At 39.4% G+C, this 72089-nt stretch overlaps 3 protein-coding genes across 3 annotated transcripts; all 3 read right to left on the reverse strand.

The window, feature by feature from the left end:
- Positions 1-23548: 23548 nt before the first annotated feature.
- LOC145682764 (ATP-dependent DNA helicase PIF1-like) lies at positions 23549-23956 on the reverse strand. The gene has a single exon (XM_081754143.1). The coding sequence runs from the start codon at positions 23954-23956 to the stop codon at positions 23549-23551; it is 408 nt and encodes a 135-aa protein (XP_081610269.1).
- A 238-nt stretch (positions 23957-24194) lies between these two features.
- Positions 24195-27494, reverse strand: LOC145682765 (uncharacterized). Its single transcript, XM_081754144.1, has one exon. The coding sequence runs from the start codon at positions 27492-27494 to the stop codon at positions 24195-24197; it is 3300 nt and encodes a 1099-aa protein (XP_081610270.1).
- Positions 27495-69104: 41610 nt separating this feature from the next.
- On the reverse strand, positions 69105-70424 carry LOC145682767 (uncharacterized). Its single transcript, XM_081754145.1, has one exon. It carries the CDS (start codon positions 70422-70424, stop codon positions 69105-69107), a length of 1320 nt encoding a protein of 439 aa, XP_081610271.1.
- Positions 70425-72089: the final 1665 nt, after the last annotated feature.

A 72089-nucleotide genomic window follows, 5' to 3' on the forward strand; every position in this document is an offset into this window, starting at 1 on the left:
TTATCTAGTAAATTACATCATGGCGACTGCAGTTTTTAAATGCATTTTTGACATTTATATGCATCAACTCGGTGTAGTGGAAGCCGTACTCACAGATTACGCTCCAGTGTTCACAGTAAAATATTTCTATCTCAGATGCAGCAAAATAATGTTAAATTAAATCATTCCACACCATATCATGCTCAATCTAATCTCACACAACGATCTAATAAAGGAATTCTCTCTACTCTTAGGTTGTTGTGTAATCAATAGCACCAGCAATGGACCACGAATCTAACACAGACAATTTTCTTATATAATTACTGTAATACAGAGAGCCTAGGCATTTCCCCTGCGAGCATACATCCTAATATTCAATTTTCGCGTCCCATTTTTAAACATTTTGTTTCAAAGGTTTCGGAAAGTTTTGGTGAAGAAGATGGTATTAATTGGTGTAACAAATATCTCATGCATAACGTCGCAGCAAGAAAACTAGAATAGAATCATGGGTTGGAATCAAAACCAACAGAAACGTCGTCTGATAGCCCAAGGTGACTTAGTCTTTTCAAGGCTGCATAACGTTAGTGATTTAGTAAGGAAAGAAATGCTGATTTTTTTTATAATTTGCGCATTACTTTTCTTCGTGTAAAATCCCTGATAACCGTGTTACAGAATGTATTGATATTATGATGGGTGCTTATGTAAAATTACGTTTACGAACTGGACCAAACTTTGGAATCCGGCACTTAAAACCCCTTATATTTGTTTAACTTGGGCACAGAGGCAACTCTCAAAACATCTTTTACCAGATTTGAATTTAATAACACGTGCCACCCCAAATAATCTTACTTCTCTTACTCCTAGTACCAAAACCTGATGTGGAAACCGAGAGCACAGGAAGAACAATAACCCAAAAAGTTATTTGTAGTAAACCAAGCTTAAACCCACTGCTTAGTATTCACTCGTTGATTATCTTTATAGTTCGCTCACCCTTTGTTGAAATATTACTTCAACACATCTAACTGACAGTCTTCATTTGTCAAACTTATTGTTCGAAATCTAATAGGAGGACTTTTATTAAGGAGAAGTTTCTTTTCAAAAAAAGAACTCGACATATTTTTGAGTTTTTACTTTTCAATTACGCGGATATGATATACAAGTCAAGGTTCTCTCTCAAGAATTGGGGATCCGGGCACTGCACATATATTTAGATATAGGAGGGCTATAAAGAAATACTGATGAAATATGCCATGTCGACAGCGAAGGATAAATTTAATATGGCCGCCCGAAGGTCATGCCAATCGACTTTTGCAAACAACCTCTCATCCACTTCCCATGGGCAAATTGACTTAATGTTTTGGAGATTGATATATCCATGAACTTGCATTTCATCTATTGGCTTGGGCGTTCACGTACGGAACCCAATATGGCCGTTCAAAATATCAATGTGTCAACGAATCGTGTTTGGAAAAGAAATTGTACAATGGAAGCACTGTATCATTATACGTGTACGAAAAGTTAAGCGGTTCAAAATATCACCATTTGAAAATAAATAAAGCCGAACAAAATCTTGAACCAAACAATTCGTACTATAAAAACGAAATTTGATGTAAATGTTCATTACCACTAATAGGCGAGGAAAATAATACAAATGGATCAAAGTTTTTAAATTGTGTATCCAATATAGCCGCGAAATATGTATATAAAATATACACTGTAAACAGTTCAGGTGGTTTGCATAAAAATAACCTACAATTCACTGGGAAATTTTGCAGATGAAATGCAAGTAAGTTAAAAATGTCGGCAGTACCTGTGCTATCTGTTTGAAGTGTTACACGCAAACATATTGAAACATGCCCAAATAGCCGTTATGTTCAGCTTAATTTAATCTATTCCTTTGGTCATTATGAGACGGATAGATGACTAGATTTTGTGGTTCTTTCTCCACCACCAGGAACTTAGGCTGGAATATGAATGTAAATTTCATCTTAAAGATAATTGTACAACTAAAGGATGTGGGAAATGTAGCTCATAGGTATTTAGAAATAAATAACTCGTACCCAAATTTGCAGTTTTAAAAGTGCAGCAGATAAGGAAAGGTAAAATTAAAGTATTAACGAGAAAAGTAGGAAACACAAAATACACACTAAACAATAATCGTTGGCGTAGTTACCAGAAAATAACTTTTAGTTAAGGCAATCCATTGAGCCAGGTAGAGAAGAGCTAACGGGGCGCTCGAAATATTTACAAATAAGTTGAATGTGAGCAATGTCCTCAAATGCAGACTAGTGACACTGCCAACAAATGGAAAAGTACCCAGTCACAAGTAGAAAGTTGATAAATTGCACAATGGTAGGAAAACAAACAAGAGTATTGACTTTATATGAGGTTAAAGGAATCTGCTATTGCATTTATCTTTAATAAAACACAATTTTTTACAAAAATGCTTCTATTAAGCTTGAGGCAACATAATTGAAGTTTCCGAGGAAAGAAAAAGTAATCCAGCGAAGTAGATGTCGTGAATCCAAAAGTTCGTCAATGGAATCGAACCAGGGACCTCCAACGTATAGTATCGTAACAATATACTGTTCATTTGGGAAATTTGGGCAAATGATGTTGTTCAATATGATGAAGAAACCAAAAGTGGCGGCTTATTTGCAGAGTACATAAACACCTTCCTGAAAGCAAAAACGGAAGCTTGTGGATGGCCATCATGGTGTGAAACAGATGAGTTAAAGGAGAAGTACATTCAGCAATTTTATGAAAAGCAAGGAATACGTCTCGATGAAAATACAATTCAACATAATCCAGCACTTAGGAGGTTAGCTAACGTAATGCTAATTTCAACTTGAGGAAAATTTGGTCAACGTTAGAACATGGGGCATGTTAGCATTATTAATGACCCCAAGAAATTATATGAGAAATTAACATCCCATGATATAGACGTTCATAAAATATTTCCAGTAAATGATGATATGATATATGTATATTGGCAATAAACAAATGAAGTTCCTGTTTCGCTACCAACAGTAAACGTCGTCATAGCCTCGTACACAATAGCACAAGCAAGATTAGAATTGTATAAGTATTTACATCAACTGCAAGGAAGAGTATTGTATTTTGCTACTGATTCAGTCATTCATACGCAAAAACCAATTGAAAGCACAATTTTAACTAGTGACATTTTAGGTGATTTAACAAATGAAGTACTCGAGTATGGTAAACAGGCCTATATTTCAGAAAACGTCTCGGCTGGACCCAAGAAGTATGGATTACGTATTTTTGATCTCAGTACGAAGAAGAAGTTTAAACTATGCAAGATACGGGGCTTTCCATTAAACTATGAATCTTCAAAACACCTAAATTTTGATGTAATGAAGAAAATGATAGTAGATAATGAAGAGGAGGCGGAAGAAGAAGAAGAAGAATCTCGTCCCACGGAAGTCAAAATCACCAATGAGAAGAAAATGCCTGAGGAAAGACCACACTATCGTCAGCATGCCGGAAAGAAAAATTTATAAGATAAATGATATCAAACGACGTAGAATACCAAATTCATATGTACTCTTCCATATGGCTAGACTACTTTCAACAAAAGAAGAAGAGAAATGTAATAGGGCCTTTTATAGATATACTTATGAAGAAAGAATGATCATACTCTTTAACATGGTACGACATGGAAACATTCCTTTTCATGTATTGTTGCCGGAGCAAGTGGATGTGGAACAACTTTCCAATTTATCACGAATGGTTAATACATCGTTTCCACATGTTTATTGGTACTATGCAGAATGGCAAAATGCATACAGAGAAATTTGACAAATGTACGATTTATTGAAGGATTACCTCGAATAAAAGACTTTTTACCTGAAACTGGACCACATCTTATTATTATAGATGATCAAATGTGTGAAGTGAACCGCAATATAGTTGATTTATTTACAAAGGGTTCTCATCATAGAAATCTTAGTCTATTATTTATTACACAAAACATATCTAATCAGGGAAAAGGAAGCAGAGATATGAGCTTGAATTGTTCTTATCTAGTATTATTTAACAATCCAAGAGATAAATCACAAATTAAACATTTGAATTATCAACTAACTCCTGAGAATCCAAAATTTCTCCAAGAAAGTTTCGACGACGCAATAAAGTTACCATATGGATATTTATTTATTGATTTAAAACAGGATACGCCAGATGAACTTCGTTTTCAAACAAATATCTTTCCTGATGATATTTATAATTGCGTTTATGTTCCAACGAAATAGAAGGAGATGTGTTTATAATGTTAGTTTTAAACTGTGTTTCTTCATTCTGGCAATATGTTTCCAAGAGTAAAACACAGAGATTTTCTTCGTACGCTGAGCAAAGCAAATCCTGATATTACGTAAAGCTATAGTGGCCAATGCAGACACTTCAGTGATTCGAAGTATTTGCGAATGTTGTTATAATGTATTAAAAGGGAATGTACCTCATACAAAGAAACAGTTAGCTAGTTTAAAGCGATACAAAAGGACGCTTCGATACCTTGTTAAAGAAAGGAAACTCCATCCAAAAGAAGAAGAAGCATTTATTAGTGCAGCAGCAGGGTGGATTCCTACCGGTATTATTAGCTCCTATTTCAGCTGGTATATTATCAAGTTTACTACTCCGTTAGTGCAATGGAACACGCAAAGAAAGTGATTTCAGTTCCACCTGAAGTTCTTAATAGTATACAAACACCAGCATCATCATCATCAGCCTGAACAAACGTGAATCTGATTTGGATCAAGAAATGCAAGAGATTTTACAGTCATCATTGCTTATTGATGAAGAAAAGTGGATTCAATATAATAATATTCCTCAAAAATATTTACATTTAATGCGAAAACATGAAGAACCTGTGACACTTTCGATTACGTGAACTAAATAAGAAAACCCTGCAGTAGAAGAAGAAATATTGTTATCTATACTCAAAATGTTTCGTAGAAGAGACTAAATTACCACTACATAGAATGAAATATGATGATAATATCACGTGAAATAATAAAGGAACTGTTTACATCAGAGGTGATAAACTAAAAGTAACTCACATTGTAGATTTAATATCTGATGTGTCGCGACCCCGGAAACACACAAATCCACCGGGATGGGAGAAATTTTGTAACTATTTATCTTCTAATAACACACCTCAAGAACTTATTGAAAATCCAAAACCTTTGTCATATATTTTACGACGAACTAAAGCATCACCGGCAGCATCATCGTCAAGGGAAAAAATACCTCCGAAACCAGATTCGTTAAGAAAAATCAGGTTTAGCAGAACACAGTTTAACAGAAGGCCATAAAGTTTTATTTAAAGATACATCCATCACTACTAAGAGCACCAATTACTGGACCAGGATATTAGCTGAGTCTCTTGCCATAGTTCATGAACCGAACAACGTTAATAGAGACACTGGATTTCAACTCAGCCCCCTGTGGAACCCGGTCATCAGTACCAGAGCAAAGAAAACGACACACAAACATCCAGATAACCCTCAGCCAATCAGTACCACGGACTACGGAACATAGCCAGCAAATCACAGCTTCAGTTTTCAGATTGTATCAGCCAATCAGGAACCAGCATTTTCGCCAGCCCATAGTATATATTACTTATATCCGCTGATCTCTACATAACTGCCCTGATGATGAGAACGATGACAGCTCTCGAAACGTTGGCCTATTCACCATTCTTCACCTGGCTGATCGCCCGAGAAGAACTTTATCACCTCCGAAACCGTTTCCAGAAGATGACGAATAAGAAGCAGAAGAAGAAGAAGAAGAAAAGTAAAAAGTAGTATCTGCTATAAGGAAAAGAAACTTGCCTGTAAACGACCAGTATTGTCAAGATGGAAACCATAATCAATCACTTAAGCAAGATTTACTACAACCTTGCATCGTTATCAACTGTTAAAAATTGTGGATAGCTACAAAGAAGAAAATTCCTATATATTGTATAAGAAAATGGTTACTGCAAGAAACAACATATACGTTACACAATCCAGTACGTCGTTGTTTTAAAAGAGATTTCTATGTAGTGAATAACATTGATGATGAGCGAGAAAGTGAAATTAATGATCTTCAATCTCTTCATAAATTTAATGATGGATATCGTTATATTCTTACAGTGATAGATGTGTTCAGTCCATATGCCTGGGCTGTGCCATTAAAATCTCAAAGTACAAATGATGTCTTAAAAGCAATGCAAATTGTGTTGAAAGACAGAAAACCAATTAGATTCCGAACAGATAAAGGAAGTGAGTTTACTAATAAAACAATACAGAAGTACTTAGAGGACAACAAAATAGAACATGTTACAATTAAAAATTCTGATATAAAAGCAAGTATTGTAGAACGTTTTAACATAACTCTAAAAGAAAAAAATGTGAAAGTGTTTTACAAAGTATCAAACGTATTTAAATGTATTACCTCTTCTTGTGAAATCACACAATGTAGGATATCATTTAAGTATAAGTATGTCACCTGCAAATGTTTCTCAAAATAACCTATTACAAGTATGGCATAACCAGTATGATAATAAAATAAAGAAAAAGGAGAATCTAAATTTCTGAAAACATCTTAAGATTGGGGATACAGTACGAGTTAGTGAAACTAAACGTGCATTTGATAAAGGATAAATGCAAAACTGGACTTGGGAAATATTTAAAGTGCAGAAGATAATACCAAAGTATCCACCTGCTTATGAAATTGAAGATTTAAACAATGAACCACTGGATGGATAATTTTATAGAGAGGAATTACAACCTGTGACGTTATCAAAGACGTTTTGCATAGATAAAATCATACGTACAAGAAGGAAAGGCAGCAGAAAAGAATATCTTGTTCATTAGAAAGGATATCCTTCTTTTTTCGATTCCTGGATACCAGCATCAGCCGTAAAGAAGATCGAGAAGTACAATGGAACCTGATGGAGATTTTTACGTTACACTTCCCAGATAATAGTTCTATTGAATATTTTCCTGACAACACCTTAACATCATACACAACGAAAATTCATCAAAGAATGGAATTCCGTGAAATGTGGGAAGTGGCTATTGTTGATGTTAATTACCCTCATTCAATTTTAAATATTAATGAAGAAAATAATATTTTTTTTACAAAAGTGCAAAAAGTGATGAATGGAAATTTATAACTATTCCTGTACGTTATTACATTGACATATGAGAATTGATAAATAATACGTACAACAGATTCACAAATTTACATATATCTTATACTCGTGAGAGTAATACCTGTTTTATACGACGTCTTCATAAAGACATAGATGTATACGTGGCATTAACACCAAGTGTTAGTGCGATGTTGTGAATTGAACCAAACTTTGATTTAAAGGATATACAGCAAGGCCAAAGCATTCCAATATTACGTTTAGGACTTCCATCTATAATGTATGTGTATTGTGATATAATTCAATCTGTATTTGTTGGAGATACAGTAGCACCATTATTACGTATCATAAATATGAATCCGGTGAATCATATATTTGGGAGTAGTGTTATAGAAACTTTTGATCTTCCACATTATGTGCCTATAAAGAACATGCATTTTGAACACATCAAAATTAATATAATTTCGAAAACAACCTCTATGTTTCCTCATATCGTACCTTATTCTGTGGATCAGGTATTCAATTTTCCAATCATGACAGCAATATTCCTCGCCTTGCCTTTCCTCAAGCATACACTATCTTTGTTTTCGACATTACTCAAGATTGTTGTCATGATCAAAGGGAGAAGTCAGCGCTGTACAGCATTGGAATCTCATCAAACATGGATGTGTTCGTATGGAAGTTCATTTTAAGAATCCTCTACCAGCACCTGTCTCATGCATCACATATGGCTAGTTCCAATCTCTCTTAGAAGTGGATCATCAGAGGAACATCATCGTGGATTTTTAAAGGTACGTTATTTAAATACCATATCATATATGTATATGTCTTCATTTTTATACACGATGTCCTCTACACTAGATTTATTGAATGCTTTGCAAACAAATTCTTTATTTCACAATCATTTCGTTGGCGTATATGCAGCCAATCAATTACCAACACATGTTTTACTACTTGCAATCATCATAAATACATATCATTCGAACATACTTGGCACACACTGGATTTCTGTATATGTTCATACTGATGGACGTGCCACATATTGATACCTTGATTGTGTTTGCACACTATAAAATAAATCAACCATAACTAAATCTATGAGCTTTTCTTTGTAAAACACATTCATTTCCAATTCTAATCTTTTATCAGCAATGTTAACATATCCGTTCTCATCAAAAAACACACTTGCAGAACTGATGTTCATTTTGATAATAATAATAATAATCATGTTTCTTCTAATTTATACATGTCTTATACATTTACGATGAAGATATCAATTTAGTAAATTCAATACATGTTACGTCCAAATAAATTAATCTAAATTTTTTTATATGTTAAACATACATTTCCGCTTTGCAAATACGATAATATTGTACCAATATCGATAAAACCAGAGGCCAGGAAAAATATGTATTTGACACTAATATCGTCCGTTTTTCAGCATAAGGAGCATATTTTGGGGATTTTAAACTGAAAGATTTCATCTCTCTCTCTTTTACGATGGGATATGATGTCTGAGTGATTGTGAAAACTATCACTTAACTCAGTATTATGTTCTTATTCCATGGTAAATACGAAAACTCAAACGTCCTTGATTCGACTCCACTTCGAACCGTATGGACTGTGTACCGGACACTGTTTTCTCGGGGGTTCTGCCGTTTCCTCCTAATTTCTTTTTCATTCTGCAATGGGAGTATTGTTGAATGTTAAACTAATCATATTTGGTGATCCCAGAGCACTTACATTAGACAGACATACAAACAGAGAAACAGTTTTATTTTATTTATATTAAATAAGTAAAGGGATGACTGTTCCCATGTGAGGACACAAAACAATCACTACATTTGTGCTGTGGTTTGACCGTCTGAATTATAAGGTGTACTTATCTCTGATGCGTAGGGTCCCTGGTTCGACCTCCCAGGAAGTAAATTAATTGTTGGCAATATCACACTCTCCTTTCTCGGGTCTCTCTCTTTTCACATTGTATTCCAGCACTTTTCTTAAACATGTGTTCTTTTAGCGTAAGGAACATATTTGTGGGACGTTAAACTGAAATATTTAATCTCTCTCTTTCTCTCTCTCTTACGAAGGACTTGATGTCTCAATGATTGCCAAAACAATCACTTAACACAGTATGATGTTATTCAGTAGCAAATACGAAAACTCAATTTAGAGGAACGTTCAAAAAGTTTGTGATACCTTGATCAAAGATTCAATATATTTAGATTCAAAAAATGTTCTTGTACGTCTTATATATGGACAATTGCATAAAGTGTACCCAGATCCAGATTATCACTTAACTCACTATGATGATCTTATTCCCTTAAACAATACGAAAAGTCGATTTAGGGGGGGGGGGGGGTTCAAAAAAATTCGGGATCCCTGATTCAAGATTCAATAATTATATTTCATTCAAACATTTTCTTGTACGTCTTATGTCTGGAGAACCATATGTAATATACGACGTTGTTCATTATAAGCTTACTTGTTCAGAGGTCGAACTAGGGACCGCATGCATTGGGTTGCCGAACATTGCTGTACTACACTAAGTAGCCATCTGAAAGAATAAGTCGTTGCTTTACCACTGACACACTCACACACACACGTTCATATGTTTCTTACGTTCGAAGCGTAATAAAATATTTTAGTTTAACGCACCACGTTTATGCCCATTATGCTAAGGGAGACGGGTGATAAAGACAAACGAATGGATGAATACTTAGTAGAATGAGAATGTGTGAGTAACCCATCAAAACTCACGGACACGACGTTGTTCATAAGTTTACTTGTTCGGAGATCGAACTAGGGACTGCATGCACTCTACCACAGTGCACGACAATTAGTAATAAAAAAACTTCTTTTAGTCTTTCCCGCTGGTATGCGTAACATCGTCGTCATCTGTGAACCAATACAGGGTATTATGATCACACTTCTGAGGAGCGAGATATCGTAGCCGCAAATGTTATGGCATTCCATTCTTCTTTTTTCACACACACACACACACACACACATATATATATATATATATATATATATATATATATATATATATATATATATATATATATATATATATATACAGGGAAACCATGGGTATGTGTTGTTCTTGGTTTGCCGTACCAGTTAGTGGAACTTCGCCAAACAAAATCTGTGGACACACAGGACTTACTATTAAAAATAAAATGTAAACCTTTCCTTAGCTCTCTGGATCTTGTAAGTATAGTATAGTAAGTACAGTATAGTAAGTTATAATCAAGCCTTGCTTACTCCTAAGTCCCAGGAATATACAGCATTTAATTTCGAAGGCCAGCATCACCAATATATATACTTTCTCTCTCTCTTTCTCCATGCAATGTGCTAAAACAATAAACTAACATACAAAACGCAATGTGAAGAATGGTTTCCAGACTATGTAATGCAACGGGAAGCCACATGAAAGGGCTGTTATAACCGCCACCAGGTTATAGAAGGATTTTTGTGGACACTCTGTATATTCCGTAAAGACAGTGATCATTATTTTCGATTTATACTTTATTCTGCAACGCACATAAGTTCTTTCTTCGGTGGGAATTGCTTCTTTCCCACACAATTGAACAAAGAAATCTTTCATCGTGTTCTCATATATATATATTTTAAACATTGCTTTTAATGAGAACATTTCAGTTGGTGACGAAACATTTCAGTGTTTCTCCCTGACTCATTATATGCACAGTACATATTCTATAGTTATTGGGAACTGAATTAAGTGCTTTCTTTAATCGCTTATGGAAACATTACAATAGATTAGCGAAATACGGGCTGACCAGATGTTCCAACGACCAAAGTGGCACCAACTGGGTTGTTTCGTAGCTCGTTATCAGTACTTTCTCACGCCAGAGTTATCGCCGTGTCTAGTGAATTATAGGCAGTTGACTAAAATTAACATAAATTGTTTTCCGTATTATGTTTGTATGTGCATACAGATGAGTTAACTGAGTGATTTTTGAAATGAACTGAAAACCCTCTTTAATTGACCTTTGCAACCCGTACCTTGACCGTACCGGTGCTCAGGGAGTTTGACTTCAGGTCTGGAAGCCGTAACCACGCATGTCGCGTCGAGCTTCAGGTATGACTTTTTGTTAAGGGGCACAAGCTATTAGCAGGTGAAGGACGTTTTCTTACGGCAAGGACCTTTTCTTACGAGATTCATAAGTTATTAGAATTAGGATTAGTTTGTCATTGGAATTCTGTTCACAGCAATCCTATTCTTGTAGTTCCCAAGAAAAAAGGGAAACCATGGGTATGTGTTTTCTTGGTTTGCCGTACCAGTTTGTGGAACTTCGCCAAACAAAATCTGTGGGCACACAGGACTTACTATTAAAAATAAAATGTAAACCTTTCTTTAGCTCTCTGGATCATGTAAGTATGGTATAGTAAGTACAGTATAGTAAGTTATAATCAAGCCTTACTTACTTATAAGTCCCAGGAATATACAGCATTTAATTTCGAAGGCCAGCATTACCAATATCGAGTCACATGTTTTGGTTACAAAAATGGTAGCAGTGTTTTAAACAGTATGCTCCAAAAAGTATTGGGACGAGAGTTACATGCTAAAATCTTACGATATATCGACGATTTGGCTTGCTTTACAGATAGCTTCGAAAAACATCTTGCATTGCTGAGACAAATCTTTAGAGAGAATTTAGAGAACACAACCTTACCCTTAACATTGAAAAATGTTCGTTTTGCACTAATTCAATATCTTTTCTAGGTTTCTTTATTACTCGCAAAGGCATCAAAACAGACCCAAAAACCATAGAAGCGGTTCGTATCTTACCCAGACCCACCAATATTAAATCTTTACAATCTGTAATTGGTCTCTTTAATTGGTCACGAAATTTTATTCCTCATTTCTAAGAAAAAATGCAACATCTTTTTCAGCTTCTAAAAAGGGAAAACGGTGGCAGTGGCTTGATAAACAAGAACAATCTTTTCAACAAATTAGAGGCGATATTTGTAAAGATGTTCTCTTGACTCACCCTGATTTGAATTTACCTTATTATTTAGAATCGGATGCATCCCGCTTGGGAGGCAGTACAGTCCTATATCAGTACAGTGATGGACTGATGAAAACATGCTGAGTTTCGCTATAGTGAGAGTGAAATCGAATGTCTTGCAATCGTATTTCCGGTCCGAAAATGGCGTCAATTGCTAATTGGTCACCATGTTATTTTTATTACAGATCACAAAAATCTTAGTTGGCTGGATAAGGCCAAACCGTTGAACACTCGTCTTCTTAGATGGTCCCTGGAATTACAACAGCTGGACTACGAAATACGTTTCCAGAAAGGTTCCGAGAACCTTTGTGCAGATGCGCTTTCACGTCTTCCCTTCCAAAGAATTACCAACTAAACGTGTTCATCTTTTACAGGCTATTCAAGACAAAATCAAAAATATTTCAGTTGAAGAGTTACAGAACGCAAAAAAGGAAGATCCTGTTTATTTCCCCACTATTTTTTTTGCAGGCGAGGAAATAAAAGAACTTCCAAGGAATTCACGCAATTGGGAAAAATTTTTCTAACTCGATAATGGTATTCTTTTGTACAGAGATTTTCATTTCCCAGACTCATATAAAATTTGCATTCCCAGGTCATCAGTAAATAACGTTCTCACAGATTACCATGACGATTTAGATCACCGGGAGTAGACAAAAAGCTTCGGATCATCTCAAAATCATTTTATTGGAGCAAAATTAGATCAGATGTGAAGAAACATTTAAAGGATTATGTGAAATGTATGCAATATAAATCCGATCACCACCCACCAGCTCGTTTCTTGTCCACTAATCCTTATTTAGGACCTAGAGCCTTTTTAGCCCTTGATTTGTTAGGCCCATACCCACCAGGGAAAAATGGTGCGCGCTTCGCACTGGTTACTGTTGATGTGTTTACTCAATATTGTACAGCTTACCCTTTGAAGAATGCCACTGCTACTTCAGTCATCAAGTGTTTATTTGATATATACATGCTACGTTAAGTATCGTTTTGCCAGTGCTGACAGACAACGCTGCAGTATTTCATAGCAAAAAGTTTCTATCTAAAATGCAAGAGTACAATATTAAGGTCCATCATACAACACCTTATCACCCCATGAGTAACATCACAGAACACTCTAATAAAATTCTTGTATCTACCCTTAGGTTATTATGTTGTAAGTCACATAATAAATGGGCCGAGAACCTGACGCAAGCATTTGTGTTACATAACTGCTCCATCGTTGAAAGTCTTCGTGTTTCACCAGCAAGTTTGTATCTTAATATTCATTTTTCTCGTCCCATTTTTAAGCATTTTGGTTTACAGGTATCTGAAGATTTTGATAAGGAAGACGGGACTAGTTGTGCGAATAAATTACTTATGGCAGACCATCGACGAAAGGCCATCATTGAAAAAAGGAACGCACGATGGAACGACAGTCAGCAACAGCGACGACTTTTAAAACAAGGAAGTTTGATTATTTCAACAGCGTAACATCAGTAGTCTTATTGAAAGGTGAAATATCAATTTTTTAAATTGTACCGAGGACCTCTTTTATGTGTTAAGGTTATTAATAGTGATGGGCAGTGGGAATATTCCCGGTGGGAAGGAATTTTAAAATGGGAATATTCCCGGTTCTTTCCCTGGCCTATAAATTCCCGGGAAGGAATTTATTTCCATTTCTTTACTTTATCTTCCAAATTATAAGAACCTTATGAGTAATTACTTTATTTTAATATATTATGATTTACTTCTAGATTTTAAAGAATTTGGAGGTTAAAAAATTTAAAATTATTTGACAGTACTTTATATAACTAATAATATGATTTTTTAAGTTCCATTTCCATTTGCACTACAAAGTAAGGTAATTGTTTAGAGTTGGGGACCAAAACTAGCAAAATGTAGGATGCTTTATGGAAGAAATGAGTTGATAATGATGTTGAAGTTGTCAAGAAAGTATCGAGCACATTATTTTAGGGCAGTAGGGGATTAATGCAAAACGGAAAGGTAAGTGGAAGTGATTTATGTGAGAAAAGAAAGTGAATTGTTGGTAACGAAGATAGAAAACAACGTGGCATGCAGGGTTCTAACCCGCCTTCACTCGGTAACGCTCGCTCTGCAACGCTGCCTGAATTTAATGTTTGTAACGTAATTTAACCCTTTTCCCTTGAATTTGTTTTGACACAGCAAGCTGTACAGCTCGTATTTATTTTGAGATATACCCAGTGCTTGGGTCGGCCAATACAAATACTCGTAGCCTTCATTTGGTTGGCTTCTGTAGGTTGTAGCACATAAAAACTATTCTCCCTTTGAACCTCACTGCACTTTCATCAATGCTTACATTTTGTCCTGGCACAAAAAATTCCTTAAACTTATTGTCAAGATGTTCCACAATGTTTATTATCTTTGAACCCTTTCCACGAACACCTTGTTGCATCTGAGGTGCTGGGGGCACAAGTGAAGCATCCAAAAAATTTGAAAAAACCTATCGCGGTTGAAAATGAACATTTGTTCAACTATTCCTCTGAAAAGTAATCTTGTATTTTTGGTTTAGGATTTAGTGTCATATTTAGTATTACAGTTCAGGAACTGTCAGGAACTGTCAGTTCAGGAACTGTCATGTCAGTTCAGGAACTGTCATGTCATGCCTTCAGTTCAGGAACTGTCATGTCATGCCAAGTGGACCAAATGGACCTTTTTTGTAGTGGCATTTGTATCTTAGACTTAGCATACCTGTTTGTTTCATTTGTAATTTCCTCAAGCAAAGTGTCACTAAAAATAATTGGAAAAAATCAATTTCTGTAGTTGGCCTTCTAACAACTGGTGGTTTATACCCGGAATTTGCTGTGAAGGGTATTTTTGGAACATCTGAATCATTATTACCATAGGGAGTCCAATTGTCCCTTGTCAACACATCACCTGTCACTTGGTCATCATTTTAATTGGAATCGGAAGATTTATCACCACTACTATCTTCACTCAAACTATCATTATCTAAATATTCGCTACCACTGTCACTGAAAGTGGTATCTAACGAGTTGAATAGACTGACAAAATATGGCAAAAGTTGACTAAATCATACAAGCGGGGCTCTGTCGACATGTGAGTAATTAAAGCGTCAAAATTAGTGCGGGGTAACTCCGACATACGAGCGGAAAGGAAAATCTCGAATGTCGGGGCTCTCGCCGCATTCGAGGGGAAAAGGGTTAACGCATGAAACCATAAAACAAACGCATCGGAATAGAATATCGCAAAAAAGTAGGTGCAAAAGCTGGCCCCCAATGCTAAAAAAGCCAAAATTAGCAAAGTACTAATTTATAAATGATGAAAAGGAACCATTTTGTAAAGTAATTTAGAATAATGTAGAAATAGAGATGAAGTACTATTATAAACCCTGAACCACCATTAGTAATAGACGTTGGGCTGTCTCCTCTCACTGACTCGAATTTTTGAAGAAGTACTCGGACTTCTTTTACATGTGAATTAACGTATGGAACTTCGAGAAATAGGTAGAATGAAAGGTCGTGTATGGCAATGTTACGTGCTAAAATATAAAGATAATTAATTATCTTGCAAATTTTGTGAACATAAATGAGGGGCTTAGTGGAAACGGGGCGTATCCCACAAAATTTCGATAATCGAGATATCTACAAATTTCGATACAAGGAACTATCCGGTATAATGAGCAGAAATGTTAGGAATCAACTCCGTATAGTATGGATCCCATAAGCGTAGAACGAAAATTAAGAAAATTTTGTATCAAAAATGTTAGTGGAAAAATGACGTATCCCCTTTCAGCTGCAACTCGTGAGAGGAATAATTCCAGTCTAGGAAATTCGCCTGTAAACCCTCGAAACGAAGACAAATGGAAGGATAATGAATGTAAGCTTAATAGCAACACAGAGAAGATTTACATTGGTCCCATTAGGTAAAGAAGTACCGGATAAAATACGAAGTGATGTGAGGTATTGTAAAACTGAGTGGTGTAGATAGGCTATTTTTAGGATATCGATTCTGAAACCAACGATAATATTTTAATTTCCTTTTACAACATGCAAGATTTCAACACGCAAAATGCCTACCTATTTGAGCTAATGAGGAGGTCAGAATGTGAACGCGTGTACATTAAAGACAGGAAATATGTGAATGTCTTCGGATGCGCCAATACTTTTCATTTTGTTCTTCGTCTTTCATCTGGAATGAAAGTTAATGTATGCCGAGCAAGCATTCTGCAATACCCATGGTATCACTAAACATAGATTGCGTACCGCCCGTGGTGATTAGAGAACACATACGAAAGATACACCTGCGAAACCATTGTTTTCGCCCAAAGAGGACCGTCCATGTAAACATCAACGCCGCCGCCATGCTATTTCGGGAGAAAAACTAGATATTGTCAGAAATCACTTTAGGTCGTTTCCAAGATACTATTCTCACTACAGCAGAGCTGGAAACGAACGACACACAGTGGATTCTTTTCCTCTTTTGGTCTTTACTCCGTGTCCACTTCACAATTGAATACCAAGGTTGCAAACCTTATTAGTGACTTACTATTAGTTTAATGTTATTAATTTTTCTTGTTTTCATTTTAGATATTTGATTTTAAGATTTTAGTAAATAATTAACGTATAATTATACGTAGAGGGAACTATTTAGCCAAAAACGGTTTGAAATCTTGGCGAGATTTCCGTACCTCAGCTAGTGGGAAGATATCTTGGCCTTATAATATATTTTTATTAAGCGTTTTAAATTTAAAATTCTTTTTAGGATCCCTTCCCACTTTCGAAATTCTTAAATATGTTATTATATGTTATTTACAATAATCTTTGGTTTTCCTTTTAGAATTTTTTTCAAAAAAAAAGAAAAAATGTCCAGATGCTCAGGATCAGAAAATTTTAGTAGTTACTTATATATATAGTTGTATGTTTATCATTAAAATTTAGTTAATCACATACGTAGAGGTATTGCAATTTCAAAAGCAATTTGAACTAGTAGCGCAGTTCCGCATCTCCAGCTAGTGGGAAGATGTTTTGGCCTTATAACATATTTTTATTAAATGTTTTAAATTTTAAATTCCTTTTAGGATCCCTTCCCAGTTCCGAAATTCTTAAATATGTTATTACATGTTATTTAGAATTATTGTTTGACTTTCTTTTTAGAATTCCATTGTTCTTTTAAAAAAGGAAAGTATCGAGATGCCCAGGATAAGAAAACTTTTGGTTGTTAATTATGTGTACATTTATACATCTGTGATTGAAACTTAGTTTGTAGTCACATGCGTAGAACATGAAATTTTACCCTATAATCAATGTTAAATTTCTTTTGTAGTGTTAATCTTAGATTTTCGTTTTCATTTTGAATTACTTATTGTAATTTTGTTGAACCTCATTACGTCATTTACCCGATTTTGACTTATTTGAATTGGCAGGATGTGACACGATATATCTCCTTCGAAGAGAAAAGCTTAGAAAGGAAAGTAGGCTAAGCCTTAAACGAGCAAAAACAGGCATTTCCTTGTTGGTTGTGCAGGTATGTCGTGTGAATAGCATATTCTCCGAACGAAGGCAGTAATCTTTTTATTCAAGAAGGGTATATATTTCCTGGAATTGCAGATCTCTTGCAAAAATGGATGTGGCTAATCCATTGGATATTCCATAGATAACTGTGTTTTCGCCATCAATCGCAAAATATAGTTTTTCATTTCTCTTCTTCCTTTATGGTACCCGTAACGAAGCATGTGTATTCTTAGGTTAAATATTTTGAGTATATTTTATTGTCTAGTAATATTCTAGTGAATATATTAATGTTTATGAATCGTAACTATATTGTGTACTTCTATATTAAGGTGTTTTTTTAAATTAATTTTCAGAAAGTTGTATTTTAGTCACAGTATGTCCCAAAATTATTTGAAATTTATCAGTAAAATTGCTATCGTTATGGAGGATTTTTTAAACCAACATGGCCAAAAGTTTTGGAATAAAAAACCTTTAGGTTTGAGCCATAACAAACAGTATGGGGGATTTTAGAAATCAGCATAGCCAAAGGTTTTGGAATACAAATATTTAGGTTTCAGCCATACTCCCAATGACGGATAATTTTCTTCAAAAATCGACATGGCTCATTATTTATGAATTTTCAGCCGTCTCTGATATATCGTTATAGGTAACGAAAATAAACTTATTTTCTTTCTTTCCAACAGCATGAAGCCATAACGTTTTATGAAATTTACTTTCTGGCAATTATTTCATATGCTCGATGACTTTGAATTTTAATATGTTAATAAGACCATTTTGAATATTTTGTAGCGAAGATGCCTAAGAAATTTTAACTGCCGTGGAGTGACATAATTATTTGTAGGGAATTTAATTGGATGTTTCAGATCGACCAGAACGTTTTAATGTCGTTAACTATATTTTTGTTTGTATCCCATGTTTTCTTTTCACAGGTCTCATGTATTTTGTCTTATAGAGACATATTTTACGATGCTACGAGAGCATTTGTGTTTTGTGTGTTTACACATCTTTTCCAGTTGGAAGACGTACATTATGTTCTAGGGAACATATATGTATTTACTGAATATAAATGGGTTTACATTTCAGTTACGTATAGAAACATTTTATAAGTGTCTATGGTTCCAGGCTTTTTCACGTTTCTAGTTTTGCGTCGCAGGTGTCGATGGCATATTTTGTGTGTAAGTACGTGTAGTACTACACATTTTTCCCACTTATGGTTTTGGTCAATTCATGACGTAATGACCATTTATTTTCAGGAATGTTTGGACTAGAGTCAATTTCCTTGATTCAGACCTTTGAAAAACTTGGATCAATATTGAATAGATTTCAACGCTTTATTAATAAACTTTTTCCAGTTAATACCCACCTATTCTTAACCCTACAATGTTTACGTTTTTGGAAATGAACGACAACAATTATTCTAGGCCTAAGCTAATAATAGCTTTGTTTCAGAACGAAACCATTTGTTGTATTGAACATTATCGGATTAACCTCGATTTTCACATGACGAGCAGATGGCTTTTTTGACCTTATGGCGTGCCAAATTTTCTTCATACATGTCAACTTTTTCTTGATATATATAATCATGCTTGTTTCTTGGGATCACTATGGACGTCGTCTTTAACATTTGAGTTTATTTTTTATTTTTTTAAAACTATTTTTCGTTCTTTTCTGCCAAACAACACGAGGCACAGTTTAAAAAAAAAGGTACATACAGGTGAAAACCTTATTTTGTTTGTATATTGTCAGTTTATCATGTGTTTACATTTCCATTCGTTTTACTCTTTTCAATGATTTTCATATTTTTTAAATATATTATAGTAATATTGAAACTTTAACAATAATTTTAGTATTTTAATACGTCTAACATGTTTGCTATTTACATATTTATTCATATTATTATATTTTAAGTACAGATATCAGTATATTTTAAAAATAAGACATTTACTAATTTTTATTGCAATGTTTGATAATTCTTTAAGTCGATGTTTTCTTGAATAGTTATTCAGTGTGCATATTTACTACATATTACACAAAATATAGTGATCGAAACAGAACACTTAAAACATTTTACGAAAAGTATTTACAAGTGTTTTAAAAAATATTACTGTTTAAAAAAGTAAGAATTTTAAATAGCCCTACAAACGCTTTTTGCGCATTTTAGTGAAGTTATCAGACAGGTGTTATAACCATACCTCGTTTCTCATACCAGTGTTAAAAAACTCCCCTTCCCCTCTCATCAACTCATCGTTGGAGGAGCATGGAGGATACTCAACACACGAAGACAATATGATTTCAACATGTGAAAAAACAGAAAATAAGGAAACACAACTGGACCAATTGTTCAAGAGGATCTTTTTACCTTATGGAACACTTGGATTGGACATTGCTCATGCAGAAACCTCATCATGTTGCAGTGAGTGAACAAGTTTTCTACTATTTTAAATAGCTCTTTTTCAGGTGAAAAAACATTCATCGTTTATGCACGTAAGTCTCACACCATAGGACAGTGTTGCGAACTAACTAATTTTAAATTTTTGGTGGAAAAACCAAATTTTATTTATACTTCATTATACGGCCAAGGGTTCTCAACCTGACTACGTGTGCACTTGACAGGTCGTTCCGTTCACGGACGCCAAATCTATAACCGCCACCAGGTTATAGAAGGATTTTTTGTAGACACTCTGTATATTCCGTAAAGACAGTGATCATTATTTTCCATTCAAACTTTATTCTGCAATGCATAAAGTTCTTTCTTCGGTGGGAATTGCTTCTTTCCCACACAATTGGACAAAGAAGTCTTTCATCATTTTCTTATGTATATATTTAAAACATTGCTTTTAGTGAGAACAATTCAGTTAGTGACGAAACATTTCAGTGTTTCTCCCTGACTCATTATATGCACAGTACATATTCTATAGTTATTGGGAACTGAATTAAGTGCTTTCTTTAATCGCTTATGGAAACATTACAATAGATTAGAGGAATACGGGCTGACCAGATGTTTCAGTGACCAAAGTGGCACCAACTGCGTTGTTTCGTAACTAGTTATCTGTACTTTCTCACGCCAGAGTTATCGCCGTGTCTAGTGCATTATAGGCAGTTGACTAAAATTAACATAAATTGTTTTCCGCATTCTGTTTGTATGTGCATACAGGTGAGTTAACTGAGTGATTTTTGAAATGAACTGCCAACTCTCTTTAATTGACCATTGCAACCCGTACCTTGACCGTACCGGTGCTCAGGGAGTTTGACTTCAGGTCTGGAAGCCGTAACCACGCATGTCGCGTCGAGCTTCAAGTATCACATTTTCTTAAGGGGCACAAGCTATTAGCCGCTGAAGGGCGTTTTCTTACGACCTAGTTCCAACTAGTGAAGTCCCAGGTCCGCAGAACTTGTTCGTACATATAAGTTATACACGCGCCCTCCAACATCAGCATTCTACTTTTTTAATTTGTTGGAGATAGATTCATCGTGGGACGATCCAGACAAATTTTCCCCAGTGCTAATCCCGAAGTGTGTCAATGGTGTGAGAGAAGCATTTACAGTGAAATCCGAATTATAATCTTATATATATAAATGGCCATCGTGCAGTGAAAAGGCAAAGTGTGATTTCAGTGACGAAAATTATTATACATATTCAGTGTTCAGTGTTATGTTCATTCCTCTTTGCTATTTTTTTATATGATAGTGTTCTAATAAATAAGTATAGTGTCATTTAATCCAGTGTGTTTTCGTTGTTTGTATGATTGATGTTTGTGTGCGTTATGGTCTGGATGACCGTCTGATCGTCCGTGAGGTTTTCGAGACGAGACACCCGAACCTTTCGGCGCCTAATGCTAATCTTATTATTGAGACCGACGAGCGATTTGGGAACAGTTTGTTACTTTTCTTGGAGACGTCCTTCATTGTCCTGTCCAGGTAAGTTCCAGTCTCAGTAAAATACTTATTGGTAGGACCACGAACCACGAACAGAGATCAGATTACACGCAGTGGTTACACTATGACTATCCGTCTGATTGACTGACTGAAATTTTGATGCTTTAGTGATTAGCGCGGGTGTCATACTATTAAAGCGAAAGGATGCTAATATCATCTAGATAAAATCAGGGCATATGTTTTGTACTTACATTTTCAAAACGAGACAAAACGACAAAAGAACCATGAGAATACTTCGAGAATCAACACTCAAAATCTCCGAGAATACATCGGAAACTGGATTCTTTGAAAACAATTCAATGTTCCAAAATAAATTCTGTCATCTCTTTAATTCTTTTCAAATTGAAATGGTAGAAATTATTTCTGGTTTTAACACTGATTATCATAAATCCGATCCAATCTTTATTTTTCCGTTTTTTTTTTACATGATATACAAATCTATTACATTTTAGGTTTGACGAGTATGGTGGCTCAGTAGTAGAGAGTTTACATCCAGTACTTTTGAGTTTCTGATTCGATCACTGCTCACGCCGTGTGGACTTTCTGACAAATTCAAAAAATCTTCAAACACAATGTTGTTTACCGTACGTTGTACTGTCATCGAACTAAAGACTGTCGCAATAGAGATAAGTGTACACCGTTTCCTTAGTAAAAGAAAGACCTCCGTACGGTTTCTTTTCAGATCAACCATTCTAAATGAAGTTTCTAATTTAAAAATTCTATCATATTTAAACATATTTATCGATCACACAATACAAATTTTATCTGAGAATAATAAAAGATTTCAATTTCACTATATTATTATTATTATTATTATTATTATTATTATTATTATTATTATTATTATTATTATTAAATGCACTAGATTTCGTACTACACTGTTCAGTATAAATGAAAAATATTTTCTTCTTCTTTATGAACAGAAAGTGTTCCTGTCGACTTGAGTATACACATTTTCATCTTACGTTGTCAAAACATTATGAAATGCTATGAGAAACTTCCGTTATGAGACCATGTTCAATCAATGAAATCCAACACGATTTAACCCTTAATGGCACTACTCTTTTCTTATCGTAGTTTGAACTTTCCGGGCCTGCGAGGCCCACCTCCACGGTAATATTAACATGAGAACATAATTCAACGGAGATCGTTCTGAAAGTGTAAAAAATTGATATTTATTTTATATAATGTGTTCACTTTTACACACAGGAAGATATATATATATATATACTTGGCCAGCTGGGGGCTTCGCCCCCAGACCCCCGTATTTGCTCGGCCTACGGCCTCGCATGTAATGTGTTCGTGCGTTTATTCTTAATGTTTCCTTAAATCGGCCTAACATCCCCAGATCTCATATTTATCATCCTTTGCTCCATAATACTCTGCTTAATAACTCTCAGTTTATTTTTCTATAGCAATTGTTTTGTCAACCACAATTTATCGACTTATTATATAATGAATGATGATGTTGGATTCTCATTTTCAGAGGGTTTTTTTTTCTTATTTGTAATTTTCAAAAAAGAAATCTAGGATTTTTGTTCGACCATAACTCTTGCATATTTGTAAGACAAAGGTCGATTCTTTTTCTTGTAACTTTGTAGTATTTCCACACCACCCTGTGGTATCCTGCTACACGCATACTCCTTTGAATGAAAGCTTTTGCTTCGTCATGTCTTTCGTATACTAAAAAAGCTGGAACGTAAGTGGTATTTGTGTCTGGGAGGGTTCGTATCATAGTTTGAAAATGAAGTTCAATATGATTTGTATTTGGACAGGCACCAAGCATTCTCCATAAAGAAGCTTAAAGGGATTTCTTTTTGCGTAGACTCTTATGTTACTATCAAGTATAAGTGAAAAGGCATTTTTGCAGCAGACATGTATCATACTCCGAAATGAAAGTCGAATGGTGTTGTTTCCTGGGTAATTCCATAGCTATCACTCACTAAAAGGAACTATCGTAGAAGTTGTGGGTATACAACATTCTTTACAAAAGCGGTTCCTTCAATTATTCTTTCAGACTGAACCAGTAACACAACTGAATCCCTTGATCGGACACGTCCAAGTGCGACGTACAGTTGGCCGTGAGCGAATACGTCGCTACGCAAGTCAACTCCAACAAAATCAATTGTTTGACCCTGACTCTTGTTGATCGTAATAGCGTAAGCAAGTCTAAGAGGAAACTGCCTACGATACATAGTCAAAGGACTGTTGGGCTCAATAGGCGCTTGAAAAGTAATCCGTGGTATTGAATACAGCACAGAACTATGAGGTTTTCTCACTGTTATGAGCCGCGGTGATATATCAACAATTATGACTTTAGTGCCGTTTAGAAGCCCATCATCGAAGTGCAAATTCCTCATTATCATGCAAACTGCTCCTTTTTTAAGTTCCAGGTTGTGATCTGGTACTCCTTTGGCATGGACGTTAGCGAGGGCCTCTGGAGTAAGAAAAAAGTCATCAACGCAGCTTTCTTCCACGTAATTCACGCTCAGCAAGTGAGATGAATCCCCAGGTAAGCTTTTTAAGATTGTTGCGTTTACAGAGTCAACATTTTCATTGTTTACACAAAGAATTGCTCTCCTTGCGCAAGTGTCAGGTTCATACAATACATTTTGAGGGAATTTTTTTTTCAATAAACAAAGAAACATTAGTGAGGTATTGAATCTTCGGCAATGGTACGAGTTGAGCTGCATCTTGACCTTCCCCGAAATTGATAGGAGGTAGTATACCGTCACCAATATGCAAGAGAAAGTTGGTAAATGAGGAATCATTCTGTATTCTTAGATTTTGTTTAAGACTGAACTGTTTCACTGACGACCATATAGGAGAGAAGCGAAGAGAAGCTTGAATTACTTCAAGATTGGTACGAGCAGTTGTAACAACTGGAGGGATCTGTCGAAAATCCCCGGCAAAAATCACAAGTTTCCCACCAAATGGCAAATTTGTTCTCATTAGGTCTCGCAATGACCTCTCGAGAATATGGATTAATGCTTTATGTGCCATTGGTGCCTCATCGTAGATTATAACAGATGCTTCCATGATTAATTCTGCTCGCTGACTCCCTCCCGTAATTCCCCAAAATTCCATGTCATTACTTAAGTTTAAGGGCAACTTAAACATGCTGTGCGCTGTCGTGCCACCTTCATAGTTCTGAGCAGCGATTCCAGAACTTGCAGTACAAAGAACTATGCGACGGCTTAGGCGTAGTTTAGCAGTGAGAACATTAAGAAGCAGAGTCTTTCCCGATCCAGCAGGCCCGTCGATAAAAATGACATTTGAAGACTCATTGGTGTGGGGATTATCCAGGAAATTTGTGACGTATTCAAGTACATTTTTCTGGTCCTTACTGAGTTTAGGAAGCCATTCTTCGAGAAAAGAAGTAAGCTGACTTACAGAATATTGCACCTTCTCTCGACCAAGTTCAGTTAACTCGTCTTGAACATCAGGAAGGCCATGTTCATAAAGGCGAGATCCATGTCGTCGAAGGCTTCTGTCGATTTCACATAGTGCTACTGTGTAGGCTCGCTCTGGATTATTTAAATACTTTTCTAACATATCTCCTGCCAACAGATTTTTAAAGTTGTTCCACAAGTCTGCGCCACTTGCCCCAGCAAAAAGAAGAAGAACGAAGAACATCCTAAGTCGGGCGCCAGTCATAAACTGTGAAGCCTCCTCTAATGCTCTTTCGTACTCCTGCTCATCATTAACCAACCCCAGAGCTCGTGCAGCACCTTGTAAGGTAGTACAACCTTCACCGCCTAGAGATATAAGGTCGCTGTAGCCTCTACATGGAAAGTTGTTCAAGAGCATTCGTAAGTAGAACTGTTCTCCTCTGTTATGGGCTACCCAAATCATTCTCGCCACCATCTCTCCACGCTGCCTCTTGGTGATGAAATGTACTCCATCAGGGTGGGGAATCACTCGAACACTACACGACCCTGGTCGTTTTGAATGCACGATATACCGTTCGAAAAAGTCCAAATAAGTTTGATTGTCAATTTCAGGTAATGTTGGTCGAGAAAAGTGCAAAGTAAGATTAGAACATGCTCTGCTAACAGCATCGATTTCATGGCCCGGTCGGAAAACAACAGACTGGTAGCCCTCCAGATGCACAGGAAGCTGGATGACATTAGGTTCACGGCCAGTCATCTCAAATTCCAATGTATGCCACGCAGCTTCACAGGCCCCAATGTAGCGTTTTGTAGCATAAAGTTCTACTTCATCGTTCAACTGTTCTTCCGGAACAACTGCAACGCGAGCCTCATCCGGTCCCTTAGTTATGTATTTGAATAAATACTTCACGATCTTACGAGTTGAAGCAATTTCAAGGTTTATGTGGCAGTCGTACTTGAGTAGAAGAGGAGCATTATAAGGCACAACCCAAGATTCATTAACCTGTACGTACTTCCCACCAGATGTAATTTTAGCAGTGTTAGAACTATCCCTCCTGTAGTGCACAAACCCTCTCTCATCTACATGCGTCACTTCAATATGAGGCTTAGGGAAGCGTTTCGTACACTTTTTCTCCTTACAGTCCCAGCATGGAAGATCTATGCGATTAGGAGGTCCACAAGGACCGTGCTTCATGTGTCTCAATACAAGCTCCCTCAATCTCCCGCCTGCCTCGTCCGGTGAAGGGATGTTGGCACGAACAACTTGATCAATTTCAGTGTTTTGTCTCGGCCCTCCCCCCTCAACTCTAAAACACACATGTGAGTGAGGTAAACCACGCTTCTGGTACTCCACCACATAGAGTAAATAAACTTCCTTTCCAAAAAATGTCCCACTGCGCAGATCACGTAGCAGTTCCAATAGTTTTAACTGGAACACTCGGCATACCAAACTGGGTGAAGCGTTGGTGCCGGGAGGAGTGGACTCCACAATTTCATCCCATTTCGGATTACATGTCATGGTAAGGAAATATGACTGTCTTCCTAATCTCGCTACGATACACATTCCATCCATATATTTAGTCTTCATATATCTTGGCCCACCTGTGAACGTATTTGGAAGATAAATACGGCCATGAACAATACCACCCTCCCCTTGAATAGTTTCGTCAGTCGCTAGAGCCCGCATAGTGTCTCCCTGTTTCTTTGTCAACATTGAAGTCTGTAGTTCGTGCAAAGGAGCAGATCGTATACTCATAGAGTTGTATTTATTTTGCATACCAGAAATAAATCGTAGCCTCTCCTCTTCCACACGACTGTACATATCTACGAGCCACTCCTCCGACAATCGTCCCAGCGTAGAAAATCTTGGTTCTGATAACAACAGGCGTCGGTAGTATTTAACTTGGGATAGCTTTTTCCCCTTTTTATCCAACAGTCCGATATACCAGCCAGGTGTACCATGTGGATAAAGGAGAGGGTACTGCAAAGACTCGTACAACGGATGAAAGATGTCAACTGTGTGTGGTTTTCTAGCGCCTATTTTCCAAATAACAATTTGACGGGAATTGTATTGTTCTTTTTCCGTACTCAAGATTTCAGCTATTTCTGTTCCTCTAGGAACATCTCCTAAAATAGGTCCATGGGTGCGTCTACTTGTAGGTTCGAAAATCAAATGAGCGTAGTCTGAAGGTTCTTGGCTCAGTTGTTTCAGTAGACCAATGAAAGGGTTAACAGCATATAAATACTTTGTGATTGCTTGAACAACGACTTCATTTAAAGCCATTCCCTTGGCAAGTCTCAAACGCTCTTCTCCGTCATCAATGTACATGCCACATGGATTATTCGATGCAGTGTATGTTAAATCAAATACTCTATGGTAAGTACGGCCTTGTATTTTTAAAAATGAAACACCTGTACTCGGATGCTTAAAACCATGAGATACTCCCAGCGCACTAAATGCAAAGATATTGTTGTACGGTCTAGGTTGTTTTAAAAACGGTGGCATAGTATAGAAATCGCTGTCAAGTTCTGGAAAATCAGGTACAATGAAAGCATTTTCACCGCAACACCAATTTTTACGAGTTTTTTCTTCATGAAATAATGCAGCTTTACAATATTGACATTTGAAACAGCCAGGGTTTAGAAGTGAAATAACTTTCAGTTGGTACTTGAGGATATTATTAAGTTGAGCACCACTGTAATGGCCAATGAGACTTCCTTTCCTTATTGTTCCTGGAAGATGGCGGGACCGATTTTGATCATTTTTAAAATTTTCATGTGTTTCGACATAACGTCGAACTGCATCCCTATGCTGTTCCTCTGGACTAAAAGGCGACTGCTTAGGTCGACCCACGCCTATTTTCTTTTTAGGACGACCAAGGGTACTGCTTTTGATGTCAATAGCACACAAGTTAGGCCAAGTTGCAAATTCTTCGCAGTTTACAGAATTCAAAACTACATTGTGTTGGGAATAAGAATTTTCAAGTTCCATAGTTAGTAACCTGTTTTAGTATATTAGAATTCTTATTCTTTCGGCAACCTACTGCTTTCTTTCTTGGATGACCAGATATTTTACGCACATTAGAAGTCAAGGGTGAAGGTAATATAACAGAATAATTACAATCGCTCTCATCAATAGGAAGTTCAGGTGGAATTGAAGTGGCTTTTGGTGGACGACCCAACTTCCTCTTTTTTGGTCTCCCACATTTAGAAGTAGAAGAGTGTTCAATACGTAGAGGGGATTCAGCAACAAACCTAGTTTGAAGTGGTGAAACATATGGAAGAGCTGGTGAAGGAAGTGGTGTAGTAATTGGCCTCAATAGACTGAAGTGGCCACTCTCGCGCGGTCCAGTGAGCAATGCGATAATCATATCCCACTCACGGTTGCCCTCATCACGCAGTACTTCCTGACCCTCTATGATAATGAAACGTCGCTCAAAGAGAAGAGCAGCAGCCATGAACTCCACATAAGTAGCAAACGTGTAAGGCGAAAGCATGTGTGCCTGATACGCATCTACTGTCATTGGTTCACCGGTACCATGGTGTAAGATAAAGGGACCATAGAAAGCGTAGTGTTCAACTATGTATTGGACCACATCTTTATGTACGTTCATCGCATACTCTTCAGTACCAAACAATGCCAAACTAAATGTCCGGAAGAAACAAGCCCCATCTCCACGCACATGAAACTTAGTTATTTCTTGATCAATGCATATTGCAAATTCTTTGGAGTTTACAGAATTGAAAACTACATTGTTTTGGGAATAAGGATTTTCAAGTTCCATAGTAACCTGTTTTAGTATATTAGAATTCTTATTCTTTGGGCAACCTACTGCTTTCTTTCTTGACGACCAGATCTTTTACGCACATTAGAAGTCAAAGGTGAAGGTAATATAACAGAGTAATTACAATTACTCTCACCAATAGGAAGTTCAGGTGGAATTGAAGTGGCTTTTTGTAGACGACCCAACTTCCTCTTTTTTGGTCTCCCACATTTAGAAGTAGAAGAGTGTTCAATACGTAGAGGGGATTCAGCAACAAACCTAGTTTGAAGTGGTGAAACATATGGAAGAGCTGGTGAAGGAAGTGGTGTTGTAATTGGCCTCAATAGACTGAAGTGGCCACTCTCGCGCGGTCCAGTGAGCAATGCGATAATCATATCCCACTCACGGTTGCCCTCATCACGCAGTACTTCCTGACCCTCTATGATAATGAAACGTCGCTCAAAGAGAAGAGCAGCAGCCATGAACTCCACATAAGTAGCAAACGTGTAAGGCGAAAGCATGTGTGCCTGATACGCTTCTACTGTCATTGGTTCACCGGTACCATGGTGTAAGATAAAGGGACCATAGAAAGCGTAGTGTTCAACTATGTATTGGACCACATCTATACGTACGTTCATCGCATACTCTTCAGTACCAAACAATGCCAAACTAAATGTCCGGAAGAAACAAGCCCCATCTCCACGCACATTGTGCACTTGAAACTTAGTTATTTGTTGATCAATGCTTAACTGGAGATTATTCATTATGATTTAATCAAATAATAATTGTTAAGGATAAAGTAGTTTTATATATAGTTAGGAATAGGAATATATAATTAAGAATTGCCAAACGACGTAAACTATTTGAAATATTACTTCTTACAGCAATTCTCTAAGTTTGTACTTTAGTAATGTGGTTTTCCTCCGAAGAGGAAGCACAGAAAGTAATCGTTAGCCGATAGAAATGCCTAAGTCGTCAACTTGTTTCAAGTATCTCTGCCTCCGAAGAGGAGAGTGTCAAGATAAATCGTTAAACCTTAAGAATAGCAAAGTCGTCTAAGTTGAGATCAAGTTCGTGTGTCAGCCTCCGTAGAGGATCAAAAAAATTATTCGACGGTTGTTTCCTTCAACCCCAGAAAGGAAGGTACTCCAACCGTATATATGATGTTCGCGCTTAAAACCAATGGGGATACAAAACCTAGGTGACTCGTTTATTTTTCTCCGCCAGCTACGGATACCCAATTTTTTAACCTGGTTAGAGCTCCAGGGGGCCAGTTCGAACACAAACGCTTTTTTTTGTCCGTCGTCCCGCTAAAGGGTTTTGCCCTTTCTTCGGGTAAGTGCTTTATATAAAATGTAGTTTGCAATTTAATGTGGTCGGTCTAAGAGGTGCACAAGTATATAATATTTATTTATTTATTAAATACATATAAACAGAGAAGAGATGGAAGGGTGACAATAACATCTAATAAAGTACAAGCATACTATAAGCATGAGACAGCAATATTGTTGAAAATAATAAGTTTATTACCATGTAGTGCGGAGTTAAGACGAGTGCAAAACTGGAATGAATATGGTACAGGAGGCAATATGGAGAGAAGTAGATGAAGATGAAATGAAGTGCTCTGAACGCCACATCACAAGGTATTTGTTAGTACAGACGAATGCGAGTTATGTTCTGTTCCTGGGGCGATTCAGGAACTGATGGAGACAGAGGAAGCCCATGTTAATAGGTGGTTACGATGCGTGTGATGGATATATGAATGATGAAAGCTCACGTGGTTGGTAGATGTGAAAGATTTCGGGATCCACTACACCATCATCGAGTTGCAAATGATAAAGAGTCTGAAGTGCTGTAGGGGAGTATCAACGTAAGCTGAGGGTGCGTCGTGATCCCGATCGTACCGTAGGATATCAAGTAACATGGGATGCTGCTGGTCAATTCGCTTGCAAACGTACCGTGTACGAAGCTGTTCGAGATGGTGCAATAAAGGTGGAAAGTCAATCTGCTCGTAAAGTAACCGTGTCGGATGCGGTAAGCGGATGCGATGTGCTAGGCGTAGAGCATGGCGCTCTAGGATAGCCAACTTCTGATAGAATTTGGGCGTTGCAGATGTCCAGGCAGTGTGACCATATGTTAATGTACTGCGCATAAATGCTTTATATGTATGAAGTACTGTTAACGGTTTTAAACCCCAGGTTGTACCAACTAGGCGCTTTAGGAGGTTGAGCCGATTTTGCGCTTGGCGTATGATCTTGGTGAGGTGTGGGGTCCAAGTAAGTTTGAAGTCAAATATGACACCAAGATAAGTAAGAGTATTTGACGGCACGACAGGTGTATGGTCTACTTGGAGGTTTAATCGACTTGGATTCCTGTAGATACGTGAACGGCGTCTACGTGGCAGGAAAACAATAGCCTGAGTTTTGGTAGAATTAATACTTAATCGCCATACATTACACCAGTCAACGAATGCATCAATTGCCGTTTGCATAGTTTTACTAATGGATTGTACTGTGCGGGCTGTCGTAAAAAAGGCGGTGTCGTCAGCAAACTGAAATATGTTGATGTTGTTTGGAACCACAAGGTCGGCAACATACAGTAGCTATAATAAAGGAGACAGTGATGAGCCTTGAGGAACGCCAGATTGGATGAAGATCGGATGAGAAAGTGTTCCGTTAATAGAGATATATGCTAGTCGCCCTAGTAAGAAAGAATGGATGAATCTGATATAAGAGGATGGTAGAAAATAGTTATGGAGTTTGTACAGTAAACCAGGGTGCCAAACTTTGTCGAAAGCTTTTTCTAGATCAAAGGCTACCAGACAAGAAGGAAAACCTGTGTTGTATTGATCATAAATAGCCGTAGATAGTCGTAATAACTGATCCATTGTACTAAAATGGGGTCGAAAACCGGCTTGATAAATAGGAAGTAGATTATGAGTTGCAAGATGAGCGTGCAAGCGGCGGACTAGAATGCGTTCTAATATTTTGCAAAGGCAACTGGTGAGATGAATAGGGCGATAGGACTGTACGTCAGTTGAAGGTTTGTTAGGTTTGGGAAATAGAAGAACTTTCGAGTATTTCCAGTCGATTGGAAAAAATCCAGTTCGCAGGATGAAAGTATATATGGCGCTGAGAAAAAGTAGAAAAGCAGGTGATGCTTGCCTGACGAGAACATAGGTAACAGAATCAAAGCCTGGTGCAGTGTTTCGTTTACGGAGCAATGTTTGGCGAATATCATCTGGTTGGATCGGAGTGGTAAGTTGATTATTGGGCTCTAAAGACTGGCTGATAGATGGGCGCAGAGAAGCAAATGTGGGATCTGTACGTCATTTTATTGAATTTTGTAGGCGCTGCGGTGTATGCCAACCAGGAAGAGGTGTAAAAATATCTTGAAAAAATGATGCAAACGTATTCGCTTTATCCATATCAGTGATCACTGCCTGATTATTGTGAACAATGGGGTATGGTGTGCGGGATACTGTACCGGTGAGTTGATGGAATTTGCGCCAATATTTACTGGGGTGTGATTCACTTGCAAGTGTGTTGCAAGTTTGAATCCAATGTCGTTTCTTATAGGCAACAATATAATTGTGCGTAATTCTAAGGTATTGGCGATGAAGTCTAAGCGCTTCAAGATTACCCGTAGCGAGGTACTCACGATGTGCTCGACGAGAAGCGGATATGAAGGTAAATAGTGCGGAGGCAATTTTGGTTTATGTAATTGTACTTCTGCTGTTGGAATGGAACGGTGTGCTGCTTCTTGAATAGATTCAATAAGATTAGCAATTGTGTGATCAAGATCGTATTGTGTAGTAGGTATGAGCAAGTTATTAACAGCAGTGTCCAGATCGGAGCGATATTGTTCCCAATTGGCTCGTTTGTAGCAGAATACTTTCTGAGGAGGTATGTTAGAGTGAGAGCGAGGAGAACAGTGAAGTGTAAGTTTGATAGGCACATGATCACTACCAATTGAATCAAGCACATCGATATGAATACTCTGCGAAAGAGATGTTGATGTGATGACAACATCAGGAGTAGTATTGCTGACGGGGCGTGTAGGTTTCGGTAGAACATGGAACTCAGCAACTGTTTCAGTGTGAAGAAAGTCTAAAAAGTTAGTTTTGCCCCTCTGTGACCGACTATGAATGTTTAGATCCGCCATGATAATGTAGTGCCGAAAGGTAGAATCGATGTATCGAAAAAAGTCGTAGTTGATTGGTTTGCCTGGTCGAAAATATATGGTAGCGAAGGTAACAGTGCGGCCTCGAAAATAAATAGTCGTGACATTATGCTCAGGAAGGTGGAGTGTGAGCGGAAGTGGAACCGTGACTGCTCTATAAGGAAGGCGTTGGCTAACACCTATAGCTGTACCTCCGTAGACTCTTGGACCAGATGGAGCATCATGTCGGAGCAAGTCATATTTCGGAAAGTAACAGTTCAAATTTGGTGCGAGGTACGTTTCGTTAAGTGCAAAGGCTGCAATTTGTTCTTCTTGAAGAAGTTGTGTAAAGAGCACATGGTGTGTTAAGACTGATCGAATGTTAAGAAAAAGTAAGTTATAAGCCATAATGATACGTATTATTCTAGCGTATGCAGAAGTACCCATATTAAACGCAGACTTCGAGTGGTTGAATTTGAAAGTGAACTGTAGGTCCGGAATATGTAGCATGAAGTTGTAGGTTAAACAGTAATTTGGCTGCATACATGATCTGATTCAGGATATGATTGCGATCAAAAGGATGGATATTTTGTAGAGAAATAGTGAGGAAGCGTAATAGGTCTTCAACAGTTATTGGATGGCGCAGCGAATTTGCTTGAGGTGTTGGAGTGTCAACAGAGCGTATGGATACAACGAGTTCTGGCTTAGCTGGATCGGGTTTAGGTTTAGCTTTACACTTGTAGCTATAGGTAGGGTGTCCCTCAGAACATCGAACGCAATGTGGTGGCTCCTTAAGATTAGGGCAGCTCTTTGTGGGATGGTCAAGTGAACAGTAGCCACATTTGATAGTGTTCGGACACTCAGATGTCGGATGGGAATTGTATTGTTGGCATTTCTCGCATCTAACAGGCAGAGGTGCTGGTGTGCGAGATGGTTCCACCTTGTAACGACGCCGGTATATATAGGCACCGTGGAGAAGCAGTTGGTCGATCAGTTGTTGTTGATCAGTAAGAATGCGGACTAAGTATGTTGGACCCTTGTTATTCTTGATACGTATACAACGCTTGACAGGTAGTCCTTCTTGGTGTAATTCGGAGTAAATTTCCTCATCAGTGAATTCAGGTTCCACTCCCCGTATGACGACAGATAACATTGGAGGACGCCGTGGTGGAGGTGGTGTTTTTCGTCCGCTGGAACTTAATGTTGAATTTTTTGCTTTCAACCCAAAAATTTCGAAAGTAGCTTTGTTGCGGACATGTGTAGCGAAGTTCGGATTTGTCGATTTCAGAATGATACCCCGGCGCGTCTTGATGATTTCTCGTATTTCTGGACGAGGAACATACTTTACTAGTTGTTGAAAGACAGCGCGCACTATGTCGTATTTTGGATCGAAATCAGTTAGTAGAAAGTTATAAATTGTTTCTTGGTGTAAAGTTGATTGATTTCCAGTGGAAGTGGATGCCCAATCCATATTGTTGCTGACATTAGTAGCAGTAGGATCTGTTATTGGTGTAAGCCGTTGTTTCTTGGGATCTAAGGTTTGTTCGCCGTCAGAGAGGGATCTGGATCGAATTCGTTGTCCGGCAGTGACACAGTTTGCATAAGTGGTAGGAACAGTGGTGGTAGTTGGTACTAGCCGTGTATTGCCGGTAACAATACGCGGTTGCGTTTTTTGGCGACCATGTGGGCCAATGTTCAATGGAGTTGTTTGAACAAGAGTCGATGGACCGGAAGCATTGCCAGAGTCCGCCATAGGGATGAGAGTTCTAGGGCCAAAGCCGAAGAGGAAGCATTAATAAAATCGGTATCCGGTGGAGGTGCCAAAATCGTCAATTAGGCTCGGTGATATAGGCCTCCGAAGAGGAGAATATCAAAAACAAATCGTTAGCCCAAGAGAATTGCAAGATCGTCAACAGTAAAGTCAATTAGATAATTTAGCCTCCGTAGAGGCTTAAACCAATTCGACGGTTGTTTCCTTAATCCTCAGTGAGGCAAGTAATCCAACCGTATTTCAGAAGTTCGCGATGGGGATGGATAATTCAGTGACTCGCTTATTTTCCTCCGCCAGCTACGGATACCCTATTTTTTTACTTGGTTAGAGAATCCAGGTGGCCAGTTCGAACACAAACGTTTTTTTTAATGCTAGCCCGCAGGCTAGCTACCCTGTAGAGGGCTACACCCTCTTTAAGGGAAGGGTTGCATAGGAAGTATATGGATGTGGAGCGACGGGCGTTGGGCTATGAGACTTTATTTAACAATTACTACAGATGTCAGGTCATTATGGTCTTTGCGACCATAATCATCAGTGAGGCAAAGGGTATACAAGACATAGAAAATATACACCATACATACATTATAGATTACAGAACAAGTTGATTAAAAGTATTTTAGTTGCAGAGATGATCATGAGGGATGAAATGAGTGCAGATGACGCCACAACACGTAGGGAATGTTAGCAGAACAAATGCGGGTTATCTTCTGCCTAGGGGCGACGCTAGGCCAATGAAGACGAGGGAGGCCCTGTTAGGTACAGAGGGTAATCACTGTGCTTGATGCGAGGGAAAAATATGAGGAAGATGGACATGCAATCGATGATCCTGCAATAGCTCTAGGTCGGGATGATTTGGCGGCAAGGTATAACAGTATAATGTAAACAGCAAATTTAGAGGGAGATGGTAATAGCGAGGGCGAGCAGATGAATTGGCAAGGTAGTGCATAGTGGCGAGGAGAAGTGGTTGCTGCTGCATATATCGGACAGTGAGGAACTTGAGGCGAAGAGATTCGAGGTGGTAAAGTAATGTAGGGAAAGTAATGAGTGAATAGAGGTATCTAGTCGGACTGGGAAGAGAAATGCGGTAGGCAATGCGGAAGGCATGACGTTCAAATGTTGCAAGTTTGTAGTAGTACGAGGTAGGAGCTGAGAGCCAAGCGGTGAAACCGTATGTAAGGGCAGGACGGAGAAATGCTTTATACGTGTTGAGAACCATGGTTGAGGTGGGGCCCCAGGTAGTGCCAGTGAGGCGTTTAAGGAGATTCAGACGATTATATACTTTGGTTTTGATGTAATTAAGATGAGGAAGCCAGGTGAGATGGTGGTCAAAAACTATACCAAGGTAAGTAACAGTTTTGGTTGGACGGATCGCTGTATCTTGAATTTTTAGAGAAAGAAGTGATGGATTTCTGTGGGTCTTGGAGCGTTTGCGTGGCGGCAGAAATACTATGGCCTGTGTTTTCGAAGCATTTATGGTGAGGTTCCATTTATGACACCAGTGCGAAAAACGATTCATAGATTCTTGTAAGATGAGGTTGATATGGTTGATGGTGCGACCAAGTGCAAGGAAGGCTGTATCATCTGCATACTGGAAAGTATACACGTCGTCTGGAAGAGAAGGAAAATCGGAAACAAATAGTAAATACAGCAAAGGGGACAGAGCTGAGCCTTGTGGGACACCAGAATTTAGGAAGATAGGATGTGATAGATGGTTGTTGATATTAACATATGTGATACGGCATGCCAAGAAGTGAAAAATGAAGCGAATGTAAGACATGGGCAATTTAAGCTTGATGAGTTTGAAAATAAGTGCAAGGTGCCAGACTTTATCGAATGCTTTTTCTAGGTCGAACAGAACAAGGCAGGATGGACGAACGGAATTATAGTGATTTGTAATAAGAGTGGTTAGACGTTGAAGCTGATCGTTAATGGAATATGATGGGCGGAATCCGGCTTGAAAAGAAGGAATGAGATTACGTGCGTGGAGGTATGGATGAAGTCTGTTGACAAGGATGCGCTCAAGAATTTTGCTGAAAGTGGAAGTAAGTTGTATAGGTCGGTAGGAAGAGACTGCGCTAGGAGGTTTGTTTGGTTTCGGAAACATGAGGGTTTTGGACATCTTCCATTCAGCGGGGAAAAAGCCAGTTCTGAGAATAAAAGTGTAAATAGAGGCTAGAAGAAGAAGTAGAGAAATAGGACTTTCTTTGATATGACGATATGTGATGGAATCAAAACCAGGAGCAGAGTTTCGTTTATGCTGCACGACTGTTGTGATGTCTGTAACAGTGATTGGAGCTGTGAGTTCATGCTGCGGCAAAATATGATTCAGATTTGGTTGAAGGATAGGATGTGCGGTGTTGACATGATCGACTGGATGAGCAAAAATGTGGTCATGACGGGATGGTGTGAAGATGTCTTGTAGATAGTCAGCAAAGGCGTTTGCTTTAGCTTGGTCAGATGGTGCGTGACTGTTGTCGATGATGAGAGGATATGGGGTTTTGCTGTACTTGCCACAGAGTGCGTTGAGACGTTTCCAATAACGTGAAGGGTGTGCATTGTCAGTAAGGTTATTACAGGCTTTGATCCATTGACGGCGTTTGTATGCTTGAATGTAGTTTTTGACTGAACGTTGCAGTTGATGGTGAAGTTGAAGAGCTTCGGGGTTTCGTGTTCTTATGTATTCCCGATAAGCTTGCCGGGAACGTTTGATGTGAGTGAGGTAATGCGGAGGTAATTTAGGCTGATAAGGGGTGGAGCTGGTGGTGGGAATGAACAGTTCTGATGCATGGGTGATTTCTGAAGTGATCGTTTCAATATGTGTGTAAAGCTCCTCTGATGAAGTGGGAGGGTTCAAATGAGCTACGGCAGTGGTAAGATAGTTGCGATAATGATCCCAATCAGCTTTGTCGAAACGTGGAGTTCGAATTGGCGGAGGTGCATCGTGAGGTCGAGCATTTCCCATATGATATGAGAGCTTGATCGGGGCATGATCACTACCGAGTAGGTCCAGAACTGTAAGGGTGATCTTAGCAGCAAGTGTATTTGAAGTGATAGCAATGTCAGGTGTTGTATTTGACACGGGTCTAGTAGGAGTCGGAGGAATGTGGAGAATGCCAGTGGTGTGAGTGGTTATATGATCTGAGAATTGTATGCGTTCAACAGGAGTGCGACTATGATAGTTTATGTCAGCGAGGATGATATAATTTTTATAGGTGTGAGAGATGTGACTAAAAAATGCGAGTGGAATAGGATGACCTGGGCGAACGTAAATAGTAGCGAAGGTGATCATGATAGACTTGAAATATAAGGTAGTGATTATATGCTCTGGGAGGTGAGGAATGGAACAAATGTGATTGCGATGAGGTATGTGATTTCGAAAACCTATTGCTACGCCTCCATTTGCCCGTAATGCTGGTGCTGTGTTGTCGTGACGCACAAGCGTATAACGAGGAATGCTACACGAGGTGGTTTTCGTAAGAAATGTCTCGTTCAACAAGAAGGCTGAGATGTGTTCCTCAAGTAAAAGTGCTTCAAATAAAGTTTTATTCTTGGGCAGAGAGCGGATATTAAGGAAGAGAAAGACTAAATCCATAATGTACAGAGTTAGACGGCTGTTTCTTGTGGAGAAGTATGGAAATGGACGTAGTTGTTCGTATAAGTGGCGTAGAAGTTAACGTTGAAAACAGATTTAGCGGCCTTGGTGAGTTGCTGTAGAATGTGATTGCGCTGAAAGGGATGGATGTTCTGTAAAGCGAGAGTTAAAAATTGAAGGAGTTGTTGAATGGTAACTGGATCGGTAGTTTGTTGGCTGGGAGGAGGTGAAGAGTCTGGGATACGGAGTGGAACTACTAAATGTGGGTGTTGTTGGTCAGGTTGTGGTTTATTCTTGCACTTATAGCTGTAGGCCGGATGTTGGTCGTGGCAGGTTGGACATTCGGGTGGCCGTTCGAGATTCCGACAAGTGCGTGTTTGATGAGGGCCTGCACAATAACCACAAACTGGTGGATTCTTGCAACTAGCTGTGCTATGATCACTGTAAGTTTGGCAATTTTCGCAACGCACAGGAAGAGGAGCAGGCGAGCGTGAGGGTTCGACCCTGTGCCGACGATAATAGATGTAAGCGCCAGTAGTAAGCAATGAATCTATTGTATTTTGTGAGGCAGTGAGTACACGTACCATATATGTAGGACCAGCATTATTACGTATACGCATGACTTTATAGATGGTGTGACCTGCGAGTTGGAGTTCTTCTTGTATCTCATTGTCAGAATAGGATGGGTCGACCCCTCGGATGACGACAGATAGGAAAGGTGGACGTCTAGGTGGCGGTGGTTGCTTCTGACGTGCAGAAGAAAGAGTGGTAATGGTAGCATTTTTACCAAAGATTTCGAAAGAAGCCTTGTTCCTAACTGTGATGGCAAACTGTGGATCTGTGGATTTTAGGATATAACCATTTCTAGTTTTGACTACTTCTGTGAGTGGTATACTTGGAAGATATTTCCGAAGTTGTAGGGTAATGAACTTTTCATTACTGAATTTAGTGTCGAAATGCTGGAGAAGGAAGGAGTGAAGTATAGGTTCAGGAGGTTGGTTTGTGATCGAGTGTTGAAATTGAGGAGTAACGGTAGTGCTTCTGTCTCCGGTTTCCATGTCTGAAGGTTCTGAAGTATTGTCTCTGTGTGGTTTCTTGGCCTGATGGTGAGGTTGTTTAATAGTTTCTGAATAGAGTTGCTGCTGCCTTGGAGACCTGGATCTAGTGGACACATTTGAAGCAGTGGATGCAGTTGAACTGCCCGACTGCGATCGCTGTCTAGTGCCCTTATCCTTTCTTTTGACCACTGTCGTGGTCGATGCGGACGGAGTGACGAAAACAGGGGGTAAGCCAGAATGGCGTCCATTCCCCAAGGATCCAGTAGGAGCATCTGAATCTCCCATCCCAAGAAACCAGTGTGCTGGAATACCGTAACGCAGTACAATGAATATATGAGTGATGAAGTGGGAGTTAACAAAAGATAGTGAAGGTGGGACAACCCGTTTGGATAGTTGTCCAGGGGGGGACAGGTCCCCTGACTCGATCTGTAAAACCAGCTGCCCTTGGCTTGATGAGTCTGGCAGACGGTTTACGAGAAAGAGGCAGTGAGAAAAGCCCAGGATGAGGAAAAGGAAGGATATAACAAAACTCGTCACCATGCAAGTGGTGGCGCTTCAGAGCAGAACTCTGGGAAAGTATGAACACAAACGCCTCAACTCCAACTTATAACTTCGTCTTTCAATTCTTTTATTTACGGTTACTTGTGATTTTACGTTTCAGAGAGACAAACAGTTTAAGTCTGTGTGCTTTAAATAAACCAGTTAAATACACATTTTTTCATAAAGTTTATGATTTAAAATTAGTGTTCAAAGACTTTGTATTTTAATAAGTATTCTCGAAAATCAATGGAAACGAACTGCCCTGCCATCTTTGGAGTTCCTTTAGAATATATGTTTGTGGACTTTTATGTTTGTCCTGAAACCTTTCGAAAATGTGATCTCGGAAACAACAGGCTCAAAATAGATGGCATTTTCACTGATCGATTGCAAATTTTCTGTAGACTGTCCAGTTCCAATTGAATATTTAAAAAGCATAGTTGTTACTTCTTTATTACATTTTTACGGGTACACTGGAAGTGCTGAAATTAAAAAAAAAAATGCATCATATTCTAAGCATTATGCATTGCAACACCACATCGTTGTATATTGGGGTTGTATATGTCTCAGACGTTTGTTTTATGGCCAAATAATTGAAAAAGAGCGATAACCATTTCTGCAGTCTTAGACGAACTTTTATTTTTGCAGTGTTTTGCCCATTGAACACCATCTATAACTGACATTGTAATTAATTGTGTATGTAATCTGTTTGCTTATTACATACTGAATACAAGAAGAAAGAATACACTTATCATACATGAATTAGAAACTTCAAACGGAAGTAGGCTCAAATCTTGCAAACGGTCCGAGATATTGAAAAAATAATCGAAAAAAATCTCCCTTTTATAGTATCATTTGCCAATTTTTATCACGGCGTTTATAACTTTTGTCTGTAATGAACATGTACAGATGTTTCCAGGAATGTCAAGGAAATTCATGCTCATATGCGAATGATGCGCTGTGTAGAGAGCGCAGGTTCTTGTCCTCGGAACGATTACAATTATCGGAGGTACTGATTTGATATGTAGTGCACAACTGTTTAAAACAAATAACATTAAATGAAATTAAACAATTAACAGCAACCGCTATAATGATAACTTAAGGTAACAATAACCGTGCATTTTAACAAGAGATCAACAAGAATACAACATATAAAGCAACTGTAACAAACACGTTCGGTAATACCAGTTTCAAAAATCCCCTAAAAACTAAAAATATTCACTTTTGGCAATTTTCCTTTGACATGCCAAATTTAATCATTGTAATCCTAAAGAAATTGCCCAATAATTTTGAGATATAAGAGGAGTTCCTATAAATAAACCCCACCAAAGTTGGAAATTTTTATTTCTGTTAATTTATAAAGGTAAGCAAGAAAGTTCTGTCGCTTTTGTGGAAGTCTGTGTTCAATTGGACCTCCCACCGTGAGTTGAATGCGAATGAGGATAAGACGAAGGTCAGCTGTTGTTCTCCGTATGTGCAGCATACTACCTGGTTATGGTAGTTCAGTTACATTGTGAACTTGCGTAAGAACAGAGTGAATGAGACCTCCACAGAGCGTCATAAGGGCGTGTATGCAATACGAGTTCAAAGTGGGGACAAAGGCAGCTGCAGCGGAGCGGAATTCTACCGACTTTCTTTCTTTTTTCCTATCTCAACTATCTGAAAGATAAGATTTTGTATCCCAAGAAAACGCCCATTTAAATAGCATAGGAATTTCTTCATCCCCTTTCAACCCCTGAAAAATTAAAAAAAAAAATATCACTTTTGGCAATTTTTTCACGGTTAGTTCTCAAAGCCTACAATCATGCCAAATTTCATCATTCTAATCATACCGGAAGTGCCTAAACATTTTGGGGTATAGAAGACGTCCCATATAAATAACATTGGAAAGATTTTTTCAGTTCTCCATAAAAACAATCTACGGTTGCAAGTTTTCATTTCTGATGATTCACTTAGGAAAAACTAACGAAAACGTACAAGCATACCGAATTTCAAACTTTTATTCCAATTCAAAGTACCTAAAACATGAGATTATACGTCAAAAAAAGGTCCATTTAAATAACATGGGGAAATTCTTCATTCCCTCTTTAGAACCCCTAAATATTAAAAATATTCACTTCTGGCATTTTCCTGTGGGTTTGTCCCGAAAAGCTATAATCATGTCAAATTTAATCATTCTAGCCCTGCAGGAAGTGCTCAATAATTTGAGGGTGTAAAAGGTGTCCCATATAAATAACATGGGAAAGATTTTTCAGTTCCCTATAAAACCACTATAAAGTTGGAATTTTTTACTTTTGGCAATTTTTCTGTTGGTTAGTCCTGGAAGACTACAATCATGCCAAATTTCATCATTCTAATCTTGCCGGAAGTGCCTAAACATTTTGGGGTTTAGAAGACGGCCCATATAAATAACATTGGAAAGATTTTTCAGTTCCCCATGAAACCACTTTACGCTTAAAAATTTTCATTTCTGATGATTCACTTAGGTAAAGCTAACAAAAAAGTACAAGCATACCGAATTTGAATTTTTTTTCCAATTATAAGTACCTAAAACATGAGATTAAAGGTCCAGAAAAAGTCTCGTTTAAATAACATGGAGAAATTCTTCATCCCCTCTTTAGACCCACTAAAAATTAAAAATATTCACTTTTGGCAATTTTCCTGTGGGTTTGTCCCGAAAAGCTATAATCATGTCAAATTTAATCATTGTAGCTTAGCAAGAAGGGCTCAATAATTTGAGTGTGTAAAAGGTGTCCCATATAAATAACATGGGAAAGATTTTTCAGTTCCCTATAAAACCACCCTAAAGTTGGAATTTTTTACTTTTGGCAATTTTTCTGTTGGTTAGTCCTGGAAGGCTACAATCATGCCAAATTTCATCATTCTAATCTTGCCGGAAGTGCCTAAACATTTTGGGATATAGAAGACGTCACATATAAATAACATTGGAAAGATTTTTCAGTTCCCCATGAAACAACTTTACGCTTTAAAATTTTCATTTCTGATAATTTACTTAGGTAAAGCTAACGAAAACGTACAAGCATACCGAATTTGAAGTTTTTATTGCAATTCTAAGTACCTAAAACATGAGATAATAGCTCCAGAAAAAGTCTCTATTAAATAACATGGGGAAATTCTTCATCCCCTCTTTAGACCCCCTAAAAATTAAAAATATTCACTTCTGGCAATTTTCCTGTGGGTTTGTCCCGAAAAGCTATAGTCATGTCAAATTTAATCATTGTAGCCCTGCAGGAAGTGCTCAATAATTTGAGGGTGTAAAAGGTGTCCCATATAAATAACATGGGAAAGATTTTTCAGTTCCCTATAAAACCACTCTAAAGTTGGAATTTTTTACTTTTGGCAATTTTTCTGTCGGTTAGTCCTGGAAGGCTACAATCATGCCAAATTTCATCATTCTAATCTTGCCGGAAGTGCCTAAACATTTTGGGGTATAGAAGACGTCCAATATAAATAACATTGGAAAGATTTTCCAGTTCCCCTTGAAACCACTTTACGGTTAGAAATTTTAATTTCTGATGATTTACTTAGGTAAAGCTAACGAAAACGTACAAGCATACCGAATTTGAAGTTTTTATTCCAATTTTAACTACCTAAAACATGAGATAATAGGTCCAGAAAAAGTCTCATTTAAATAACATGGGGAAATTCTTCATTCCCTCTTTAGAACCCCTAAAAATTAAAAATATTCACTTCTGGCAATTTTCCTGTGGGTTTGTCCCGAAAAGCTATAGTCATGTCAAATTTAATCATTGTAGCCCTGCAGGAAGTGCTCAATAATTTGAGGGTGTAAAAGGTGTCCCATATAAATAACATGGGAAAGATTTTTCAGTTCCCTATAAAACCACTCTAAAGTTGGAATTTTTTACTTTTGGCAATTTTTCTGTCGGTTAGTCCTGGAAGGCTACAATCATGCCAAATTTCATCATTCTAATCTTGCCGGAAGTGCCTAAACATTTTGGGGTATAGAAGACGTCCAATATAAATAACATTGGAAAGATTTTCCAGTTCCCCTTGAAACCACTTTACGGTTAGAAATTTTAATTTCTGATGATTTACTTAGGTAAAGCTAACGAAAACGTACAAGCATACCGAATTTGAAGTTTTTATTCCAATTTTAACTACCTAAAACATGAGATAATAGGTCCAGAAAAAGTCTCATTTAAATAACATGGGGAAATTCTTCATTCCCTCTTTAGAACCCCTAAAAATTAAAAATATTCACTTTTGGCAATTTTCCTGTGGGTTTGTCTTGAAAAGCTATAATCATGTCAAATTTAATCATTGTAGCCCTACAGGAAGTGCTCAATAATTTATGTCAGCTCATGTAGTTTTATATATAGTTAGGATTAGGATAATTCGTAAATTATATAAACAGCACAATGTAAGGTATAATAAACTAAACTTATTTCGAACATGAAAGGATGCAAATTTTCACGTTACGTGTACGCTTTTTTGAAAACACATATAGAATACACCTTGAATTTTTTCTATACATACTGATATTTTATCCATTGCTCACACACAACGAACATATGCTCACTGCATATATTATTCTGACATTTGCAGCATAAAACTTTGGTTTTCCTGTCTCTAGAACTAGGGCACATGTGACATCGTTTCCTTTCCTTTTCTTCAGGCCTTGGTGGCTTATAGCTTTCAATCTTGATACCATATCTTAACAAATTCTCTCTTACAGTCCTTTTCAAAGTAGATGATTCAGCATTTCTCAACACTAAATCATAAGCTAGCTCCTTGATGAAAATCCTTCGCTTATCCTCTTTTTTGATATTCCAATTCGGATTATGATATTTGAAAACAGGATAAGAGTTAAATACTGCTACATATAAGAGTTAAATACTGCTACATAAATACTGCTGCATACTGTAACATATTCACGAAAAAAGCCAAAGGCCATCTTTGCGTCTGTCTTTTGCACGAATATGCTCGCAATTTTGATCCATCAAATCGACGCCTCCTTTATTTGTATTGTAGTAGTTGATGATTTCCGGCTATCTTGTTTGGTGATTATCATCGATCATCGAATCATGATGCATGCTGCTGATGAGAATCACACTTTTGTTCTTTTTAGAAACTTAACTGACCATTGTTACATCATTACAAAAAACAAATTCGGAAGAATAAACACTTCTTTTATGATTAGGCCTCATGATGAGAGGGATGCTCCTGTTGTTAGTTCTAACTGTTCCAACCAATGTTATGTTTCTTGTGAGAAGGTATTCGGCTAAAGGAACGCTTGTGAAGTAATTGTCTGTTGTTATGTTACGTCCTTGATATTGACTGAGGGAAGACACCAAACGTTTGACAACTTCTGCTGCTAGATCTTTTTGAACTGGTTCGTCAATTTTTCTGCCACAATAGAAATATCCATCAAAAGCATAGCTCGATTTAGCATCGCACATCCAAAACACATTCATTCCATATTTTGCGGGTTTTTTAGGCATGTGTTGAGTAAAAGGACAACTTCCTCTAAATGGAATCAACTGTTCGTCAATTTTTAGTGATTCGCTACGGATAACATCTTTTTACAGTCTCTTAAGAAACAGTTCCACACATAGGACACATGCGCATCTTTTTTAGTCTTTTTACGAAACTCTCGTGTTATCTTATCATCCAGGCGAAAACTGCTTAAAATACATTTAAATCTGTTGACAGACACTGTAGCATTGTAATGCGGGTTCGAGTCGGAACTTTGAAACAGATCTCTGACTGATACATTCCAATTTTTCTCGACGCCAGCCAAAAGTAGAAGTCCTAAAAACGCTAACATTTCTTCCTTGTCTATTTCTCTCCATTTCTTACGAACCTCAGTTGCTGCTCGTCTTCCTTGCAAATTAGAACACAACACCATTTCTTCCAAAATGTCATGTGTAATGGACAAATCAAACGCAGCGCGAGGAGAATCAGTAAATATTCCTTGCCGTGGTCCAGGAGCTGGACGTATAATATTGTGAGATCTAGTCTGAGATTTTTTGCCAGGAGAACTTGACGAAGAACGTCCGTCTTTTGAACGCAATTCTGCACTTACAATATTCGATGTTCCGTTACTTGCCTCTGCATCAGAGTCATTTTCATTGGCACTTTCACTTGTGTTATTTTCATTGGCACTTTCACTTGTATCTGATTACTCGTTATATTCTATATGAGTATCATCACCTACATTCGAATCCTCACCATCACTGTCTTCACCACTGCTCAAAAATAGATTAGTATCGCTTTTGTCCTCTTCTTCTAACATCCGTCTAATATTTTCACTTTCCCATACACTAGCCATACTTATAAATCACAGTAACGAATAACACTAATTCAATAAACCTACACCAACCTTATGCAGTAAAACTACATTTAGATTTTTTTAAGCTGGCCTGAGGCTAGCATCATTTTAGAGGGCTGCACCCTCTTTTAAGTATGGGATGTGATAGGATAGTTTAGGTTAATAGGAACAGTGCTTGGACTACGTGATATTCTGTATGGATCCTTTATTATTCTTATTTATACGAAACCAAGATATTATGATGTTTGCGACCATAATCATAACTGTGGGGAAGGTATCCTACGTTTATTAGCCAGAACTTGCAATGTATATTAATTGGTGTCACACATAGAAATATATAATAGCAATGACTATCACAAAATACATACAATATCAATAACTATTAAGGTAATCGGAAAATATAATCTTACAGTAAATGATGATTATTTGATATGAACACATACAAAATAATTAATATGTAATGTATTAATCAGAAAATAATCAGATCGAAGAATGGGATGAAGTGCGGTACACGGGACAACACAAGGTTTTGTTAGGAAGACGAATGAGTGTTATCTTCTGCCTAGGGGCATCTCTAGGCTGATGATGACGATGGGAGCCCTGTTAGTCACAAGAGGTATTATTGTGCAGTAAATGAAGGGAAAATCTGAGGTAGATGGGCATGAAGTTGATACTCTTGTAACAGGACTCGGTCTGGATGATCGGGAGGCAGAGTGTAGTAGTAAAGTGTGAAAAGGAGACAAAGCGGAGTGTAAACCTACCGAGGACGGACAGGGTGAAATTCATGAAAATGCATACTTGCCATGATTAATGGATGTTGAGAACTGTAACGAGCTGAGATGAATTTCTGTCGGAGAGACTCAAGATGCTGGGGAATTTGAAGAGTTTATAAAGTTCTCTGGTAGACCTTGGTAGCTGAATACGGTGGGCTATGCGGAAAGCATTTCGTTCGAGAATTCGCAGCTTTTTGTAAAAGGAAGCGGATGCAGAAATCCAGGCGAGGAAGCCGTAGGTGAACTTAAAGGGAGAGCAACGACGGGTTTCTATGGACCTTAGAACGTTCGGGGAACGAAAGTGATAGCGTGGGTTTTCGCTGCATTAATAGAGAGGTTCCACATGGTGCACCAACGAGTGAAGCGATTAATGGCCTCTTGCAGATGCTGATTAATTTGCCGAATAGTGTTACCCAAGGCTAAAAAGGCAGTATCGTCCGCATATTGAAATAAATAAATGTCAGGAGGAAGCGAAAGAAAATCGGCCACAAAAATGATGTACAACAGAGGTGATAGGGCAGAACCTTGTGGTACTCCAGACAGAAGGAATATAGGATGAGAGAGCTGATTGTTGATAGAGACGTATGAAAGGCGACAGACCAGAAAGTGAGAAAGAAAGCGAATGTAAGCAGTGGGAAATTTAAAGTGAACAAGCTTCTAAAGAAGTGCAAGGTGCCATACCTTGTCAAAGGCTTTCTCCAAGTCAAATAGTAGAAGTCAAGAGGGTTTAACAGGGTTGTAGTGTGTTGTGATTAGACTGGTGAGGCGAAGGAGTTGGTCGTTGATGGAGTAGGAAGGCGCAAGCCTGCTTGGTGAATAAAGAATATACTTTTAGTTTCGAGATACGGATGGAGCCGCTTAACAATAATACGTTCTAGAATTTTCCTGAAAGTAGATGTTAACTGGATCGGACGGTAAGAGGATGTGTCGGTTGGCGGCTTATTGGGCTCTAGAAACATCAGAGTTTTTGAAGTTTTCCAGTCTGTTGGAAAGAAGCCTGTGCGAAGAATGAATGTGTAGATAATGGCAAGCAGATTCAATAATAATTGAGGACCTCCTTTGATATGTCTATATGTAATGTTGTCAAAGCCAGGGGCTGAATTTGGCTTTAACAACAGTAATGATTTCATCGGTAGTGATGGATGCTGTGAGTGGATGATTTGGTAACGTATGAGAGACGTTAGGCTGTAAGTCAGGAGATGCAAGATTGATGCGCTTAAGAGTGTGTGCATTGATGAAATTGATAGATGGTGCAGGTTTAAAGATATCCTGTAAGTAATCAGCAAAAGCGTTTGCTTTCTCTTTGTCAGTTTGGAGCGGAGCGTTATTGTAATGAAGCGGGTAATGAGGCTTGGTATATTTGCCACACAGGGAATTAAACCTTTTCCAGAATTTCGTTGGATGGTTGGTTTCATTAAGAGTATTACACGTTCTGACCATTTGTCTCAGTTTATAAGCCTTGATGTAGCCACGCTGTAGCTGGCTGTGATGATGAAGAGTATCAGGATTTCTAGTACGGATGTATTGTCGGTACAATTGCCGGGAAGAGCGAATCATAGGTAAATATTGTGTGGGAAGACAAGGTTTATACAGTGTGGAGAAAGTGGATGGAATGTTAAGTTCTGATGCATGAATGATAGTTGAGTTAATGGTATGAATGCTGTTATATAATTGGTCTTCTGTCACTGAAGGTTGCAGATGATGTAATGACTCAGAGATATGGTCACGGTATTTGTCCCAATTGGCTTTGTCGTAGCGAAAAGTTGGCCGAAGATTGGGTGGATTTGTAGAGTGAGAGGCCTGAGTATGGCGATACTTCAGCCGAATAGGTGCGTGATCGCTGCCAAGCAGTGCAAGCACATCTACGGTACAGTAGGAGGCAAGATTACTAAAAGTGATGACTATGTCGGGTGTCGTCTGAGAGACAGGACGAGATGCTGCCGGTAGATCATGAGGAATGCCTGTGGTATTGGAAGTCACAAACTGAGTGTAGGTGGTGCGTTCATTATCGGTACGGCTATGGAGATTGATATCTGCCATGATAATATAGTGTTTGTAGATGTTGGAATATATTGGATGAAAGCAAGAGGTATCGGATGTCCTGGTCTTATATAAATGATGACGAGAGTAATGGCAATTTGAGGGAAATATAGAGTCATGATAATATGCTTGGGAAGATTTTTAACGGGCAAGTATGGCCCCGGAAGGGAAGGGTCTGGTAAAACCCTATGGCTGCCCCACCATTGGCTCTGTGAGCCGGAAGAAAATTATCATGGCAATGGATGTTATAGCGATCAAGGTGGATAACGTCTGATATTTTAAAGAAGGTTTCGTTTAGGAGAAAGACATTTGCTTTTTCTTCGAGCAGTAGCGTTTCGAATAGTAATTTGTTTTTAGAAAAAGATCGAATATTAGGGAATAAAAAGACAAGAGCCATAATTGAGTGCAATAGGTGATGGCAGTTAAGAAGTGGGTGGGAGATTTGTTGTGTGAAAATGAGCATCTGTATTAGAGTAAGTGGCGTTGAAGGAAACATGAAAGATAATGCGAGCAGCGCGAATGATTTGCTGGAGGATATGAGGGCGAATGAAGGGGTGGATATTTTTTAATGCCAATGTAGTGAAAGCAAGAAGTTTATCGATGGTGACAGGAGTAGAGTCGACGGGAAAGTCAGTGTTTGTGGAAGAGTCGTGAGTCCGGAGTGGCGCTACTAGTTCAGGACGAGAGACTTCCGGTTGAGGCTTTCCTTTGCACTTATAGCTATAAGTTGGATGCTGTTCATTGCATGTAGCACAGCGAGACGGAAGTTGTAAATTGGAACCTGTGCGGGTTGAGAGAGTACCAGTGCAGTAACCACAAACAGCTGCGTTGCGACAATTAGCAGTGGTATGCTGATTGTAAGCTTGGCACTTTTCGCAACGAAGAGGAAGTTGTGGTGATGAGCGAGATGGTTCTACACGGTGCCTCTTTTTATAGATCAGTGCGCCTTGAGTAAGCAGTGAATCAATCGCCTCCTGTGATGGAGTTAAGATCCGCATCATATATGTGGGCCCCTGATCGTTACGAATACGAAAGACGTTTGTTATGTTGAAACCTTCTAGGTGCAATTCTTCGTGAACATCCTCATCTGTGTATGAGGGATCGACTACTCTAACAACAACAGAGAGAAATTGAGGTTTTCCGAGGAGGTAGTGGTTGCTTGCGTCTTGATGAACTGAGTGTTTCGATTTTGGCAGTTTTCCCAAAGATCTCAAAGGAAGCTTTGTTCCGGATGGTGATAGCAAAGTTGGTATCCGGCGATTTCAAGATTATTCCATTACGGGACTTCACTGCTTGAGGAAGAGCGATACTCGGTAAGTACTTGCGCAGTTGATGAACCACGTACTTAGGATCGAAGTTGTGGAGCAGAAATGAATGAATCTGTGGAGTTGAAATGGATGCGATGCCTGATTGCGGATGAGATTGATGTGACTATGATGGATGAGAAATAGCGGTATCCATGGCAACGGAGGTATCGGTTTGGCTCAAATACTGCTTCTTTGCTGGCGGTGAGTTCATGACTCGCTCAGCATAGCTCTCTGGATGGTGTGGTGATCTAGATCTGCTGGAGGCATTAGAGATAGTGGAGGCTGTAGAGTGCTCCGAAGCTCCTCGGTGTCTATGACAATCCTTCCGCTTTTTCACTTTCGTGGAATGAACGGGAGGGACAAGAAAGACAGGTGGTAGACCTCCATGATGACCATCCGTCTGAGAGCCTGCGACTGAAACAGGATCCGTCATTGAGTGTAGATGGTGGGCCGAAGCCCAAACCAACGAGATATGACGTAATGAGATGAAATGTAATTGAGGTGAGGTGACTCGTTTGGATAATCACCAAAGTTGGGACAGTTCTCTGGACAAACCCGTAGCACTGCACATCCTTGGCTTGATTAGTCTGGAGAGTAGTGCTCAAAGGTATGACACAGAAAAGAGCCTGGGTTGTGAAGTGGATGAGGAACAGGAAGGATATGAAAAATCGCTATAGCCAGGCTATTGCGGTTATCGCTAACAAAATCGTTAGCGACCGAAAGTATCAACATTTTTTTTGTGCTAGCTTGAAGGCTAGCTCCCCCAAAGGGTTATGCCCTTTACGTGGGAAGAGAAGGAAGAAGATTGTGGATAGAAGGTATATAGTGCTGGTCTATGAGTGCATTCTTTATTTATTAGCTTCAATAACAGACAAACAAAAAAATAATCAACAGGTATATTTCGAAGATAAATAGATGTGAATGTATGATACAACTGCAGACATTATAGTATTATGCTATAATCATAAGGATGGAGAGTAGGTACTAGTTCAAGCGATGGCATTGCCTTTATTTGGTTATGAGATCATATGAAGGTCATTATAGCTTTAATGCTATAATCATTAATGAGGGGAATATATGAGATGGAAATGAAGTGCAGCGGACATCACAACACGTGGGATATGTTAGTGGACGAATGAGCTTATCTTCCGGTCCTGGGGTGCCTCAGAACCATGATGAAGACAGTGGGAACCCTGTTAGAACAAAAGGACTACTGTGCAACATAGGATAGAAAGATGAGAGGTGAAAAATAGTCGGTTTTATAAGCAGCAACGGCATGAAGATCGGGATGATCAGGGGGTAAAGTGTAATGATATAAAGAAAATAGAAGGGAAAGTGAAGTATGATGAAGGGGTTGAGAAGGGGTATAAGCTATATCAAATTTCATAGTATCTAAGAGGAGGGCATATCGTTCCTCGAACCGTTTAGTAATATATTTCAGTCTGAGTGTTTCGAGGTGGTATAAAATATGGGGAAAAGTTAGGCGCTCATAAAGTTCATGTGTTTGGCTGGGTAATTTAATGTGGAATGCAATACGTAATGCATGGCGTTCAAGAATTTTTAGTTTCTCGTAATAAAAGGGAGAGGCGTTAATCCAAGCCACGAACCCATACGTTAATATTGGCCGGAGAAAAACCTTGTATGTGTTTAGGACGACAGATGATTTGAGGCCCCAAGTCGTTCCAGTTAAGCGTCGTAATAGATTCAATCTATTATAAGCTTTAGCGACAACCGTCTTTAAAGGAGGACGCCAGGTAAAGTGTTTGTCGATGGTGAGCCCAAGATATTTAACGTAATTAGCGGGTTTCAGGCGAGTGTCGTCAACGGTTAAATTGAGATAAGATTGGGAGGAAGAAGAAGTAATGTTTGTGTTTTATCTGGATTTATCTTGAGCCTCCACTGGTTGCACCAGCTGACGGAAGAGTTGATAGCAGACTGCATAGCGGTATTAATTTGTTGTACTGTGTTCCGTAAGGCTAGGAAGGCTGTATCGTCTGCGTATTGAAAAAGTTGGATGTTGTCTGGAAGTGGAGGTAAGTCCGCAACATATAGAAGATATAATAAAGGAGAAAGTGCTGAACCCTGAGGCACGCTGGAATGTAGAAAGATGGGATGTGAAAGAGCACTGTTGATTGAGATATAGGCCAATCTGCAAGAGAGAATTATAAATAAAACGGACGTAGGCGAGAGGAAGTTTGAAATTCAACAATTTAGCAATGAGACCTTGGTGCCAAACTTTATCAAATGCTTTCTCGAGATCAAATAATACTAAGCAGGATGGTTTGGTGGTATTGTAATGATCAGTTATTATAGTGAGCATTCGTAAAAGTTGGTCGTTGATACAGTAATTTGGACGAAAGCCTGCTTGATGATTCGGGCGATATGTGATCTCATCTAGTCCAGGGGCAGTATTGCGTTTTCGTGCTATGGTGTCTTTAATTTCGACTGTGGTGATAGGAGCTGTAAGTGCATGGTTAGCGGGAAGAGAGTGAGGTGGATTTGATTGAAGGTGAGGAGTCTGAAAATTAACTTTTTCGACTGGATGAGTTTTTGACTGATTAGTAAGTGGTAGAGAAGTGAAAATGATTTGTAGATAATCGGCAAAAGCGTCCACTTTATCTTTATCGGTATGAAGAGCTTTGCCATGGTGAATTAGTGGATATGGCGTATGTGTCTTTTTACCTGTTAGGATGTTGAATCTTTTCCAAAATTTCGTGGGGTGAGCAGTATCTGAAAGCTTATTGCAAGTGTCTATCCAACGTCGTTGTTTATATGTCCGTATGTAATTTTGGACTGTCCGTTGAAATTGTCTATGAAGCCTTAAGGATTCAACATTGCCGGTGCGTTGATAATCTTTATAGAGTTCTCTAGAACGACGAATAAGTGGAAGGTAATGGGGTGGGAGTTGAGGATGATGAGGAGAAATAGTTGACTTGGGAATATGGGAGTTTGCGGATGCCTAAATAGATGATGTGATAAAGCCAAGCGCATGATATAAACCTTCTTCTGTAGTAGGGGATTCTAAGTGTTCGACTGTGTGCAAGATAAATGCGGTATGCTTCCCAGTCTGCTTTATCAAAACGTGGAACTGCACGTGATGGAATAGAATTGGATAGGTTGGAGACTCGGCGTGTGATAGAAAGTTTAATTGGAAGGTGATCACTGCCCATCGGATCGAGTACGTGCACAGTGCATCGGTCTATGAGATTATGCGAAACTATGACCACATCTGATGTAGTTTTGGAAACATGTCGACTTGGTTTGGGTAGTTGCAGAATATTTCCGGTAGTATGAGTGGTGATGAAATCCTGGAAGTGGCGTTTTTGACGATCGGTACGGCTGTGAAAACTGATGTCAGCCATGATTATAAACATTCGGAAGTTATATTGAAAAAAACCATAAGGAAGCTCATCACCAGGGCGAATGTAGATTGTGGCAATGGTTACATAAAGGTTTGAAAAATAGTGCGTAACAACCAAGTTTTCAGACAGATTTTGTATTGGAGGATGAAAGATGCGATATGGTAAGCTTCGAGGGAAACCAATAGCTACCCCACCATTTGCTCTGCGGGCTGGTATGGTGTTGTCATGGCGAAGAACATGATAATTTGAAACTTTGCTAGAGCGTGCAGCTGTAAGGTGAGTTTCGTTTAGTAAGAATGCATGAACGGTTTTCTCCAAAACAAGTTTTTCAAACAAAGCCCTGTGTTCCTGTAAGGAGCTGATATTCAGAAACAATAAACTATTATGAGAGTCCATGTCTGAAAACTCAATGTGTATCAGTTGTAAGATCAGAGTTGAGAATAGAAGAGTCAACATATACATTTTGACCAGAGTAAGTAGCTTGGAAGTTAACATTGAGGATTCTTTTGGCTGCCAGTTGAATTTGTTGGAAGGCGTGTTGCCGTTGAAAGGGAAGAATATTTTGAAGTGCTGTGGTGAGATAGGAAAGAAACTGGTTGATTTGAATTGGTTGAAAAACAGAAGTTGGCGTATCCATAGGATTGTCGGTAGGTGCCGTAACCTTTAAGGGCACGACTAGTTCTGGCTTGCTTGGTTCAGGACGGGGCCGTGCTTTGCACCTGTAGCTAAAAGTGGGATGAGCATCTCCACAAGTACTACATGCTGGCGGATTTTGGAGGTTTGGACAGGTTTTCGTGATATGAAGTTGCGAGCAGTATCCGCATTTCGCAGGATTACGACATTCCGCTGTGCTATGCGAGTTATAAATTTGACATTTCTCGCAACGCAATGGAAGGGGAGCTGGAGTGTGTGATGGCTCCACTCTGTGGCGTTTTTTATAAATGAAAGCTCCATTGCAAAGTAAATCGTCTATGGTCTCTTGAGAGCTAGTCAAAGCGCGGACCATGTAAGTTGCGCCATGTACGCATTTGATGCGTAAACACTTGAGAATGGAGTGCCCTTCAGCTTTTAGTTCCTCCCTGACTTCATCGTCGCTTATACTTGGTTCCACTCCACGTATGACTACTGATAAAGCAGGTTGTCGGCGTGGAGGAGGTTGCTGTTTTATATGTTTATCTGCTAGTTTCTGCAGGCTAGCGTTTTTCCCAAAAATTTCAAATGAGTATTTATTTCGAATAGTCGTAGCAAAGTTAGGATCTGGTGATTTAATTATGATCCCGTTGCGAGGTTTAGTGATCTGAGTGACTTGTGCTCGAGTGAAATACTTTGTTAGTTGAAGAAAATTGCTTCTCGTTTTGGAACTTCGGATCGTAATTAGTGAGTAGATAAGAATAGAAAGTCGGCTTTGAGATATCTTCTAGAGAAGGAAATTGCTGCCTATCGTCAGGAGATGGTACGTCCTTCTCGGTAGAGTGAGGTTGCACATGTCGCGAAGAGTGGTGCTTTTTTGGCGGTGGCGATTTTTGCTGACTGCGAGCAGTTCGCACTGGGCCTGGAGATCGCGACCGAGATCGGACACCTGCCCGCGAACTCTTGCTGTTTTTGCGTTTATCAGTCTTGCTGATAGCACCAGTTGAAGCAGAATGTGAGGATGTTGTTTGCCCGGTGTCGATATCCATGGTCGTCTAGATCGATGTGATGAAACAACAAAGTGCGTAACTCAGATGAAGGTAGACTGAATGAGAAAATGAAATAATGCAATAGCCAAAAATAACTGGCCTCTCTCGGGTAAAACCCTCTATCTCGCCGCACCACTACGCCCGTAGCAATGATTGCCTGGTTGCGTCCACAACTCAGGATCGATCAAAGCCTAGACTCGATACCTAGGTACCTCGGCCGGGAAGTTGAGAGCCAAGAGGAAGTATTTGACCATCAACATTTAGATTTTTTTTACCAGCTAGCCTACGCTAGCTACTACCCGAAGAGGGTTACGCCCTCTGTAGGGGAAGAGATGTAATTTAGTATATTGTGCTGTTCAGGAAGTAATGGTTGGGCTATGGGTAGGTACAGAAAACTTTATTATTCAAACTTTAACAGGCATTATGGCCTTTAACCATAATCATGAGGAACGGTAAACACAAACTGCAGTAAGGGAAAACCATAACTGTAAGTGATATGATGTGAAATGATGAAATGAAGTGCGAAACTCACTACAACACATAGGTTCTGTTAGTTGAACAAATGCTGGTTATCTTCTCGCCTAGGGGTGGCGCTAGGCATCAATGAGGACAGAGGAGCCCTGTTAGTACAGAAGGTGTCACTGTGCATATGATGGCCATATGTGAGGTAGATGAGCGGCTGTAGTATATGGCTCGTAGTAGATGGCGTCAGGGTGGTCTGGAGGTAGAGTGTAACGGTATAAAGTGAATAGTAATGAGAGCGGAGGGAACAGAGCGGCAACGGGGGAGGTACTTCGGGAATGATCGCCAAAAGTTTGCTGAAGAAGTGGATGGTTGTTCTGCAGGCGCTGGGTGATATATTTAGTGCGTAATGTTTCTAAATGATATAAGATATGCGGAAATGTAAGTCTATGATAGAGATCTTGAGTGGGACTTGGTAATTTGATACGATAAGCAATTCGCAAGGCATGACGTTCCAAGATGCATAATTTCTCATAGTATGAGGTCGGAGCAGATATCCAAGCTGTAAATCCGTACGTCAGAGTAGGGCGGAGGAAAACTTTGTACGTGTTAAGAAGTGTATGAGTATGGAGTCCCCAGGTAGTTCCAGCAAGGCCTTTCAGAAGATTGAGTCGAGAGTACGCCTTCTTGGAGATATTTTTCAGATGTGTTGTCCAGGTTAGTTGATGATCGAAGGTTACTCCTAGATATTTGACACTGCGAGTAGGTTTTAAAGGCACATCTTGTACAGAGAGGTTTAAGAGTGTTGGGTTGCGGTGTATACTTGAACGGTGCTTTGGGGCAAGAAATACAATACATTGTGTTTTTGCTGGGTTTATTATCAGTCTCCAGTGGGAGCACCAATCAACAAAGGCATTGATAGCATCCTGGAGAGCCAGATTAAGCTGCTGAATTGTTTTGCCCGTCGCAAAAAGTGCAGTGTCATCGGCATACTGAAAGAGCTTAACAGTATCTGGAATTGCTGGGAAGTCGGAAACGCATCTATTATATAAAAGAGAACGCACAAATCCTTTGTTAGCTCATCACGCTAATACGGCTGAACCAATTTCTTTCATTTTTGGGGGGTTATTAGGATTTGGACCCTAGATGTTTTTATCATATCACTTTAATTTTTAATTACCAGTGTCTTGAGATAATTGACCATTCAAGTGTCCATAACGTACAAATCACTTTGTTAGTTCATCATAGGTATAAAAATAAACGTATTTATATGCAACCCGCATGACCGTGTCACTCGGCGGGTTAACATAAATGACAGGCGCTATAATGTTAACATTTACTGCAATTTGAAAGCGAAAAAGTAAAAATTATCTAAGTAACAAAGTTTATTGCGTTCCGGGGTGACCGCAGCGAAGCGGGGTGAACGCTGCTAGTAGAATATATAGTAAGGGCGACAAAGCCGATCCTTGAGGAACTCCAGAATGAAGAAAAATAGGAAATGAAAAACTAGTGTTTATACAGACATAAGCCAATCGACAGCTAAGAAAATTAAAGATGAATCTAAGGTAAGCAATAGGTAAGCTAAGAAAATTAAAGATGAATCTAAGGTAAGCAATAGGTAGGCGGAGCTGTTTGAGTTTATAGTCGCAAAAACTGCAGTGTCATCGGCATACTGAAAGAGCTTAACAGTATCTGTAATTGCTGGGAAGTCGGAAACGAATAGAATATATAGTAAGGGCGACAAAGCCGATCCTTGAGGAACTCCAGAATGAAGAAAAATAGGAAATGAAAAACTAGTGTTTATACAGACATAAGCCAATCGACAGCTAAGAAAATTAAAGATGAATCTAAGGTAAGCAATAGGTAAGCTAAGAAAATTAAAGATGAATCTAAGGTAAGCAATAGGTAGGCGGAGCTGTTTGAGTTTATAGATGAGAGCGGGATGCCAGAACTTGTCGAAAGCCTTCTCGAGATCAAACAGGACCAAGCAGGACGGGTTGCCTGTGTTACAGTGAGTATAGATGGAATTTGAGAGGCGGAGCAATTGGTCATTAATGCTAAAAGAAGGTCTGAAACCAGCTTGCTCGAGTGGAATGACGTCGTGATGTGCCAGGTATGAATGAAGACGTTTGACAATGATGCGTTCCAGTATTTTACTGAAGGTCGATGTTAGTTGAATAGGACGGTATGAGCTAACAGAAGCAACAGGTTTATGTGGTTTGAGAAACATAAGAGTTTTCGAAGTTTTCCAGTCAGCAGGTACAAAGCCAGTGCGAAGAATAAAGGTAAATATGTGACAAAGCAGATATAATACTACGTACGGACTTTCTTTAATATGTCTATATGTAATAGAATCCATGCCAGGGGCTGTATTACGTCTGTGAGCTACAACTGAATTGATGTCAGATATCGAGATCGGTGTAGTAAGAGGATTGTTTTCAGGCAGAGTGTGATTAGCATTAGGCTGTAGATGAGGAGAATTCAGATTGAGTTTGTCGACTGGATGAGAACGATGTGGAATTTCAGGTGCAAGAGGCGTAAAGATGTCCTGGAGATATCTTGCAAATGCATTGGCCTTGTCTGTATCAGTGTGCAATGGAGTAGTATTGTCGATAAGAGGATATGTTGTACGAGTATTTCGACCTCTAAGCTGTCGGAATCTTTTCCAATACTGAGTGGGATGTGAAAGTGAGCCGAGATGGTTGCAAGCCTTGACCCAGCATCGCAATTTGTAAGCCTTAAGATAGTTGTGCACCGTTCGTTGCAACTGCCTGTAATGATGAAGAGAGTCAAGGTTGCCAGTGGCAGCAAAATCTCTATAAAACTGACGGGACCGTTTGATCAGTGGTAAGTATTGAGGAGGTAAAGAGGGTCGAAAAGTCGAAACTGTTGACTTAGGGATATATTTGTCTGTGGCGTTATGGATAGCATTAACTAGAGAATCCAAAGTTTCAGAAAGTTCTGATTCTGTAGCTGGTGGATGTAAATGATGAAGATGATCCTGAAGATACGATCTGTAAGCTGTCCAATTTGGTTTATCGTAACGATAGACAGTACGGGGAGAAGAAGACTGAGAAGTGGTAGTTACACGAATCTGAATGTCTAGTTTGATTGGAGCATGATCGCGACCAATAAGATCAAGAACGTTAACACAGCTACGATGTGACATGTTGTTCGAAACAATAACTATATCTGGAGTAGTCTGACTCGCGGGACGAGTCGGTTTTGGAAGTGGCAGAGTCACTCCAGTAGTATGACTGGTGATGTAGTTGAGGAAACGATCCCGTTGAGTATGTGTCCGGCTATGTAAATTCACATCTGCCATAATGATGTAGGTACGGAAGGTATTGGAGATATACTGAAAGAAGCTGAACGGAATATCATGCCCAGGACGGATGTATATAGTTGCTACATTCACATACAATTCCTGATAGTATAATGATGTGATAAGGTATTCAGGAAGATTAGGCAGCATCGGAGAGTGACTACGAAATGGGATAGAAGGTGAAAACCCAATCGCTACTCCCCCGTTGGCTCGCCTAGCAGGGAAACTGCTATCTTGGCGTAACAGTTGGAAGCGAGGTATGCGGCATGACAATCTGGGTGTGAGATGTGTCTCATTTAGGATAAAGGCATGGATTTTTTCTTCGAGTAAAAGTGCTTCGAAGAGCGGCTTATGCTGTGGTAAAGAACGGATGTTTAAGAACAAAAAAGAGAGCGCCATAATGCAGAGAATGGTGAGAGGATAGCTGTTAAACCTCCGTTTCGAGTACATTTGAGTGGTAATAGACATTATTGCCGGAATATGTTGGACAGATATTGGCGTGGAAAATTGCCTTAGCCGCGATTTGAATTTGTTGGGCGATGTGATCTCGAAGGAATGGATGGATATTTTGTAGCGAGAAGTTAAGAAATGTGAGAAGCTGATAGACAGTGACAGGTTGCTGTAAAGCTGGATTGGCGGGTGGTTGGATTTGGTCCGGTATGCGTAATGGTTCTACCGTCTCTGGCTTTGTTCGTTCAGGAGCTGGTTTGGATCGGCATTTGTAACTGTATGTAGGGTGAGAATGATCTTGACATGTGGAGCAGGTTGGAGGTGATTGTAAATTTGTACAGCTTCTTGTAGGGTGAGGGCCGGAACAATAACCACATTTGAACGGATTTTTACATTGGGAAGTAGAGTGTTGACCATAGACCTGACACCGTTCACAGCGAATGGGTAAAGGAGCGGAGGTGCGTGATGGTTCAACACGATGGCGTTGTTTATAGATATAGGCGCCACGGGTGAGTAACTCATCGATAGTTTGTTGAGAGTTTGTGAGAACCCGCACCATGTAGGTTAACCCATGATCGTTTTTGATTCGGATACATTTTATGATATTGTGCCCTTCCAGTTTAAGTTCTTCAAAGACCTCCTCGTCACTATAGCTTGGATCCACCCCGCGTATAACAACAGACAATGTTGGTGATTTCCTCGGTGGTGGCGGCTGTTTCGGGCGTTGGTCGCTAAGCTTAGTCATCGTTGATTTGGGGCCAAAGATCTCAAAACTGCACTTGTTCCGTGTCGTACGGAGAAACTCTGGATCCGGCGTCTTAATAATCATGCCATTCCTAGTCTTGACTATTTGAGTAATGTTCGCCCGCGGCATGTATTTTGTGATTTGTACTAATAGTAGCTTTGGATTTGAAAATTTAGGATCGAAGTTCTAAAGTAAGAAAGAATGGATGGTTGGTCGACTAGGAGGAGGCACGTTTGGAAAATGGTGGTCATCCTGAATGTCAATAATCATGGATGCCTCAGAGCTGGCGTCGCTTAGCTTATGCTGGCGTTTAGCGGGTGGCAGTTTTGTTGATGTAACAGGAGAACGTTGACGAGCTAACGATCCCTGACTGCTAGAAGTCCTTTCCAGAGAATGGCAACGTCATCTAAGCGGTTTCCCGGAGGAGTAAGAAGGTTCCGGTGCTATAGGCGGCAAGCCAGAATGTTGTCCAATGACAGGTTTGGACGCCATAAATCACGGTGAAGATAATGAGTGAAACAATGTGACGAAATATGAAAAGATGAAATGAAAGAATGATGAAGCTAAGCTTCCAAAAATATGTACACTAATGTGTACGGTAACGCAGTCTCCACTCGAGTGAAACCCTTGATCTCTCCCACTCTCTCGCCCGTTGCTGAGACTTGCCGTACTTGCGTCCACAAATACGTAATAATCACAGCCAGGACTTGACACTGAAAAACAATGCCTCCAATGGGAAAGCTGGAAACCAGCGAAGTATGAACATTTATATTTTTTTTGTAAGTGACTAGCCCGTCCGGCTAGAGCCCTGTTAGAGGGTTATGCCCTCTCTTAGGGAACTGTAGTATGGAAATAGTAGCTGTGTATGACTTTGTGAGGGTCTCAGAGTTCTGTATTAAAGCTTATTAGAACTATCAAAGACATAATGAACTTTGCGGGCTTTAACATCAGGTAGGGAATGGGTGGCAGTTGTGGGTGGATTTATTGAGCAACATAGGATGGGAAGATGAGCGGAAGCTGGTCAAGAATTTGGTAGTCAGCAAGTAACTCCAGGTCTAGTGCATCAGAAGGTAGTGTGTAGCAGTACAAAGTATACAGGAGTGAGAGCGGCGGATGGAAATATCGAAATGCTGCTGGGTGGAGTGCCATATGATGCATAGTAGTCAGAAGTAGAGGATGGTGTGCTTCATAACGAGTGTGTATGTAGGTGAGACGTAACTTTTCAAGATGAAACTGTAGAGATGGAAACTCAATGCGGTTGTATAATTCTGCTGTTGGGCTAGGTAACTTAATGCGAAATGCAATACGTAGTGCATGTCTTTCTAAGATTAAGAGCTTTTCGTAGAAAGAGCGTGCAGCAGCAATCCAAGCAGTGTGACCGTATGTTAGAGTCGGTCGTAGGAAAGCTTTGTAGGTATTTAATACTGTAGTAGATTTCAAGCCCCATGTTGTTCCGGTTAACCTCTTTAGAAGATTGAGTCTATTGTAAGCCTTGGCGGAGACTGTTTGAAGATGTGGTTTCCATGTTAGATGTCTATCGAATGTAATGCCCAGATAGGTCACTGTTGAGCGTGCCTGTATAGGTGTATGGTTGACATGAAGTGTGAGGCGGTTGGGATTTCGACGGACTCGTGAGGTTTTCTTAGAGGGAATGAATACAATCGCCTGAGTTTTCGTGGCATTAATTATAAGTTGCCATCTATCACACCAGCGGAGGAAATCGTTAATAGCTGTTTGCAAAGATTTGTTTATTGATTGGATAGTCGATCCCAAAGCAAGGAATGCAGTGTCATCGGCGTACTGAAAAAGATGGACTTTATAACATTTATATATATATTTTTTTTTGCTAGCCGCGCACGACTAGCCCCGCCCAAAGGGTCATACCCTTTATTAGGGGATGAGGAATTAAGGAAATCTCGGGTGAGGAGAAAGATAGATGGGTTAAGTGAGGTTTAATTTATTTATTAAATCTTTATTTTATTTCAAAATCATAATAACATTAGGGGGGAAGCATCAATTTTCAGCTCTGGTACTGACTGGAGGAGCTGCAGGACATCATGGCCTTTAACCATGATCATACTATTAGGTGATGATGAGATGAGGATGAAGTGCAGAAAACGTCACAACACAAGGTATTTGGTTAGTTGGACAAATGCTGATTATCTTCTGATCCAGGGCTACTCTGGATCGTGATGAAGACAGTGGGAGGCCTGTTGAGACAGTAGGACTACTGTGCAGTAGATGGGAAAATGTAAGGTGAATCGAGATGAGTGATGAAATCGGAAACGAGAGGAAGATCAATTCTGTCAGGTGGCAGTGGATAATGATACAGTGAGAAAAGCAGAGACAACGGTGTATGACGAAGGAGTTCTCGTTTTGGGAAAGCGGCGTCGGCGTGCATGGTGTCAAAAAGTAAGGGGTGGTGGTTCTGGAAGCGTTGAGAAATATAGCGTAGGCGGAGTGTTTCAAGGTGGTAGAGAATATGTGGAAATGGAGTACGGTCATACAGATCTCGAGTAGGGCTGGGAAGACGGATACGAAAGGCAAGTCGGAGTGCGTGGCGTTCTAGAATTTGAAGGCGTTTATAGAAAGAAGAGGGAGCGTCGATCCAAGCTGTAAAGCCGTAGGTAAGGACTGGTCGGACGAAGGATTTATAAGTATTAAGAAGAGTGACAGCAGAAAGACCCCAAGTAGTGCCCGTAAGGCGGCGAAGAAGGTTAAGGCGTGAGTAAGCCTTGGTACAGATGTACTTGAGGTATGGAGTCCATTTAGGATGTTGGTCGAAAGTAATGCCTAAATACGTGACTGTTTTGCTGATAGTGACAGGAGTATGGGATATACGGAGATGGAGATTGGTAGGATTGCGATGAACACGGGAGCGCTTTCCAGGTGGTAAGAAAATAATCGCTTGCGTTTTAGCGGCATTGATGGTAAGACGCCACTGCTGACACCAAGAAAGAAATGAATCTATGGCAGGTTGGAGAGAAGAATTAATGCGTTGAATCGTATTCCCTGTGGCTAAAAAGGCAGTGTCGTCTGCATATTGAAAGAGGGTAACGTTCGGGGGTAGTGTGGGAAAGTCTGCGACATATAGTAGGTAGAGCAGGGGGGATAGGGCTGATCCTTGGGGGACTCCGGAATGAAGGAAGATAGGATATGAAAGGTGATTATTAATTGATATATAGCTAAGTCTGCAGGAGAGAAATTGATAGATGAGGCGAATATAACAGTAGGGCAGGTGAAAGGAGAAAAGTTTATAGAGGAGGCCAAGATGCCAGACTTTATCAAAAGCTTTCTCGAGGTCAAATAAGATGAGGCAGGAAGGTTTGGATGTGTTAAACTGATTAGTGATGAAAGTAGTAAGGCGGAGGAGTTGATCGGAAATGCTAAATGAAGGACGAAAACCTGCTTGATGGAGAGGGAGTAAATTATATGCTGAAAGATGGGTGTGAAGGCGAGTGACGAGGATACGTTCGAGAATCTTGCTAAACACAAGGGTGAGTTGGATAGGGCGGTATGAAGAGACAGATTGTGGGGGTTTGCCGGGTTTGAGAAACATTAAGGTAGTAGAAGTTTTCCAAGGTAGAGGATAGAAGCCAGTGCGAAGAATGAAAGTAAAAATGATAGAGAGAAGGTAAAGCAAGACATATGGACCTTCCTTGATGTGGCGGTAGGTGATTTTGTCTATGCCAGGAGCAGTGTTCTTCTTTCGGGAGATGGTCTGCTGGATATCAGAAACGGTGATAGGAGCTGTAAGTGGATTGTGAAGAGGTAATGGATGATCGGGGTGAGGTTGAAGATCGGGTGACGAAAGATCTAAAGTGTCAGTGGGATGTCGGCGAAATACTGGATCTGGTGCAGAAGGAGTGAATATTTCCTGGAGATAGGTGGCAAAAGCGTTGGCTTTAGCAGTATCGTCGGGAAGAGGTAGTGCATCATCTAGAAGTGGATAGGAAGTACGTGTGGATTTGCCGGTAAGCTGATGAAAACGCTTCCAGAATTTGGTGGGGTGGGAGTTATCAGAGAGGGAATTGCAAGTTTTGATCCAATTTCGGCGTTTGTAAGCTACTAGGTAATTATGGACAGTACGTTGGTATTGACGATGGAGCCTAAGGGATTCGGGATTGCCGGTACGGGTGAAATCACGATAGAGTTGTCTAGAACGCCTGATTAAAGGAAGGTATTGAGGCGGGAGGGGCGGTTTGTGTGGATGAATGGTAGACTGAGGTATGTATTTCGTAGATGCAAGATGAATGGTGTCGGTGATAGTGTCAAGAGTTGTATAAAGTTCAGTTTCGGTTGTCGGGGGCAGAAGAGGTTCGAGAGCTATATCAATGTGGGAGCGGTAACTAACCCAATCGGCCTTGTCGAAACGAGGGGTGGTGCGAGCGGGAAGAGATTGATAATTGACAGGAATGCGTTGCAGGAGCAGAGACAGTTTAATAGGAACATGATCGTTTCCAAGCGGATCTAAGACTGAGATCGTGCAACGGTGAGAGAGATTGGATGATGTGATCACCACGTCAGGTGTGGTATTACTGACAGGGCGAGTTGGTTTCGGAAGAGTATGAATAAACCCAGTAGTATGAGTGGTAATATAAGTTCGAAAATCCTGCTGTTGTTGGGCTGAGCGGCTATGAAAGTTGATATCGGCCATAATTATGAAAGAGCGGAAATTTCCAGAGATGAAGTGAAAAAAGTCGTGCGGAATGGGATGGCCAGGGCGAACATAGAGAGTAGCGACAGTGACAGATATATTTCTAAAATAGAGAGTGAGAATGAGATGCTCAGGGAGATTGGCAACAGCAGAAGTATATTGTCGGAAAGGAATGCTGGGAGGAAAGCCAATGGCAACCCCACCATTTGCACGGCGTGCCGGGAGTGCATTATCATGGCGAACTATCTGATAGCCAGAGATGCGGGGATGGAGACGTGGAGTCAGATAAGTTTCGTTGAGGAGAAACGTACTAACATGTTCTTCTCGGAGCAGTTGTTCAAAGAGAGGTTGGTGTTGGCACAAGGAACGAATATTCAAAAATAGAAAGTTCAATTCCATGATGAAGGCAATGAAAGATTTGAGTTTCTGGTGGGGATACCTAAAATGGTTACACTGCCGTCTGGAGCACATCAGAGTGAAAATATACAGTTGGACCGGAATAGGTTGCTTGGAAGTCGACGTTAAGGATGGTTTTAGCTGTTTGTTGAACCTGTTGTAAGATGTGATGTCGAAGGAAAGGGTGGATATTCTGAAGAGTAACAGTAATGAAAGACAGGAATTGATTAATAGAGATTGGTTGGTATACAGATGATGGCGGAGGAACAGTAGTATCTTGAGTCCCGTGAGGACGCAGAGGGACAACGAGTTCTGGCTTGAAAGGTTCGGCTGTGGGTCTGGCTTTGCATTTGTAACTGTATGTGGGATGTTCATGAGAACCACAGGTACTACAGAGTGGAGGTTGCTGAAGATTCGTGCAGGTTTTGGTACTATGAGGTCCGGAGCTGAAACCGCACTTGGGTGTGTTCGGGCACTGAGAAGTATGGTGCGAGTTGTACGTTTGACAGGTTTCACATCTGACAGGGAGGGGTGCCGGAGATTTAGATGGTTCAACCCTATGTCGTTTGCGATAAATATAGGCTCCATGCGAGAGAAGATTGTCAATAGTTGTTGAGGAATTTGTAAGTACACGGACCATGTAGGTGTTCCCAGAAGCGTTTTTAATGCGGATGCACTTAAGAATAGAGTGCCCGTCTAGTTTGAGTTCCTCTGCAATCTCGCCGTCTGTGTAGTCAGGTGGAACTCCTCTAATGACAACAGAGAGTGCTGGTGAACGTCGAGGTGGTGGTGGTTGTTTGGTGCGAGAGGGAGCCAGCTTAGTAAGATTTGCGTTTCTGCCAAAGACTTCATATGAGTGGGTGTTAAGAAGTGAAGCAGCCAGATTTGAATCAGGAGACTTAATGATGATACCCATACGGGTCGAGACGATTTTGGTGATTTGTGAACGAGGAACGTATTTGGTGAGACGAAGGTAAAGCTGTTTGAGATCTTGATATTTCGGGTCGTAATTAGAAAGTAGGAAGGAAGTAGTTGCTGGAGCCTGTAGGTTACTGACTGAAGATCGATTTTGCGAACGAGGTAGTGATGGAAATCTGTATCCATGTTGAAGTGACCAGAAGTGGTTGATGAAGATGATTCACTAAGTGTGTGATGACGTTTAGCTCGTGGTGAAAGAGACTGGGGGTCCTCTTTAGAATGAGGCGATCGTGAACGCTCAGGACTTGGATTAGAACGGCATTCCTTTCTCTTATCCACCTTAGTGGATACAACAGAAGTGTCTACATCAACAGATGTTCGTCCTGTAGAAGACATAGCGAGAGCAAACACAAAGATGATACAACAAATATGGGTATCAGGTTGTAGGTTAAAGACCACCCATTCGGATAGTGGTCTAGGTGAGGAAATGCCCCAGTCTAAACGTGTCGCAACAAGCTACCCTTGGCTGAGATAAGTCTGATAGCTGTTGCTCACCGAATATCTGACGAGCAAGTCCCAGGATCGAGGACAGGTACACAAAAAAACAGCCGTGCTGACGTTTGGTACGTCACAGCTGATGGTGTCGATATGCCTATCGACCTGAAAGATCGTAACATTTATATTTTTTTTTGAGGGAGGCAGGTTTGGGGAACATCTTTATTGTTTCAAAAGCAGAGGATGAGATTAATCTGCCACTAGAGGGTTTCGCCCTCTCTCTTGGCATGGGGTGTGTTTGCATCAATTGTGCCTTTATTTTACTTATAGTTGGGCATTGAGCTGTAAAGAAATATACAGGTGATTAATAATTAATAAATATCAAAGACACTAATACATTACAGCAACATATATATTGATAAGTAAAGAGAAAACATAAATATAAAGAAAAATTAACATAGGAAAGATAAATATAACTAACTAATATATAAGAAATATATAATGAAGTCAAGAAAAATATAACTAACTAATATATATGAAATATATAATGAAGTGAAGTGATAAAGAACAGTGAAGGTACTAAGAATGCGACGAAATGAATGTACAAATATATAAAGCAATAATGGTATTCAAATAGCGTCGAATCGGAAGAACGACAGTCGATGATGATGATGATGAATGCAGTGCACTTGACATCACAACACAAAACGATTAAAGTTGTAAGTATGACGAATGCCGGTTAGTCTTCTGTCTTGGGGCGGCTCAAGACTAATGAGAAAACACTGGGAAGCCCTTGTTAGTGGTGTGATAAATAAACAGTGCTATAATGGAAAAAGATGAGGAATATCATGATGAATGAGTTGTCGTTGGAAAAATCTGACATGATGGTGATCATCCGGTAGAGTGCGAGCATAAATGGAAAGTAAGATGCTTAGTGGCGTATAAAAGTATCTGAACTGCGATTCTTGCTCCAAATCTATAAATATCGTGTCTAGAAAAATATCCTTGTAGTTGTGAAGGCATTTAGCTATATATTTTCTACGTAAGTGTGCAATGTGTTGTACAAGCGGCGGAAAGTTTATCTTGTCGTAAAGATCTTGATTATGATAAGGTAGTTTGATACGAAATGCTAGCCGAAAGGCATGACGCTCGAGTATCTCTAATCTGTTATAAAACTTTTGAGGGGCTGAACACCAGGCGACATGACCAAAAGTGAGAATACTCCGCATAAATGCTTTATAAGTGTTCAGTAGCAATGTTGAATTTAAACCCCAGGTTTGACCTACAAGGCGACGAAGAAGTTGAAGTCTATTTTTGCCTTTTGTAATAAGTTTCTGTAGTTGTGCTGACCATCTCAATTTATCATCGAAAATGACACCTAAATAAGTAACAGTTTTAGTTGGTCGGAGAAGATGATCGCCAACACGTATCTCAAGCAAATTCGGATTACGATGGACTTTACTGCGGCAATTGGGCGGTAAAATAACTAAAGTTTGTGTTTTTTCTTCGTTCACAGTAAGTCTCCACTTATTGCACCAGCGAAGAAAGTCCGTAATTGTAGCCTGCAAATTAACGTTAATCTGTTGAATTGTTCTACCGAGTGTAAGAAAAGCAGTGTCATCCGCATATTGGAAGAGATATGTATGAGGTGCCGGAGATGGTAAATCGGAGGCATATAGGATATACAGAAGAGGTGATAAACTTGACCCTTGTGGCACTCCCGTATAGGGGAAAATCGGATGTGATAGAGAGCCGTTGATATTAACATAGGCAATACAGTTTAATATAAAAGAGTAGATAACTCGAAGATAATTTAGAGGAACACCGAGCTTCAGCAACTTATAGAATAACCCATAATGCCATATACGATCAAATGCTTTCTCAAGGTCCATGAGTATGAGGCAGGACGGTAGTGCTTTGTTATAATGATTTGTGATAATAGTGGTAAGACGGAGTAATTGATCATTGAGACTGTAACATGGACGAAATCCTGTCTGATGAGAAGGTAAAAGGTGATGATCATTGAGATATGGATGGAGACGATGCACCAGTATTTTCTCAAATAATTTTCCCAAAGTAGATGTCAGTTGTATGGGCCGATATGACTTCACGGAGTGAGGTGGTGTGTTTGGTTTTAAGAACATGCAAACTTTAGACATCTTCCAGTCGTGTGGATAATATCCAGTTCTTAAAATAAACGTATAAATCGTTGCCAAGAAGAGAAAAAACTGTAGTGAGCACTCTTTGAGGATTCGATAAGATATATGATCAAAGCCAGGTGCTGTATTACGTTTACGCTTTAAAGCATCTCTTATGTCATCTGAGGTATATCGTGATTTAAAGGATGTGTTGTGTCCAACTCATGAGTGATTGATGGTTGGAGCAATTGGTTGATTGCTGGTTCAGATATGCGGGGACTTAAACGATGTGTAGATAGAGGCGGCGTAAAGACTGTTTGTAAGTGAGATGCGAAAGCATCCGCTTTCGCCTGATCAGTGTGCAAAGGCTGATCATCCTGGACAAGAGGGTATGAAGTAGTGACTTTCTGCCCAGTTAACAGGTGAAACTGTTTCCAGTATCTTGTGGGGTGTGTTACGGTGTTCAACTTGTTGCACGTTTTAGTCCACGTAAGTCTTTTATGGGCAACTATATAATTGTGAACTGTGCGTTGCCATCGACGTGCTTGGGCTAAATATTCTGGGTTTCTTGTCTTCTCATATTCACGAAAATACTGCCTGGATTTTCGAACAAGTGTAAGATATTGCGGTGGTAATATTGGCTGATATGTTTTCCCATGGTATGTAGGGATATTCTTTGCAGCACTGTCGTTAAGAGCAGTTGTAATGCTATGAACGACATTGTTCAGATCAGCTTCAGAGGTTGGCGGTTGTAACTGATCTATTGCGGTATTGATAACAGTCCGATATTGTTTCCAGTTAGCCTTATCATATAAGAAAATAGTTCTTGTTAATTGTGGAGACGATGGTGGTCGTGCATGGTTAATTATCGCTTTTACTGGTAGATGATCGCTGCCGATACAGTCAAGAACCGTGATAGAAGTTTTAGCAACTATTGAAGCTGTACTAATGATAACGTCAGGAGTAGTCTGACTACTCGGCCTGGTATGTTTGGGTAGTTGATATATATGGCCATGCAGACCTAGGGAAATATAATCAGAAAACTGAGTTTTCTCCCTGGTGGATCGACTGTGAATATTGATATCCGCTAGTATTAATAATTGACGATACTGCGAGAATAGGTACTGGAAGAAATCGAGCGGAATATCATGCCCTGGACGGACATAGATTGTAGCTACGGTTAGAGCCATATTTGGTAGATATATGGTTGTCACCAAATGTTCAGGCAAGGGGACAAGTGATGGAATAGAATGAGCTCTGTAAGTTAGTTTATGGTAGATTCCAATAGCAGCGCCGCCTTGTGCTCGAGCGTTAGTATCTGCGTAATCATGTCTTAGTAACTGATACCTAGGAAGGCGTATAGATGTTGTGGGCTTAAGGGCTGTCTCATTCAAAGCAAATATATCCACATGTTGTTCTAAGAGTAGCTGCTCAAATAGTATTCGGTGTTGAGATAACGACCGAATATTCATAAAAAGAATAGTAAGAGCCATACTGAGACAGAAAGCTTTGGGTTTAAACTGCGGTATCACGTGGTACAATATGGAAATGAACATACGGACCAGAATAGGTAGCATAGAGATTAACTTGAAATATAACTGAGGCCGCCGCAATAACATGGTCAAGAATTAGCTGTCGTTGAAATGGAAAGATATTTTGCAAGATAAGAGTAATATAGCGCAGGAAATTCTCAACGGTGAGAGGAGAAGCAATAGATTGCGAAAAAGGAACAGAAGCGTCTGTTGTACGGAGCGGAACAGTCATTTCCGGGTGATCTGGTTTGGCTGCTGGCTTAGATTTGCATTTATAACTGTAAGTAAGATGTGCATTACTTGAACATGTTGAACAATGTGGTGGCTTCCCTGTATTTGAGCAGTCCTTTGTTTCATGTTGTCCAGCACAGTACCCACATTTGGGGACATTTGAACACTTGGAAGTAACATGGTCATTGTAGATTTGACATTTCTCACATCTAAGTGGCAGAGGAGAACTGGTACGAGATGGCTCAACACGATGTCGTTTTTTGAAGATGTAAGCACCATCTTGCAACAAAGTATCGATTGATATTTGAGACATGGTCAAAACCCGAACCATATAAGTTGGACCATTGTTATTTTTGATTCGAAGACATTTTGCTACCTCTATGCCCTCGGCTTTAAGCTCCTCTAAGACTTCTTCGTCAGTTATTTCTGGCAGAACGCCTCGAATGACAACAGACATCATCGGTGAACGAGAGGGCGGTGGTTTTTGTTTGATCTTAGTACTGAGATTGGTAAGCTTAGCATTTTTTCCAAATATTTCGTAGCTGGCTTTGTTACGAAGCGTGATACCGAAGTTTTCATCATCAGATTTAATAATAATGCCATTCCTGGTAAACACAATCTCTTTGACACTAGCGCGAGGAAGGTATTTCATTATTTGATTAAATATTAACATTTATATATATTTTTTTTAGGCTAGCCGGAGGCTAGCATCCTTTTAGAGGGCTACACCCTCTCTTAGGTATAGGATGTGAGAGGATAGTTTTTAGGTTCAGAGGAACAATGGTTGGGCTAAGTGATATTGTTAGGGATCCTTTATTGTTTTTATTTATCTGAACCAGGACATTATGATCTTTGCGACCATAATCATTACGTTAGGAAAGGTATTATACGTTTATTAGACACAACTTGCAATGTAGATTACTTTATGTTACACATAGAAAATATATAATAACAATGACTATGATAAAATAGATACAATAACAAGTGCTATGAAGCGAAGCGCAACATAATGGGATACAGAAAATGGTTATTATTTGATATGAACACATACAAAATAATTAACATGTAAAGTATTAATTAGACAATAATGAGGGCGAAGAATGTGATGAAGTGCGATGCACGGGACAACACATGGTTATGTTAGGAAGACGAATGCGTGTTATCTTCTGCCTAGGGGCATCTCTAGGCTGATGAGGACGATGGGAGCCCTGTTAGACACAAGAGGTATCACTGTGCAGTAAATGAAGGGAAAATGTGAGGTAGATGGGCATGAAGTTGATAGTCTTGTAACAGGAATCGATCTGGATGATCGGGAGGCAGAGTGTAGCAGTAAAGGGTGAAAAGGAGACAAAGTGGAGAGTAAACGTACCGAGGACGGACAGGATGAAGCTCATG

This window comes from Thermobia domestica, chromosome 4 (genome assembly GCF_964235325.1).
Source record: "Thermobia domestica chromosome 4, izTheDome1.hap1.1, whole genome shotgun sequence".
Classification (NCBI taxonomy): Eukaryota; Metazoa; Arthropoda; class Insecta; order Zygentoma; family Lepismatidae; genus Thermobia; species Thermobia domestica.

Coding starts and splice junctions, on each gene's coding strand:
- LOC145682764 (XM_081754143.1), bottom strand. CDS start 23,956: ATGAGGAATTTGCACTTCGATGATGGGCTTCTAAACGGCACTAAAGTC.
- LOC145682765 (XM_081754144.1), bottom strand. CDS start 27,494: ATGCCACCGTTTTTAAAACAACCTAGACCGTACAACAATATCTTTGCA.
- LOC145682767 (XM_081754145.1), bottom strand. CDS start 70,424: ATGGCTCTTACTATTCTTTTTATGAATATTCGGTCGTTATCTCAACAC.